The sequence below is a fragment of the Panicum virgatum genome, chromosome 8K (genome assembly GCF_016808335.1).
Source record: "Panicum virgatum strain AP13 chromosome 8K, P.virgatum_v5, whole genome shotgun sequence".
NCBI lineage: Eukaryota > Viridiplantae > Streptophyta > Magnoliopsida > Poales > Poaceae > Panicum > Panicum virgatum.
In genome coordinates, this window is record NC_053143.1 from 51,694,467 (window position 1) to 51,764,368 (window position 69,902).

The following is a 69,902-nucleotide window of genomic DNA, read 5'->3' on the forward strand; positions in this document are numbered from 1 at the left end:
GAACCTTAAATACCTTCCCAAAGTCAATCGACAATTCATGTTTGATGATTCTATCAAAAATATCCATTATTTCATGCAATTATATCTCAATTTCAATGAATACCAAATGGATATTTTTTAAATGAAAAAAATTAAAAACTATCAAACTGGCATGAAGCAATCTAGGTTGGTGGTTGCATATACAAAAAGTTTTGATGTCAAACTCGAATTCAACGGTCACTTTGCTTCGAAATTATAACTCCTCTTTCTCAAACTCTGTGGATCTTCTCTGGAGATGCTTCGATTTGTAAGGGGCGTACGTGACAACTTGTTCGAAACCTTCTATACTTTTTACCACAGCATCCACATATGAAATCATGATACCAGGACAAAATTTATAATTTTCAGTCTTGGTTTGGTTTTTACAAAATTTTAAAACAGTCTGGCCACACGTTCGGGGTCATGGTTCGTGACCAAGATGTTTCAAATTAGCTTCCATTGCGTGTATATGGTCTAACATTGGACTCAATAACAAGAATATCATTTTTCGATTCAGTAAATTCCATTTTTTTCAAGCACCTGCAGTTCAAATTTGCCTTTATTAAAAAAACCATTTTAAAATATAAAATTAATAACTATAGCAAATGGACCCATAATCATACAAAAAAGTAACATGGAATACCACGTATTATACAAGTTTAGAAGAAAAAATTGGAAGCATGGAATCAAATGTTTTTCATCCGTTTTGTCGTGTGCCTAGACATGACACACGACAAAGTGGTATGTTTGCCGTGTGCCTGGACGAGATACACGGCAAATTTTTAGATTTGCCATGTGCCTGACGTTAGGCACATGGCAAATTGGTAGGTTTGCCATGTGTGTCTCTTTGTCGTGTGCTCGTACGTCAGACGCACGGTTTTTTTAATGTTTGTCATGGGCCTCGTTCTTTGCCGTGTGCTCGATCCCGAAGCACACGACAAAGGATCCGTTTGCCGTGTGTCTTTTTTTTGCCGCGAGTTTCTCTCGTGGCACACGGCAAAGGATGTGTTTGCCGTGTGCCCGATATTTTGCACACAGCAAATGTTGAGGCACACGGCAAACGTGAGTTTTCCGGTAGTGCTATTAGAAAACAGACCTTGTGGGTTTTGGGCAAAAAATATTTGAGCTTTGAAAATTTAAAATTTTATTTTGCAAATTTTGAAAGGGCACGAAAATAGGGTGTTACAAAACCTACCCCCTAAAAAGAATCTCGTCCTCGAGATTCTAGCTAATTCTCGAATAGGTAGGGGATTTTTTTTTCTTCAAATCGTCTTCGCGTTCCCATGTTGCTTCGGCTTCCATGTGGTTGCTCCACTGGACTCGGCAAAACCTTACGGCAGTCCGTCTTGTTTGCCGAGTGGCTACGTCCAAAATTTTGATGGGTCTTTCCTGATATTGCAAATCAGGTTGTAGGTCCATGACTTCTGTCGGAACTTGTTCCTCGGGCACTCTCAGGAACTTTTTCAGTTGAGACGCATGAAAGACGTGTATATCTGACATTTCCTCCGGTAGTTCCAGACGATATGCCACAACTTCTACTCTCTTTATTATCTCGAAGGGCCCGATATACCTAGGGGCTAGCTTTCCGCGGACTTGAAATCTGCGGGTCCCTCTGATTGGTGACACTTCCAAATACACATAGTCTATTTCTTCAAATTCCAAATCGCGTCTGCGATTGTCGGCATAACTCTTCTATCTGCGTTGCACAGCTTTCAAATTCTCCCGAATCTTAGCTACTTGCTCTTCGGCTTCTCGAATGCATTCAGGTCCAAAGTACGACCGTTCGCCAACTTCAGACCACATGAGTGGCGTTCTGCATTTCCTTCCGTAAAGGGCTTTGAAAGGTGACATTTTCAAGCTAGCTTGGTAACTATTGTTGTAGGAGAATTCCACAAAAGAGACTATTTTCCCTGTTGCTTCCATAGGTGAGCACACAAGCTCTCAGCATATCTTCTAATATCTGATTCACCCTTTCGGTTTGACGGTTAGTTTGTGGGTGATAAGCCGAACTAAAATCCAACTTAGTTCCCAAAGTTTCATGCAATTTCTTCCAGAATCTCGAACTAAACTTGCGTCCCGATCGGACACGATCCTACTTGGCACTCTAAGGTGCAGAGCTCATGGGTGTATAAATATTTATAATGATATAAAGAATTTCGCTAATAAAAAATAGATCAAAGTATTTAACATAATATGTTAAAGTAGTTAATTGTTCTAAAATTAACTAAACTCAAACTTTAATTGTTATTAGTAAAATGAAGAATATTTTCATTGGCAATTATTGATATTAAAATCGATATCATTATAATAGTTCAATCTTGGTGTTTATAAATATTATCAAATACGAATTTAGAATAAGATATAGAGAGAGAAACAATGAAAAACAAATCTAGATACATCAACTTTAGTATAATATTAAAATTGAATACTAATGTGGATATCCATATTCACATTTCACCCATAGTCGTATGGCATATAGCTCATACTCAGCAATTGAATTCCAAACAAATACAATATTATAGATTAAAATTATAAGTATAAGCGGACAACCTGACAATCTCTGGTTGGCATTTTTTTTGACTTATTTGAAAGCCAATGCATGGAATTGTTTATCAATGTTAAGATATACATTAGTCAATTTTTTAGTAAGACTTGGAGTTCCTTTGGTTAGAGTTCACTTCACATCAAATTGTCATCATGACCACATAACAGAAAATCTGCAGGTGGTGAAGGGAGGGTTGACTCCGCTGATGGCCACTACTACATAAAGGCTAATTTGTCCCGGTTCGGAAACCTTCTTGTCCCGGTTTCCCAACCGGGAATGCCAGGCCGGGACAAAAGGGGGACCTTTTGTCCCGGGTCTGGTAACTGGGACAAAAGGCTACCTTTTGTCCCGGTTGGTAACACCAACCGGGACAAAACTGGCGCAACCTTTTGTCCGGGTTGGTGTTACCAACCAGGACAAAAGGTCCCTTTTTTTCCTATTTTCCTTTTCTCAATTCTATTTCTATTTCAATTATACTTTTGCATTTCAATTAAACTTATGTATTGAAATTCGGTGTGTATGATCTCCACTAATATATATATATAGTTACTTATATAGTATTTGTCCTAGATAGTTTTCATATATAAATTAATTCACTTATATATATGTGTGTACACATATCTATACATGTGAATTCCTTTACATATGAAAATGACTAGGACCAATATTATATATATATATATTATTGGAGTGCTTATATATATAATACATACATACTCATAAATAGAAATTTAATACATACACACACATATATATTTACATAGGTATATTCATTCTTAATTACATATATACGCGTATATTATCATATTTTCTGCGATTGTCAATATTAGATAGTCCATCATAGTAGAATTTGCCTTTTGGATCGAGCACTTGCTCAACAATAAATCCGGACAATTGTTCTTGAATCGCCATAATCCTTTCCTCCGGTATGAGTTTATCGCGCATCTCCTCGAACAATGAAAAAAGGGGATAATTAATTTCGACTAATTAAAATACGAGTTCAAATATTAACAAGTTTTTTACTTACTTCCTCCTCCCAATCTGTCCAGGCCCTTGGAGGACCTACCAGACCATGGATGTTCTCGCATACATAGTATGCGCATAAATTAGTGCCTTGTTTCTGCCTCATACACTTTAAGAGAGAAGAAATTATCAGGTATTTACATGAATATATAATAAAACTAATGAATCATGCAACGAATCATCCAAGTGCGTACCGTAAAATCTGTCTTGATCTTCAATTCCTTGTCAAATTTGCCTGGATGATTTTTAGCAAATTGTTTCCAAATCCTGTGCATGATTAGAACAATTATAGTCAAGTAACAAAGTGATTCAAATTATCGGTCATCGACGGAGTAGTGGTAGAATTACTTTTTCATCATGTTAAGAAGATTTTAGTATTGTTCTGGATTTCTCCTCAATGAGTCCATAACCACGAGTAGGCTCTTCTCGGGAATTATGACAATTAGGACCCAGTGTTCACTGCAAGATTATACGGAGGTAGTTCTTGGTAGTTAAGGTTTAAACAATTCGATTACAGAATAGAAAGAATTAGACGGAAGGAATCACTCATGCAAAGTTGTAAGGAAACAATATCATTTGTTTGTCATGATGAACGCTTATGTACTTGAACAAGTTTTGTTATAGCTCATCGGCAGTGTCACGTAGAATCCTCCAATTACAAGTAATTGGGTCGATGAAGCCGTGGTGAGAGTATCCCTTTCTCCAGCAAGTTTGTATCTCCATTCTACATGATACCGAATAAATCAAGGGATCAGTATGTTGAGATCATGCAAAACAATACGTAAGGAGAGTAAAATACTTACAGAACCCACAAGCCGACCATAGAGATGTCGAGGTCCTCCTGATGGAATAGTTGGTAAATTTCTTCCCAATTTATCCAAATAATGGCCTCCCCCCGTAAGAAATCGTCATCTTTAATTTTTGCGCCCTGCATGAAGATGCAATCAGCCATCGCACGCATGTAGTGCCGGTGCAGCTTATACGTTTGCGTTGGAAGCACGGACACTACTTCGGGGGGTACAAGAGCTTTGCCCAGCTCATACGTCCATTTGACAACCACATCGGCCTTTGGAATATCTTCTCCCCCTGCAATCTGAGCCGCCGTCAGGTTTGATTCTTTCAAAAATGTAACAAAGTCTTGTTCTTGTGTCGTCTGTCCCACTACGAGAGGCTCTATTGATTGTTTCTTTTGGGCTCCGAGCTGTCGAACGTCGGACGACGACGACTTTGATTGTCTCTTCTTTTTCTCAGTAGTTTTGATAATTGTGCTTTCGTAGTCTGAAGGGGGATCTCTCGGAATGAATTTTCTCTTATTTGCTTCGCACATTCCCTTAAAAAATTTCAAATCTGTCAGATTTATCACTTTCTCGGGCTCCGGCTTCGGCTTCGGCTTGAAGTGCTCTTTAACTCTTTCTTGAGTTATCCGATCGCATTCTTCAAGGCTCATGTCCTAGGGTTTAATAGGAGCCTCCTTGGTTTCCTTCTTCTTTTGAGGCTCCTTAGCTAGTGCAGCTACCTTCTTTGCCAGCGGCTGTTTCTGCTTCTTTGCCGGCGGCGGAGGGGGTGACCATGGAGGCGACGGTGACGCTTGAGTGTTCATCGGCGCATGAGATGATGGTGATGGAGAATGTGCCGGTGAACCTTGCCGAGACAGTGCTGCCCTTGGGGAGTTTTGCAGAGATGCCAGCCTTGGAGAGGCATGCTGAGATGCCGGTCTTGGTGTTTGATCATCTGAATGGCTTCTCCCATAGGATGTAGCCATGAATGGCTTCTGCTAGTGTCCTTTCCCCATCGCCTCCAGGAATATCAAGCTCAAGCGTCTCCAAACCCTGGCACACCTGCTCCATGCCAACTCTTGTATATCCTGGTGGAATTTGCTGCCCGTGGTACACGTCGCCTGGTTGGGTTGGCATGGCGGTACCGTACGCAATAGTGAACATTAAGTTCTTAATGGCAGTCTGCAGGTCACAAGGTGTCCGCTGGGTGATCTCATCCACTGGAAATTGCTGCGGGGCAGTTGCTTTAACTACGGCCTGGATCCCCGTTGGCTCGGCGACGGCGACGTCTATGGAAAAGCAGCTGCTTTTCCGCTAAGACAGATGATCGGCTGCGACATTAGGCTCTGGAGGCACCGTTTGCGCTTGCTGTTGCTGGCTCATTGCTATGGCCACTTGGCGTTGATCCTCTTCCTCCAGTCTTTGATCATGTGACATGAGTCGTTCCTCTAGCCTTCGCAAGTGCTCCCGCTCATCATTCTTTCTTCTTTGCCGGCTTCTATATGATTCAATGTAATCCCTGAACCCATACTTCCACAGAACCACGCCTTTGCCTCTTGTGCAGCACGGATGCTCTGGATTCCCAAGGGCGTAAGTCAGCACGTCCCTCTCCCTATCTGGCTGGAATGTTCCCTCGGCCGCTGCTTGTATGACCTCCTGTAGTCTCTGGGCTGCTCGCTGGATGTTTGGCCCATAGATGCAGTCACCAGTCAATGGGTCCAGCTTCCCCCGTGACCATAAAACCAGGTCCTTGACCTTTCAGGCCAGTTCATGGTCGCATTGGATGCCTGTGTCAAGCAGATCCTGCTCCATCTTCTCCCATTTGGGTATTGCAAGCTTGTAGCCTCCTTAGCCTAGAGTTTATGGTACACTTTCTTTGAGGCATTGTCTTGGCCTTCTGCACCTTCTGAAGCCCAGCTCTGAAGACTTCTGAAGCCAATGACCCCTGAGCTTTTCGAGCTCGCCGGTAATACGGGTGTGGTCCCGGTCTTGATATATTTCTTCGTCAAAATTTTCTTGAATGATTGCAGCTATTCGGCCCATCTTACTCAGGGTCCAGCGCTTGCATATCTCTTCGGATTCAGCTGGAACCGTGAAGTTTTTCTTAAGCTCCCGCCAGCACCATTCTTTTTCTCTTTCGGGTACCGCATCCGGTTCCTCGTTTGGATTGGTTGCTTTCCAGAGCCTAAAGCTGATCGGATGGTATCTGACAATACATCCAGATTGTCTTATGAACTTTTTGGCGGCAGCTTCTGGAGCGATCGGTTCCCATCAGACCCTTCCTATGGCTGGATGTTCCCTCGGCCGCTGCTTGTATGACCTCCTGTAGTCTCTGGGCTGCTCGCTGGATGTTTGGCCCATAGATGCAGTCACCAGTCAATGGGTCCAAGCTTCCCCCGTGACCATAAAACCAGGTCCTTGACCTTTCAGGCCAGTTCATGGTCGCAGGTTGGATGCCTGTGTCAAGCAGATCCTGCTCCATCTTCTCCCATTTGGGTATTGCAAGCTTGTAGCCTCCTTAGCCTAGAGTGTTATGGTACACTTTATTTGAGGCATTGTCTTTGGCCTTCTGCACCTTCTGAAGCCCAAGCTCTGAAGACTTCTGAAGCCCAATGACCCCTGAGCTTTTCGAGCTCGCCGGTAAATACGGGTGTGGTCCCGGTCTTGATATATTTCTTCGTCAAAATTTTCTTGAATGATTGCAGCTATTCGGCCATCTTACTCAGGGTCCAGCGCTTGCATATCTCTTCGGATTCAGCTGGAACCGTGAAGTTTTTCTTAAGCTCCCGCCAGCACCATTCTTTTTCTCTTTCGGGTACCGCATCCGGTTCCTCGTTTGGATTGGTTGCTTTCCAGAGCCTAAAGCTGATCGGGATGTGGTATCTGACAATACATCCAGATTGTCTTATGAACTTTTTGGCGGCAGCTTCTGGAGCGATCGGTTCGCCATCTGGACCAACTTCCGTTATAATGAACCGCCCTTCCAGTTTTTTTGTTGGGCCTCGCTTCGTCTTTTTCTGCTGTGACAATGATCCAGACGGCTATAAATAAACATTCATAGTATTCATATAGATTCAGATGAAAATATGATTGTCACTACAAATAAGTATAGTTGTGATATGTACATTAGCACTTTGTTCAGCAGCAGCGTCATCCTGAATAGATGGTGGCTCAATTCCATCACCGGACATATTCAAATATATGTCGGTATTGCTGCCATCATCAGCTTGTTCAGCGACATCTCCTTGACCTTCGCCAATCATATTCAACAGGAACTGTTCGTCTTCCACGTCTGTGTGTCGCAGGTCCATCGTAACTAAAATATGAATACAAATAAAACCCTTAAAAAAATTCTCTAAATAATTCACATCAATATTGAGTAAGTAATTCTCCAAGTATGTCACTAAATAATTCAATGAAATATTCACTTATTAATTCACACAGTATTTCACTAAGTAATTCACTAAGTCATTCTCCAAGTAATTTATTAAGTCATTCTCCATGTAATTCACTAAGTCATTCTCTAAGTATTTCACAAAGTCAAAATGTAATTTTCTACAATATTTTGTAGTCGCTAAGTAATATACATGAAATATTCAAGAAATATTATAAATTTTTGACATATTTGCGAGGAGGATTGGATCGGACTTCGTTTAGATGGACATACGAGGTCGAGAAGGGGACTACGTTTGGATCGGACTATGTTTACATGGACGTATAGATGGACGAGGATTTGATCGAACTACGTTTACATGGATTGGCGTAAGTTTGTAAAATGTACACATACATATACATACACACATGCATACACACACATATACATACACACATGCATATACATTAAATTAAAACCCTAATTTACAAATTTACACACATGGATACACATTCACTCTAAATAATATGATCTTTCTACTGGCCTAGCCCATATAATGACTTTACAGAATAGACCTACTCACAAGGATTCCAAAAAGTCCTTATTTGCATTTTTATGATTTTTCTACGATTTTTAAATGAATTTACAAGTTCACTGCAAAAATTTAAAAACAAATCTAGATATTGCGTAAGGGTCCTTGGTATTTGCAGCAAAGCCCCTAGAAACAATATTGATATTGCATTTCGGCCCTTGGCCGGAAACAGGGGTACGTAGAGCCAAACCCTAGCTAGGTCGACGGCGCTCGTGCTCCGGCGAGGGGGAGCGGCGATGGCCAGGTCGAGGGTGCCTTCGGTTGGGGCGGGGATGGCCGGAAAGGGGGTCCTCGCCGTGGCTCGGGTGGCGGCGGCAATGGCGTCCTGCGGCGACGGCGCTCCGGTGAGTTGCGGAGGCGGGCTCCGGCTGATAACCTGCGGTGGAAGGAGGAGAGTGAGATGGGAGCGACGGCGCGACGCGAGCGGAGCGGCGATGGGAGCTCACCGTGAGGGCTCGGGCGGCGGCAATGGGAGCGACGGCACGGCGCGAACGCGAGGGTGAGCGACAGCACGGCGCGAGTGAGGGCAAGCAACGGCGCGAGGGCGTGCGACGACCGTTCCGATGATCTAGGCAGTCGGCGATGGCGGACGCGGCGGCGGAGGAGCAGCGGAGATGGCGGACGCGGCGGCAGAGAAGCAGCGGAGATCAAGAAACCAAGTGTTGGGAGAAGAGGAACAAGGCGCACACATTTATCGCCGATATTTTATCGGGTTCATCGATATTTGGCGAGACTGCACAGGTATCATACTGTTCTTACGCGCCGTCCGATCGCCTGCTCCAAGTATAACGCGCCGCCGCACGTCGCCGGTCGTCGGATAGAGCAGGCCTAGACCCACTACGAGCGGTAGGCGCCACCGCTGACCGCCGGCAACGTCGTCGGCGGACGGCGGGCGTGTAATGGCTGGCGGCCACCATGCATGTCCCGCGCCCCCGATCGACGACCTCTCTCCTCCGGCGCGCGCGTCCTCCACCTCGCGCCCGCCAAGTAGCGAGGCCGCGTCCACCTGTGCGTGCTCTCTCGCCGGCGGCAACATCGACTCCCGCTCTGCCGGAATTGTTCAAGATGTCAAACTCCACACAACAATTTCTAACAACCACGGCAAGTAGGTTTCCATTTCCAATTCTCTCCACGCACGGATAATGGCCTCGGTAGCAAAATTGTCCTTCACAACGAAAACGAAAACCTGAGATTGTTCGGGAAGAAAGAACGAAAACCAGAGAAGATTTATTCAAGATCACACTAGTGTGGAATCGTTGGTCAGTGTAGGCATCATCCTTATCATTCGGCGAACCGAGCGAAGCTCAATTAGTTAGATTTCTTAGAGTGGAACATGCCACCAGAGCTTTTGAGCCCTCCACTTGATATTAGTACTCGTATCTTTCTATATTTATTCGAGAACTTTCATAAATACTATTTAATAACGGTTTTTAGTAATCTGTGATGAAATTTAATTGTCATGGATCAACAGATTTTTTGTAGTGCAATTTAGCCGTCAACAAGTGGTGATTTCGTTAATCTCAAAATTTATAGACCGAGTCTCTTGGAGCTGCTGATAAGAATAGAATTGCATACTACTACAGAACCTCATTGCAAAGGCCATCACCACCGGTTTAAACCAAATCGGCGGTGATAGATTGTTTTTCAACCGACGGAGATTCGGTGATAGACCTATGTGAAGTAGTGAATAGTTGTACTTGTAGAGATGAGTGTGCTTGTAGAAAACAAATCATTCTAGAAAAAAATTTATGATACATTAGTACGAAGGTAACATAACATTATTTACCCCTATTTATTATTACCTTTATTTGGTATCGAATGGTTGTTGCACGTGCACATGCACGTACCAAGTAGGATAAAATGATTTATTTTCTGGAATAAAATTTGAATCATGCAGTTATTTGGTTTTGAGACCGAGGGAGGTATGAAAGAAAAAAATTATTGTTATCATTCGAGCGGCCAATACAATAAAACTAGAGTAAAAAACTCAACATTACATGTGGAGGCTCCTATCTAACTTTCAGAAGATGGATAAACTATGTATCTATAAAGTTCATTAGGCCTATAGATTAGAGTTCTATTTAGAATCAATATTTAAAAAAATAGTTTAACATTTAAAAATAATGGATTCAACATTTTCTAGAAACATAGTGCAACAATTTTTGAAAAAAAATAATACATTCAAACACTTTTTACCAGCTATCTCAACTTCTTGACATATAGATTCAACATTTTTTTAAAAATGGAGGGAGCTTCTTCTCCAACGGCAGCGGAGGGGGTCGAGCTCCGGTGGCCCACGCAGGGAGCACGCCGGCCGCCGCCGGCACGAGAGGTGTTTGGCCAGCCAACAGCAGTGATCCCACGCAAGCTAGGGCGGCACAATGGGCGGCGGCGCGGGGTAGCACGACCTGCGGTGGGCACGCCGGCGGTGGTGCAGGCCGGCGGTGGTGCGGCGTGCGGAGATGGCCGGCCTCGGTGATGCACTGGGAGGGAGGCGATGGTGCGGCGCACAGGAAAGGAGGCGGCGACGACGGCGCACGAGAGGAAGGAGAAAACAGCAGAAGCTAGGGTTGAGGAGGTGATAGATAAAAATCCAACGGACAAGATTGTTTACACGAATCTCAAACACTGGAAAGTGGAGAAGAAAAAATCTTTTAAAAAATATATAGAATTCCTGCGTACATATATATAGCCAAATAAATTGATCCAATGAAACTGAACACGGCAAAATGAAATTAAAATGCAACAATCAATCTGGAGAAGAAAAAAAAACCTCCATACAGTTTTGTCCAAAAGAAATAATGCAGAAAAAATCATATACATGGAAACATAAATTATCTTCTGGTTAAAAAAGCCTGAAACCAGAGTTCGCATGGAAATATATAGATTATAGGGCGTGTTTGGAGAACTAACTCTTGGCTATTTGGGATAGAGCTATTTAGCTCAAGCAAATAGCTTTCCAACAAAATAGCCCTTCATATATTTGGATTCAAAGACTATTTTGCTCATAATGTACTTTTCCAATCATTTGGATGCCACTTTTTCATGAGAGAGTGAGAGAATTAGTCGAGCCCATCCGAAAATAGCCCAAATAATCACCTCTTGGGTGGGATATTTTTTTGAGATGAGCTATTTGCAAATAGTCAAAAACTAGACCTCATGTTTAGAAAGTTTGGACTATATTCACTACCGGATTCACTGGCTTTGCCGAGTGCCGGTTACACTCGGCAAAGGCCAGTTTGCACTCGGCAAACTCTTTGCCGAGTGTAACACTCGGCAAAGCCTCCCACGGCACAGTGGTCTTTACCGAGTGTCGGATTTCGGGCACTCGGCATAGGAGCCACATGGCGCGACCCTGGGCGGCATCTTTGACGAGTGCCTAACGGCAGGCACTCGGCAAAACGGCCGCCCAGGGTCCCGCCACGTGGTCGCTTTGCCGAGTGCTGGGTCTGGCACTCGGCAAACTTTCAAATCTTTGCCGAGTGCCTAACGGCAGGCACTCGGCAAAATGGCCACCCAGGGTCCCGCCACGTGGTCGCTTTGCCGAGTGCTGGGTCCTGGCACTCGGCAAACTTTCAAATCTTTGCCGAGTGCCAGGACTTTAGCACTCGGCAAAGTGGATGTTCTGCTGACGTGTGAAGGCCACTTTGCCGAGTGTTTTTGCATAAGCACTCGGCAAAGTTGACACATTTTTTTTCTTTTTTCTCTGTTTTTCAATATAAATACAACAACAATATATATAAATGCAGGGACATTATAGGCAGTTATAACAATAAATATATAATTGACAAATACGAGAATAGCATCGATACAAATAACGAGTCCATCACATATATCACAAGTCCGATAGACAATACATCACGTAGAACGAGTCCATCACATATATAAAGTCCAATACATAAAATATGTCCACAAGCTAAGAGTCCATCGACACGCCAAGTCCACTAGAGTACAAGCTACGAGCAGGTGTCACTCACGGTCAGGTGGGGTGGGGGGGGGCAAGATTGCCACGGAGCCGCCGGCGAGTTCCGGTCCGGAGGAGGGTCGTTCGATGCGTTCCACGACTGATTCTGCAAATAGAAACACATAATTTGAGTAAGAATAACAAAGATATAATAATTAATATCTACAAACAAAGTATACTCACGGGAGTGTCAGAAAGTCCTGCAGGAAAGTAAGGCTGAGCTGGTAAGGCGAAGGGAGAAGGCGGCGTCCCATAGTTCATCGACGCGCCAAGTCCTTGCATCCAGGTGACCATGCTGTGCAACATAACCAACTGCTCCTCCCTCAGCTTCCGCTCCTGCTCCAGCTTGGCCTCGATCTCCATTCGGCACCTCCTCTCCTCCTCAAACTTAGCCTCCATCTCGGCCTACAAGATTTAAACCTCCATGTTACAATACGAAGCAAAGTTTCATTTTAATCATAGAATGGCAACTAAATCTAAACTAACCTATCTCTGGTGCACGCTGGCCACTGAAGTCTCAGGCCGTGGGCGTATGGGCTGGGTTGAGTCGGTGGTACTTGCCCTAAGCTGCGAGAGACTGGGCGTACTCGCCGTGTCGACCAAGCTGTTGGCGATCAAGTACCGCCCGTGCTTATTCCCTTGTCCCGCCCTCATGATGGCTTCCCCGGAGAGTGGCGCGGTGGTCGGATCCCAAGTCTCCCCATGGAGCGCCCGTCCCACCTCCGTGTATGCATTGATGCGCGCGCAGATGCTTGGGTTTGTGTAGGCCTCTGGTGGAGCCGTCGGGTTGTAGGCCACGTCCGACGTCGCCCTGCCCATGTGAGACATGGCGTACGCCATGAAGTTGTTGCAAGACTGGCCTAGATGAGACTCCGACTGCCAAGAAGTCAACAAGATGATTAGTAAGAATTAAAAATATAGCTTTAGAAAGAATGAAGAAATTATTGAACTTACCCAAGTATTCTTGTACTCGCCGAGGCTAAGTCTCCCTTGATGATGTGCCGGACCCGGCATCATCAAGCGGCGCTCCCGGCATAAGGCGTGCTGGCGGGCCCAATCCTCACTGATCCACTTGTCCACCATCATAGACCAGCACTCGGCCTTGTTTGCGCACCAGTTCGGAGGTATCTAAACGTAATGAAGTGCATGACATATTGTAATATCAAATACAAGATAAATGAGTAGAGATGGCATTTATTTACCCTTAAGTACTGGTCTCGCGTGAGAAAGATGTCCCTTGCGGCTGGTTTCTTGACACTGCTCTTCTCGAACTCGGCGCAGTACACAACGACGGCCTGGACACGCGCCTCGTAGTGCATGTCCTTCACCAGCTTGTAGCAAGCCTGGTGAGCCCGCTCGTTCGCCCGGGCCTCATAGCCTTCCTCGCACCTGTACAAATCCTGCATATATACCCACAAGATAATTGCAATCATTATTCCAAAAATTGAAACAGAATGTGATATTTCAACCATTTTAGTGCGAGGATGACTTACCCACAACTCCCCGACCACCCGCCTCGCTTTGGTGGTAAAGTTCCTTCCTTCGCGATCAGTAGCGTCCGGGCTGGCCATGTAGTGGTCCCATGTGTATGCCGGCTCCAGCACCCCGGCATGCATCACGAGCCCGGGGAAGTGCAGCCGGCACAAAAGACCCAAGATACCATTGGGCTTCCGTTTGTGCTCACCAGGCTGCACAAAAAACCACCCCCTGCAAGAGTGTTTAAGGTAAAATTTTAGTTAGTATTGCAATTTTAAATATATGTAATGCATAATAAATAAGTACTAACATACTTACTCAGGCTCTAATGGCCGAATCATCGGGTGTCTCGCTAGAGGTATCGGACGTCGCGGGAGTTGCGACGGTCCACACAACCACACCACCCGCTCATCTCCTGCCGCCCCCTCCTCGGCCTCCTCCTCGTCCCCCTCCACGTGCTCCTCCTCCTCCTCGCTCCCCTGGTCCTCCACCCTCTCCTCCTCCTCCTCCTCCTCCTCCTCGTCCTCTACAGGAGAAGGGGTCCTCTCCCTCCTCCCCCTCCTCACCTTACCTCCTCCACCACTCCCACTACCTCCAACTCCACCCCTCCCTCTCCGTCTCACTTTCCCTCCCCCTCCTCCACCACCTTTGCGAACACTACGGCTCCCGGACCCCTCGGGTGTGTCGGACCCACTACCGCCTCCTCCACCACTACCTCTATACAAGGAGCTCAGCCAAGTCATCTTGTGACCGCCTGGCATCTTTGTTCAGTTACCTGAAATCAAAAGGAGTGAACGAATTAGTCAGGATAAACAATACTTGCAAATAAATGAAAATAAAGAAAATATAACTACAAATTAGCATAATACATATTAAATATTGCGAGTCCTACATGTTTTAGAAGTAGTCATCATAATCGGGATTAGCTGGATCGTAATCCTCATCATCACTATCAGCTATGTCAACATAACCAGCAGAATCTGAAGGAGGAATGTCGACTTCACTGTCTCTGCCTAAACGTAGTCGCTCTAGTAATTGTAAGTCCTGAATATTTTGAACCTCATCTCCACCTTCCTCATCAACTTCCCTTTCATTGTCGACTTCCATTCCAATCTCATCGGATAAGTCTATCTCAAAACTCCCTTGTAGCCCCTCTTCTTGAAAAAACTCTCTATCATTGTTGTAATCTTCATTGTTTGGGAGAGGTAGTTTGCAGTGTGGCGATACTTTATACACAACATCCCAACCCCGAAGACGGTGGTCGGTTTGGCACGGGTATGAGAGATAATAAACTTGTATGGCTTGTTGAGCCACAATGTACACATCTTCACCTTGTAACGTTGAATCCTGTCGAATTTCGACTAGACCAACACTAGGGGTATGTCTTGTTAATGTTGGATCAAACCAATGGCATTTGAAAATGACTGGGGTGAGTGGTACAGAACCATGAAACTTGAGTTCGTATATTTTTTCAACTCTTCCGTAATACTCGACTCCGTCTTGACCTGGCGTAAAAACGCTGGTATTAGTGGTTCTTCGATTGGGTCGACTCTGCTCATATGTCATTGTGTGGAAGCGATATACATTCACGTCATAAATGTTAAATGACTTGAGCCTGTAGCTAAAACCATCGACAACCTGTCTCAACTCGGCACTCATGGACGAATCAGTTTGGCCCTGCAAGCGTATGCAGGATAGTTTGTCATATAGTTCGAGGACAACGAAATGAAATAGAACTATGAATTCAAGACTACCTTCTGTTGAAACCAATAAATGAAATCGGGCTGTGAATTTCCCACGCCATTTTTAAGAAGACTCTCCATTTCCATCGGAGTTGGAACCCTTGAGCGATGTCAAAATAGTTGTTGAAATTCCCTGTATCAAAAATGACAAAGGGGGTTGGATGCTAAGTAGTGAAAACTTGTGAAACGGAAACTCGTGAATTGGGCACAATGTTGAGTACTTACACAATATACGGCTCCACCTCGGAAAGGTTGGTCAACACGTATAGCATGATACGGCGCCACTCTTCATGGTTCAAGGTCTTATACCTCGCATCACTTGCACTTCCAAGTTGTCATCGGAAGATGCTGAGACTCGATTCATTATCGCCAGCATTGTAACGAGGGGGTGGATTATGCACGCTGGGAAGATTGTCACCATAGTATTTGGTTGTGAAGTTTGACACCTCCTCCAAAATATATGACTCTGCAATAGAAGCTTCAATTTTACATTTATTTTTGCATTTCGTTCGAAGGACCTTCTGACATCTCTCAATTGGATAGCACCAACGGTACTGCACAGCCCCCCCCCATCCGTGCCTCGTACGGAAGATGTAGAAGCGAATGCTACATTGGATTGAAGAAGGCGGGTGGAAAGATCTTCTCCAGCTTACATAGCAACACAGGGCCACTTTTTCCATGTCCAAAATGACGACCCGAGATAACTCCTTAGCACACAGCTGGCGGAAGAAATTGCTCAACTCTGCCAACACTCGCCATATATTATCAGGGAGATAGCCTTGAACCATCACAGGAAGAAGCCGCTCAATCCATATGTGGTAGTCATGACTCTTCAGCCCGTTGATTCGCATCGTAGTCAAATTAACTCCCCTCCTCATATTCGCTGCATACCCATCTGGAAAGTGTAACTTTTGGATCCACTCTAGTGCTTCCTTTTTTTGGGGCCTCGTTAGGATGAAATCTGCCGGAGTCTTCCTCCATTGTCTCCCTGGTCTCAGAGTCTTCATTTCGTATCTTGGTCTATCGCACAACGTTGCCAGATCCACTCGAGCCTTGACTTTGTCCTTCGTCTTATTAGGAATGTCCATGACAGTTCCAAAAAGAGCCTCGCCCCAATTCTTTTCAGTGTGCATGGCATAAATATTGTGTGGAAGGAGGAGATCATTAATATAGGGAAGCCTCCACAAGCCAGAGACCTGAGTCCAGGAATGTTCTTCGCCATATCCCACAAAACCACCTGCATCATTGACTTGGAGAGCATATATCTGAGCATGAAGCACGGCACCCGTCAGCATCTGCGGTGCAGATTGTGTAACTACGAGACCTTTCGTGAAGTTCTTAATGTCTCTTCTAAATGGATGGTCAGCAGGAAGGAATTGTCGATGTTTGTCAAACGACGAATACTTGCCCCCCTTTCTCAACCAAATGAACTGCAGAGTTGCCTTGCATATTGGGCATGTGAACTTTCCATGAGTACACCACCCACAGAAAATTTGAGATATTCAAATGTACTTTTCGTTGGTAAAAAAATTAATTCAAATTAAAAAGTGTTCAACTACAAAGTTGTATAACTTCTAAAGTTCTACAACTTTTATTTTGGTCATTTGTTCATCCGAAATAGTGGTAGTAACATTGTTTACAAGTCTTGTATATCTCTCTTGTAATTTCAGAAAATTATAAAAGAGATATAGATTTTGTGAACAACATTACTAATGCTTTTTAGAATGAAAAAATGACTAAAATAAAAGTTGTATATCTTGAGAAGTTTTACAATTTTGTAAATGACAACTTTTTTATTTGAATTAATTTACTATTTCAATGTGTGCTTTGAATTTCGTAATTGCCGTGTGGCAAAAAAAAAAAAAGCACACGCCAAAGCATCACTCGGAGTCGACGTCCGGTGTCCCTGACGATCAGCCGGACTCTATCACAAGCCAGCATGCCCCTTGGATCACAAGCCAGGACGATCCTATCAGTTGGAGCCTGGATCCGAGGCACGTGAGAAGGTCGATGCGAGCACATGAGGCGGTCGATCCAATGGAGATGCTGGTCAACAGAAGCGTGAGAGTGGCCTGATCTTGCGGGCCAGAGCACCATCGGCATCCAAATCGATCAAAATGAACGTACGTTGACCAGCTTCATAAACAAACAGCTTAAATAAAAAATTAGCAAAGGTAACAAAAATGTGCTCCATCCATCCATGAGAGAGTGGAGCTCATCATCAAGTGATGCTCATCGACACCATTATCGCAACTGATCAGTGGCCTGCCAAAAATAGCAGGAGCCAGTAAGTAGGAGGCGAACCCGGCCGTCTACCTATTACCTGCTGCTAGCTCCTCTCGCCGTCAGCCCGCCTCATCCGGCGACATGTCGTCGGCTCCCCTGCTCGGCGACTGCGGCAATGGCGATGGCATGGGCGCCGCCAGCAAAGGTGGCGGCCAGGAGCAGCTGCCGTGGTGGTCACGGTGGCTGGGGCGCATGGTGGACACGGAGGAGGCGGAGGCGGAGGCGCAGCTGCGGTTCGCGGTGCCGATGGTGGTGACCAGCATGGCCTACTACGGCATCCCGCTGGTGTCGGTGATGTTCTCGGGCCACCTCGGCGATGTCCACCTCGCCGGCGCCACGCTCGGCAACTCCTGGGCCACCGTCACCGGCTACGCCTTCGTGGTACGTAGTACAGAGCCGCTACGGAAATTCTTGCTCACCATTCTGTCTCGATCTGTTAGTTCATCCTCTGGTGTCCAAGCAGACAGGGTGATATTTCGTTTCAGAATCTACCATGGGTGAACAGCAACGACATAGCTAGAGTCAACATTTTCCTTGCATGCTTTCTGTAATAGCAACGACGTAGTGTCATGGACAATAAGCATCTTCGAGAGACTCTATATCTTTAGAAATAGAGATTTTGGTTAAAATTGCCATCCAATAGTCTGTTCAATTAGATTTCTAAATATTAAATTTCTCTATTCTGGATTTTTCTCTATCCAAAGATGGAGAGCAAGAATGGCTCTCAAGACTACACACAAATATAAAAAAGCTGTTAGGGAGTACAAAGATATAGAAAATAATGATTTTTACTCAAATCTTAGAGAGTATATTTTAGAAATGCTCTTGGCATGGAATGATGTGATCACTGCTATTTTTCCAGATGGGCCTGAGCGGCGCCCTAGAGACGCTATGTGGGAAGGCGTATGGCGCCCGGCTGTACCGCATGCTGGGCCTGTACCTGCAGTCATCGTGCATCATGTCGGCCGCCGTGTCGGCGCTCATCTCTGTACTCTGGTACTTCACGGAGCCACTGCTGCTGTTCCTTCAGCAGGACCCCGATGTGTCCCATGCTGCCGCGGTGTTCGTCCAGGCCCAGATCCCAGCCCTCTTTGCGTTCGCCTTCATACAGTGCCTGCTCCGATACCTGCAGACACAGTCCGTGGTGCTCCCGCTCGTCGTCTGCTCCGTGGCGCCCTTCGCCCTCCACATCCTTCTCGCGCACCTGCTGGTGAACGTGCTCGGCCTGGGGCTCGCTGGCGCCTCCGCTGCGGTCTCGGCGACACTATGGCTGTCCTGCCTGATGCTGCTCGCCTACGTGCTTCTCTCCGAGAAGTTCAGTGAGACATGGAGGGGGTTCTCCGCTGACGCCTTCAAGTACGTGCTACCCACCGTGAAGCTCGCCACGCCGTCAGCCATCATGGTCTGGTCAGTGTTCTTATTGCCAGTCACGTACAGTATCGTGTTCCTGGTTCAGTGTGGCTGTGTGCATGACTGGGAGACGACCTTTCGGCTGCAGCTTAGAGCTATGGGCGTTCGAGCTCCTGGTGCTCATCGCCGGTTTGCTACCGAATCCCACCGTTGACACGCCGCTGATCGCCATGTGGTAAATGAAGATAATGTCGTTAGATGTACCGTACCATCAGTTTGATTCATCTTGAAATTAATCAAACTAATCATCACTTAATTACATCCTGTAAAAAATGTGTACTGCAGCTCTAGCACGGAGGCGATTATCTGCATGATCTCAGTTGGGTTCAGTGCCGCGGTGAGGTGCGTAACATGGCAGCTAAGCTAGATCAGTTTAATTTGTCAGACACATTCTTCATCTGTATTTAATTTGCAGCTTCAGTTTCTCTCTGCATACATTGTGCACATTGCTTTTATACATGCAATGTCGGTGTTTGAATATAATCTTGGCATTGGTTGCAGCACACGGGTGGCGAACGAGATCGGCGCGGGGAACGTGGACCGGGCGAGGAACGCGGTGTCGGTGACGATGAAGCTCTCGGTGTTCCTCGCCATCTCCTTCGTGCTGCTCCTGGGGTTGGGCCACGACCTATGGGCGAGCCTCTTCAGCCGGAGCTCCACGATCGTGTCCCAGTTCGCGGCCATCACGCCGCTCATGATGATCTCCATTGTGCTTGACTCGGCGCAGGGCGTCCTGGCAGGTGTGTCGCGGGGCTGCGGGTGGCAGCACCTGGCTGCAATGACCAACCTGGTGGCCTTCTACTTGGTCGGCATGCCGCTCGCCATCCTCTTCGCCTTCAAACTCAAGTTCTATGCCAAGGTACGCACTAGTGTCTCGATCGATCTCTTGCCAACAATGTCCCAGCATCTTTTTCTCTGGATGCAGGGTTTGTGGGCGGGGCTGATTTGTGGGGTGACATGCCAAGCCTGCTCATTGCTGGTGATCACCGTCCGCACCAAGTGGTCGAAGCTCGTGGAGGTCATGCAGGAGGAGAAAGCCAACTACGTCGCGTAGCACAAATAATGCTATCTCTTGAGTTCTTGACCCGAAAAGGGGAATGGATCGGAGTTCTACGCCGTGATTAGGCCTGGAACAAGTGTTGGGGAATTTTGTTAACTAGGAAAGCTGTATCCAAACTACCAGAAAGCACCCTCATATTAGACTTTGTGGAATAATTAGTTCCTATGAAATGGTCGAACATATGGACATGAGTTGGATAACCGATTAAGATTAAACCTCATGGCAAGAACCATCTGTGATATGGGTGGTTCCCAACACATACAAAACTAGAAAACATCGCTCCGATACTTAAGAACTTTGTACGCTAAACCGTAGAGTCCGAAAAATTTCATTATCTAAAAAAAATACTTAAGAACCTTGAGTTTGTCGCGCTATCACCTGCAGTGCAGGATGTGCACCTCGACTGCGATTTCCACTCAATTTTACGCGTCTTGCAGCGAAACACCAACATTGGACTGCCCTGCGTGATCGCCCTCCATGGATACAAAATGTCTGAATTATTTGGAGCATGATCTACAATATTGCGACAGTACATATATCTTGACCACATTTCTGCAGGTTTAATTTATGTCAAGTCAATTGAAGGGAAATACCTACAAAGCTGATCAAACCTTAGCTTCCCCTGCAGTCTGAAAAATGAAACAAATTAAACCTTCGACATCTAACAGGGTCATCATGTCAATACTGCTAGAGAGTTGGGGAGGAAACTTTCAGCTTTGACATTGGAAAAACGGACACTTCAGCATCGGTCACTGCCCACTGCTCCACAGACTTTTTTCTGCCAGCTGCAAAGGAACCGATGCTGGGAAATAATGGAACCATAAGATTTGCTGAGCAGCAGGGCTACCATGCACAAAGGAGAGGATGGCTGCAGTTATGGACCATGAGATTTGGCCTATCTTTTTTGGCAAACTAGATAAAAAGTATGTAGATGCTATTGCAAGGTCAACCAATGATATTATTATCTTATTAAATGCATCGCTGCTAAGTTCTAATATAATACACAAGCATCAAGAATCGATGGATGACATAAGCCAATGGGCATGGTCCTGCCACCTAGTAGATCACTTCTACTATTTAACTTTTACTTTGTCCACAAAAGAATGCAATTATGGGATCCGTGCCAGTCAATCTAGTTCATGTTTGACCAAATTTATAGTAAATAATATTAGTGTTTATGTCTCCAAATAATTTTATTATGAAAATATATTCTATGACTAATCTAATGGTACTTATTTTATGTCATGAATGTTATTACTTTAGTCAAAGTTCAAATTGTTTTACTTCTCAAAAAGTGAAAATTGCATCCTTTTGTGGACGGAGGGAGTAAATAATAAAGAGTGTGGCCAAATATAAATAATCAAGTGGTATTGGTGACCGGATCGGATCAGGTAGGAAGAGTATTATTTCACAAAAAAAAAGTTTATATAACATTGGACGGCTATAATTTTTTTGAACAATGCACTACTAACAACTTCTAGTTATTTGGGCATTGATTTTATTCAAATTAAGAGCTTCATGGTCATGGATTAGTGTGCAGAGATCGTGCTGCTAGCAGCTTGCCCTGGCCGTATGCTGACTTAAAAAAAAAGAATTGTATATAGCAACTTGCAAGTACTCACATGAGAGATATATTGCGTATAGATGCCATGTGAACAGGGTTAGACTAGGTGAAACGCCGTGCATTGCTACTGATGACGTGGGGGTTTGTAGAAAGCCATCTATTTCATTTGGAAGAAGAAAATTCAAAAGGAATGGTGCAGTACAAATTGTTACTTTAAATTCTATAGCAATTTTGTAGTACTAGCCTATCAAACCCATGCTCGGCTAATTACAATTAATATAAAATAAGATTTATAGCTAATAATTATAATTATCTACCTTGCGCTCTCTATCATCTATTAAATATTCTAACACATACTCTAAAATATATATTTGTCATTATCTAGTTGCAATAGGATTTATTTTGCACATATATTTAATTGAACTATTTATTTGTGAATTGGTATTCTTATCAATTCCATCGTACATCATACATGGTGATACATATCGTTTGTAGTATATTTATATAAACAATAATATAAATACTATATTAATAATGATAGAAATAGCAATTTAGAATTTTATATTCATGCATTTTAATATTTTGTTTTAATTATATAATTTAGATTCAGATTTAGGTTTTACCTTAACTTTTAATAATGATATAATTGGATAATTTATATGTAAATTTAGAGGGTTATTTGCATTATTTTTACAATGGTATAGGCGGGCAATTTATACGAAGATTAGGGGGTTACTTTAGATTTTTTATAATGGTAGAGGTGGGTAATTAGATATATATTTACGGGTTACTTTAGTCTATTTGCATAATGGTAGAGGTGAATAATTTATTAGAAAAAAAATATCCAATGAATATTATGATTAGAGTCATCGATTGATGACCGGATATTTCTGATTTTTGTAACAATTTCTAGGATTTCTCTTTATTTTTTTAGTGTCCACCTATGATTCTATATGGCTTCACGTAGAATTGAAAAGGACCGGAGCCTCCAATTAATAACAGTAAGATTGTTTGGTTACTGATATGATGCTCTCAAGTATTCAAATTGCACAAACAGTGGATGATGGAAGCAAAAGCGGGCAAGCGACCTCAAATGGGCTATTTTTGACCATTTGTGTTTTATATGTAGAGAATAAGTTATTCCATTGGGCTAGGCCAATAGGACCCAAATAAACCATGGCATGGCCCGAGGGATTTCACTATGTTTAGCCCGTCCCAACATCTTGATTCGGCATCGTCAATGGTTAAAATGGATCCTATATATCTTTCCAAAGATTTTTTTATTGTCTATCTTTCAATATTGGAGATTTGTGCAACTCTTGCCCACCATTGGATTCTAGTTCTGATTCTGCAGAATGCATTCGGATGCGGCGCATGCACATGTGCAAATGACACGTTTCTGGTTGGCTCTAGTGGGTGGAGGTTGCTTTTGGATTTCAAACTTTAAATATGTTTTTCTCTCAAACCGTAAATCTATTTTTAATCCATTTAAATTGTTGTGTTGTACTTGATTTATTTAGAATTTTGAACTTGATTTATAGAAATGTTGATTATATTCTATATTTAAAATGTTGATCATAATAGTATTTGATAAAATAAAGAATGAATACACAGCTGACAATAATAAAAAGTAACTAATAACAGTCTACCATCTAAAGCCTAGAGTAGCAAATTATGTTGGTTGCTGTGCATCGCGCTGCTGCTATCTGTGATCTGTCTGCCTTGAGGGCTGCTGTCTGTCCGTTGTGCTTTCGGAGCGTACTTGGCTGTACAATGGTAGGTGTTCCCATCGAACCGAAGATATATAAGAACGCCCAATGGTTAAGCGCATGCCATAACCCAGTTATGTTTTCTCAGTGCCCTCGGGAATAAAATATTTTTTTTGCATCGACTGTATCTCTGCCGAAACTTTTTCCCCATAAATGAATTTAAGATGATAATTCTTCCTAATAATAAAATAATCAGAAACCCTCTCTTCATGTATGCGCAAAAAACTCCTTAATTACAATATTTTTCTTAGCTATGCCAAAATCATTTGAATAATTGAATACACTATATATATTAGTATGCGGACTGATTGTCATTAGCGAATTGGTTCTTCATTTTTTTTCTAACTTTATTGTAGCTATATGTGTATCCTTGTAATGCAGAAATCGGAAATGTCATAGTTCGAGGAACTTGTATATACTCGATGTAAAAACCTTAAATTTTAAAAAAAATTCTCTTACAAAAAATTATTTTATACAGTACTGTTTTAACTTTGCGAGACACCATCTTTTCCTTCGTAGGGTTCTAATTCATTGAAAACGCCATCATCGTCATGGTTACACTTTGGAAGATCATCAGGTGGTGGTGGAAGAATTGAAGCCACCGTAGGTCCATCCTCTACGATGAACACAGCAGCCATGCCCCTGGTGTCATGAAAATCAAAGTGACAATGCACGTACCACACTCCTGTAACGTAGCATAAAAGAGAATACATAAGATCTCTCAAACTTTTAACAACAACATGAGAACATAAACAAATAAAGCTGCAGATTATTGCACTAGAACCCGCTCCCCCACCCCGAGCGCCCCCTCCTTCCTCCCCTCCGCCTCGCCGCAGCCGGAGCTCACCGGTGGAAGTCCACTCGGCCGTGATGAGGGCGGCGGCGGGCACTTCGCCCCCCCCCCCCCCTTCCGTTGAAGTTCTCCCTCTTCCACAACCTTCCCCTTCTCCCTTCTCTCTTCTTGCTGGTGGTGGCATGCCGGTTGGTGGCCGGCGCCGTCCTCCGCAGATCCGGCGCCGATGGCCGCAGATCCGGTGCCTCCCGGGTCGTTGGAGCATGCCCCTCGCAGATCGGCTTGGGGGGCGTCCGCGCCTGGGCTGCCGGAGGGGCACGACTGCCGCGTCTCCCCGCAGTTGCGCATGGCTGGGGCGCTGCGGCGGCGGCGTCCGCGGCCTGGTGGCCGGTGGGGCGCGGCTGTGGCGGCTCCCACGGCTGCGCGCTGCTGGGGCGCAGCAAGGGGACGGCCACAACCTAGCAAACATCGTGACATCTGTGAGCGGCGGACCTCCCCTCCGTGCTGTCCTCTATGGCCTGATCCGGCCTCCCGGGGGCCTGTTCTACCATCAACGGGGAGGTCCGCCGTCGGCCACCGCCCTGGTCGGTCGCATGGTGCAGCAGCTGCGGGTGGCGACGGCGCTAGCTCGGGGTGCCAGATCCGGTGCTCTGGAGGGTGGATCCAGCGCCCCTAAGGTCTTCTGCGTGGTGGTTCGGCCGCCGGCGTGCTGGCTGTGCCCTGGTCCTGTGCGGGGGCCGCGTGGTGGTCCGGCTTCCGGCGCGCTGGCCGTGGTCCTGGTCCTGTGCGGGTGCCGGTGCGGAGCTCTTGCGGCTCTGATTTGCTTGGTCACCCCGGTCCGGCGGGTCCCCGGCGACCGGATCCCCCCGAGCTGTCGCCATGCCTCCTCTTCCCTATGCCTCCACAATCACCTCTCCACTCGATTGGCGCGGTGGTCACGTATATCGACCTGCTCCTCTTCAAGACAAGCTGAGGTATAAGCATGGTGGCCGTTCCTATGTGCCTCGTCTCGTGCTTCTATTGGACTCTACCGTGGCTCCGCATGTGTCCGCTGTTGGCGCCTCTACTTCGTCGGGGATCTCCTTGTTGATGGAGACTCCAAACCAATTGCCGGGTGGTGAAGTTCGTCCTTTGCCGGCCCTCCCTCCTTTGGGGCTTCCTCCCCTCAAAGGGCGTTGGATGGTGGTGGGCGGCGCCCGGATGTGCCTTACTTGGTGTCGCTGTCAGCTCGAAGGGAGGTCGTCGTTTCCGATGACATTCTGGTCAAGTTGTCTCCCCCAGCCTTAGCCCCCATTCTGTTGGGCGAGCCCTCCCAATTTGTAGGAGGGTGGCTCACAAGGCGGCGTAGCTGCGAGGGGTGGGTGGATGCAATTTGGCTCTTGTGAACCTGGCAAGCAAGTTGTTCGGTTGCGGCTCCCATTGAGTTGGTTTCTACCGTGGTTCCGCAAGTGTCCGCTGCTGGCGCCTCTACTTTGTCGGCACTCTCCTTGTTGATGGAGACTCCAAACCAATTGCCGGGTGGTGAAGTTCGCCCTTTGCCGGCCCTCCCTCCTTTGGGGTTTCCTCCCCTCAAAGGGCGTTGGATGGCGGTGGGCGGCGCCCGGATGTGCCTTTCTTGGTGTTGTTGTCAGCTCGAAGGGAGGTCGTCGTTTCCGGCGACATTCTGGTCAAGTTGTCTCCCCCAGTCTTAGGCCCCATTCTGTTGGGCGAGCCCTCCCAAATCGTAGGAGGGTGGCTCACAGGGCGGCGTAGCTGCGAGGGGTGGGTGGATGCAATTTGGCTCTTGTGAACCTGGCAAGCATGTTGTTTGGTTGCGGCTCCCATGGACGATTGGTAGAAAACTTTTGGTGTACCCTTGAGCTGTATTAGAATTTGTGATGTGTCCATGTAACCTCTCTTGTATTTTCTCCCTTTTCGGCCTAGCCGACCTCACATTGTTCTCCCTCGACTTGTCGAGATAATCTTTGTAAGTGTCATTGTAACGGCTCCGTCTCGGAGCTCTTTCGATCAATGAAATAGTAGGTGGGGATCCCCCCCCAAATTTGTTCGAAAAAAAATAAATTCAAATTGTTTTCAATTTGTCCTGTTAAATCATCATGAAAAACTAAAAAGGATAACACTTAAGTTGCTCAAAACGCAAGTGGAAATTTCGTGTTTCAATTCAATTTCTATGTTTTTTTTCGAAAGATCCTGAACCTTGCGGTTCGGCGTATATTAATAAGAAGAAGAGAATTGACCCTGTTTATAGGTAAACCGGGCCCAAAAACCGCACAAAAATTTCTATGTTTTCAACAGACGTTATGGGCTACACGGTCAGTTGGTTAGCTAGATCATGGTAAGTGGTGTGGATTTGACAGCCCTTGGTTCTATTAAGTCCCAGTTAGCAGATGCACGCGTGTCTCAGGTGCATAGTGATCTACACCTTCTATTTCATGAATATATGATGTTTACATTTTGCATGCCGTTGTGTCATCTAACCTTTCCTTGAGAAAATGCTTGACCATAGTTTGTGTGTGTGTACCTGGGTTGTCTGCGATGAACCGAAGGGCGACCCACCCAAGCCTTGGGACAACCACGGTGTTCTTGACCGGTGGATCCACAAGGTTGTACTTGGCCACATCCTTCACCTCATCGTAGATGCCGTAGTCCTGGGCGAGCACGAACATATCGTGCCCGTGTAGGTGCATGGGGTGGGAGCCGGTCTGCATCAACGCCGTGTTCTGAAACACCACCTCCACCGCCGTGCCATGCCGGAACCGCCGTCCTACCATCCTCTTCTCCGTCGCCTCCAGCTGCGCCTCCTTGGGTCCATCCGGGACCAGGGAGTGGTCGGTGAAGTTGAACACCCTCGGCGGCGAGTTTGGCAGCATGAACAGATCCACTCCCCCAATGGAAGCCGTGTCGTTGTTGCGGTGGTAGTAGTGTGACTCCAGCAATGGCGCTGCCACTGATCTAGGGATCTGGAAAGAGACGTTGTTCATGGCCACCGCGAGGATGGATTCATTGCTACCACTCCTCTTGCAGGACTGGCGACCATGCCGGCAGATAGAGCCGTCACTGAGTGTGATGAAGAAGTACTCATCAGGGTGCACCGGCACCTGTGGCTGCCGTAGGCTGGTCAAGTTGCCGTGGAAGTAATAGGTGGTCATGGTGTCGTGCTGGTCAGGCAGGTCAGGCACCACCGGGGCTACATTGTGGTGGCCTGAGGTGCCATTCTTGTGGCTGTACTGCACCGTGCCGCTCGTCATGAAGAACGGGAGCTGCTGGTCAGGCTTCGGCGACTGTAGCGCTACGGCAACCATGCAGTACTTGCCAGGAGGCGCGTCGGCAACCACTAGGACGTCCAGCGTCTCGCCGGGTGCAATCGCAATGGTGTCTGTGGTGTAGGGGTTGACGTAGTTGGCGTCGGCGGCAACCACCGTTAACTTGTGTCCGGCGATCTTGAGGTAGAACTCGGTGAAGAGTGCAGCGTTGATTACTCGTAGTAGGTAGGTCATTCCAGTCTCCACCTCCAGCACGAAGCCATCTTTTACAATCCCTTCATAGTTGAAGCACTCCAATGATATGTGTTGACACAAAATCGTGCCAACACACTCGAATGCGCTAGAACACGCGAACGATCGTCAAAACGATCAACGCCTGCGAAACCCTGGGCGGACCGGTTTCGCCGACCGGTCTAACCGGTGCAGGCAGGGGCTCGCTGGAAACCTAGAACAGCGAGCTCGGGAGGGACCCCGTCGGAGCTCGTGATCGTAGGGTTGCTCTGAGGTCGGCAGGCCACTCAGAACGTCTTCAAACGCCGCCGGGACGAAGGAAGAAAGCAATCTAGGGTTGGAAAAGGCTAGGGTTTGAGAGATAAAAGTAATGCGATTTTTTGTATTGATTCGATTGGAAATAACCTCAATCGGCCTTAGCCTTTATATTTATAGGCCGGGGAAGACGTACCCCTTCACGAGTAGGATTACATGAGGACTCTTTACAAAAAATCTAATTATACTCGGACTGTACAGACCTGACCGGTCTGACCGGTCGGCCCGACCGGTCAGACCGGTCGACCTCATCAGATGCCAAATTTGGCTGTCAACATATGCCCCCCTGCTTTTTGGTGAGTTTCACAAGCCAAAAAGCAAGAACTATCTTGATGTACATGTTTCACACAGGGCATACAACTCTAAAAAAATAAGACTAAGGGCGATATTCAATACCGGCCGTCTTCGTCTTCACGCACTTTGCCAAACGCTAGGATAGAATTTCTTCAAATATCTCCCATTGATAGCCCTAGGTAGACGTTCACCTTGCACAGTCCCCATCATATACGAATTTCCGGAGATAACTTTGACAATCTTGTATGGACCCTCCCAACTTGGCGACCATTTGCCAAACTTGTTGCTTTTCATCCCAAGAGGCAAAATTGTCTTCCAAACCAGATCCCCAACCTGAAAAGATTTAAGTTTCACCTTTTTGTTGTAAGCTCTGGCCACCCGAAGCTTATCTTTCTCAATCTCCTTCAAAGCCTTCAAACGCTTGTCGGTCACCTCATCGATATTATTCATCATCAAATCATGGTAATCAACCGCGGAGAGGTCATTTTGCTTTGCCAACCTATATGCGTCCAGATTTACCTCAACGGGTAAAACGGCCTCTTGACCATACACAAGCTCAAAAGGAGTAACCTTAGTAGAACCATGTCTAGATATACGATGAGCCCATAACGCTTCGGATAACACTTCATGCCACCTCCTAGGATTTTCTCCTATCTTCTTTTTGACAAGTTTGATCAAAATCTTATTACTAGACTCGGCCTGTCCATTGGCCTGAGCATAGTATGGAGATGAATTGAGCAATTTAATCTTCTAAGATTCGGCAAAAGCACGCACCTCTTTTGATATAAATGAAGTACCTTGATCCGTTGTTAAAGTTTGTGGAATGCCGAATCTATGAATAATATGCTCAGTAATAAACTCAATTACCTCTTTATGCGTCATATTCTTCAAAGGAACCGCTTCGGTCTATTTAGTGAAATAATCCGTAGCAACCAACACGAAGCGATGCCCCTTTGAAGATGGAGGATTAATTTGTCCAATGAAATCCAACCCCCAACCTCGGAACGGCCATGGTTTAATAATAGGATGCATCAACGCAGCAGGCACCAATTGCAAATCATCAAACCGCTGACATTCTTCACATTCTTTATAGTACTTGAAACAATCGGATAACATAGTGGGACAATAAAAACCGGCTCTTCTAAGTAACCACTTCATCTTAGGAGCCGATTGATGAGTACCACAAATACCTTCAAGAACCTCACCCATAGCAATCCGGGCCTGATCCGAGTCTAAACATTTGAGGAGCAAATCTTCGGCAGTTCGACGATAAAGTTTGTCGTCAATTAAAATATACTTGAAAGCCAAACGCCGAATATTTCTCTCTGCACCACGACCAGGATCTCTCAAATATGATATAAGAGGGACCCTCCAATCCTGAGCTTCGGCCGAAACAATTGAATCAACTTTTTTGGCCAAATCAGAATTAGCAGCTGCATCACCGGTCAGACCGGTCTCTGGACCTGTCAGACCGGTCTGGGCGGTCAGACCGGTATCACCGACCAGTCGGACCGGTGTGTCCAGAACCAGAAACTCGGCTTTCGTGTGCATCGGCTTGCGAATGTTGAAATATTTTTTCGTAACATTATAACCAGATGCCTGCTGAGCCAGAGTATTTGCCTTTTCATTTTCTTCCCTCGGTATATGTTTAATAATAAATTCATCGAAGGAGGAAATAATATCAAGGCATTTATGAAGATATGAATTTAGAGAACCGTTATAGCATTGGCATACCTTAGATACTTGCTGCACCACCAGAAGAGAATCTCCAAAGGCTTCAACATGCTTCACGCCCATGGATTGCAAGAATTCCAAGCCAAATAAAAGAGCCTCATATTCAACTTGGTTATTTGTGCACTCTTCTTCCAATCGGTTTGAAAATTCAAAAACAGCACCATTCGGAGAAATAAGAACAGCACCAATCCCTTGACCATCATCACAAACCGATCCATCAAAGTACAACTTCCATGGTGTGCAAGTAATATAACTGGCTTTTAAATCATGCTTGTCACTAATCCGATGCTCAACAATAAAATCCGCTACAATTTGGCCTCTCATAGATTTTAAAGGTTCACAAGCCAAATCATACTCAACCAAAGCATAAGCCCACTTACCGATTCTCCCACTCAAAATCGGTTTCTGTAACATATGTTTGATCACATCGGTTTGACATACTACTATGCAAGTACTAGATAATAGATAATGTCTCAATTTGGTACAAGCATAATAAAGAGACAAACATAACTTCTCAATGAATGTATACCTCGTCTCTGCATCAATAAGTCGTCGGCTCAAATATGTAATAATGTACTCCTTCCCTTCGGTCACTTGAGTCAAAACAGCTCCAATAACCTTGTCTTCAGCAGCCACATAAAGTCTGAAAGGTACTCCTCTCCTAGGTGCTTTGAGTATGGGTGGTGAAGACAAATAAATCTTGATCTTCTCAAATGCTTCTTGCTGTTTTGCCCCCCAAGTAAATTCGGTTTCATCTTTTAACCGAAGAATAGGAGTAAAAGCATCGATCTTCCCGGACAAGTTAGATATAAATCTCCTCAAGAAATTTACCTTGCCCAAGAATTTCTGTAAATCTTTCTTGCATGTAGGGGCTTCAACCTTCTTCATGGCTTCAATTCTCTTAGGATCAATCTCTATTCCCTTCTCATGAATAATGAAGCCAAGAAACTTTCCAGCCGATACACCAAAAGCACATTTGAGTGGATTCATCTTTAAACCATACAGGCGCATCCTTTCAAGAGCAATCCTTAAATCGGCTAAATGATGATCTAAACCGGCCGATTTCATGACAATATCATCAATATACACTTCCAAAATAACACCAATTAAATCATGGAAGATTAAATTCGTAGCTCTTTGATAAGTAGCACCCGCATTTTTCAAACCAAAAGTCATAACCACCCACTCAAATAAGCCGACAAATCCCGGACATCTAAAGTCCGTTTTAGATATATCTTCTTCGGCCATAAATATTTGATTATAACCGGCGTTACCATCTGAAAACTAATAACACGATGTCCGAAAGCCTCATTAATCAACATATCGGCTATAGGCATAGGATGTTCATCTTTGGGAGTAGCTTTATTAAGATCTCTAAAATCAATGCACACTCTAATCTTCCCCGAATCCTTTTTCTCAACAGGCACAATATTAGAGATCCAATCAGCATAACGACAAGACCGAATAAATCCAGCATCAAGTAAACGATTAATTTCAGTTTTAATTCGGTCATAAATAATGGGATTGAAACGCCTAACCGGTTGTTTATAAGGTCTAAAACCGGCTTTAATTGGCAAACGATGCTCAACAAGATCACGACTCAAACCAGGCATTTCATGATACTCCCAAGCAAAACAATCAACATATTCCTTTAATAAATTAACCAAATCGGCTTTATATTCAGCCGATAAATTTTTGTTTACAAAGGTCGGCCTAGGAATAGTTCCATCACCAATGTCTACCTTTTCTAAAGGATCGGCCGATGTAAACCCTTGTCCCAGCTTATCTAGATCACCAGAATCTTCAATGGCTTCACACATATCGTTCGTACGCGCCCGATATTGATCTAGCCTCGGCTGTAGCCATTCTGCGTTGGACCGGTCTGACCAGTCGGGGTGTCCGGTCTGACCGGTAGGCCCTGTGCGCCGAACGAGACAGGACCGGTCTGACCGGTCGGCACTGGCGGTCTGACCGGTCGCCTCTGGAATTTCTGTTGTACTCATCTGATTTACATTAAATGATTTAGCCGATTATTCATCGGCTTTAGCACAGCAGAAACAAAACCATCCTTAGTGCAACTGATCAAATCATAATCGGACAGATCCACGCCCGATAAACACTTGACGTTGTCGTGTGCACTAATGGAAACCGAATCGGCTAAAGCAACAAAGGATGAAGTGTCCCCATGGACAATCTCAACCTCATCGCCGATCCACTGAACGAGTAACTGATGCAAGGTAGAAGGAACACACTGATTTGCATGAATCCAATCCCTCCCAAGAATCAAATTGTAATTACCTTGCACTTCTGCGATGAAGAAAGCTATAGCAAGCGTCTTACTTCCAATAGTGAGCTCCATGGAAGCAACTCCTTTGGCGCTAAGGGGCTCGCTCCCTCCAACACCACTGACGGTCATGTTCGTCTTGATCAGGTCTTCGTCTTGGCCACCGAGCTTCTTGTACAGCGAGTAGGGCATAAGATTTACAATGGCCCCACCATCTATTAGCATGCGAGTCACCGGCTTCCCGTTGATGTGTCCCCTCATATAAAGAGCCTTCAAATGATTGTCCTCTTCGCTTGGCTTCTGGAACACAGCTTCACGGGGCCCGAACTGAAGATGAGCCAAATCCTCCTCCGGAACCACGAAGTAATCCGAAGATAAGTGCACCACATTGATCTCCATATTGGTGTGCTCTGGAGACACTTCGTAGTGTACCAATTCCTCGTCTTCAGCTGTCGGAGGAACTTTTGGGGCTTCATCAACAGAAGGAACCGAAACGGGCGGCACCGATTCGGCCGTTACCTCTGCACTGGGCTCGACCGGTCTGACCGGTTGGTCAGAGCGGTCTGACCGGTCCTCATGACCGGTCTGACCAGCAGGCTATGGCGATCCGACCGATCTGTCTGGCTGGTCAGCTGCCTTAGCTTTCCACACCCTGTTTTGAGGGAACATAGGTCTGTATCTGTTGAATTCCTCATCCCTCATCTTCTCCTTCTCCTGTTCCTTCTTTTCTTTGCTGCGGAGGCGCTGCAATTTCCTTTTTTGAGTATGAGTTAATCCCGAAGGACACCATCTAGGCTGATGGTACTTATCCGCTGTGCTTTTGCTGCTACCAGCCTCATGATCATTGGCCACGACCGGCTTTTGCGAAGGAACGTCAACCGATGCATCTATATCCATCGGTTTCTTGCCTGTATCTCTTATGGGCACTTCGATTTCACCGATTTGAATAACATCGGCTTTGGGCTTTTCTGAATCAACCACGGTCTTCTGCTCCCCCCTCTTTTCCTTGACGCGATATTCAAACCTTGGAACAGGAGCTTGACCCGGCTTCTGATGAGACCGGTCTGACCGGTCAGTGTGTACCGGTCTGACCGGTGTAACCTGCTGCCCTGGACCGGATTGGCGTGGTCCCAATCGGTCATGCACTGGCATCCTGGAGCTTTCCCCTTGATAATGTGGAGGATAAGGCATCGGGAAACACTGCATCCATATCCCCCCATGTTCCCATGCCGGATTTGTTGCATTTGAAGCCGGTGGCATCCATGGCATGGTAGCATACATCTTAAGGAGGATATAACGTGACAACATCACCTCTGTGCCTGCTGGATTCCCTTCTTGGGGACGCTGGACGATCTTGACGCGGCGGTGAATGCGGTCTCTTTTTTAACGGCCGATCGTTTTGAACGGCCTTTGTATACTTGTTCAACAACTGGTTGAAGGTGGGCTTTTGATTAGCAGTTCTTCCCTGCACCTTCACTTCGTTGGTCTTCCAAGTACCCACTTCCGGACGTTTCGGCTTGAAGGTCCGGGGACGGTCACCAGGGCGGTCTGACCGGTCGGACCGGTCTCAGACACCGGTCTGACCGGTCGTGCCTGATCAGCAGACCGATTTTCTGATGGAGAACTCCCTTGCCCCCCGAGTCTGGGATTTCTGACAATGATCTTCAAAGTACTCTTGCCATCATCAGTTTTCTCTTTGATAACTTCTCGGGCAAGGATCTTGTCACTTGTGTTCATCGGTCTTGGATCACCGATGACAACATGCTTTCCCTTAGCTCCTTCGGCTTGTTCCGGCCGAATGAGCACCTTTGGATTGTTCAATTCCAGCGTATGAACAGGGAAAGGAGCTTTGTCAATCTGCATCTCGGAAAGTACCAATCGTCCTTCATTAATGGCCGATTGTACCTGTCGACGAAAAACATTACAATCGTTAGGAGCATGAGATGTAGAGTTATGCCACTTACAATATGCATGTCGTCTAAGCTCGTTGGGAAATGGAATAGCATGCGATAATCGGATGTTACCATTTTTAAGCAATTCATCAAAAATCCGATCACACATAGAAACATCAAAAGTAAACTTCGGCTCCTCCTGCCGATTCTTTTGAATCGGCTTGAGAGACGGAACCGAACCGGGTTTGGCCTTTGATGGCCAAACAAATTCGGCGGCATATACTTCCTTACTATCATCGTCCGAAACATCCGAATCATGATCAAGAATGTGTGTGTTGGACCGATGAGGCTTGAAAGTATCTTTGGCATTTTTAAGTTTAAATTCTAAACCCATGACTTTGACTTGCAAGAAATTCACGGTATGATATTCAAAGCCCTCAAGTTTCTCTTTCAAATAAGAACGCAAACCATTAAATGCCAAATCCGCCAAATCTTTTTCGGAAATTGTCAAACTAAAACACCGATTTTTAATCTCTTTAAATCTTTTGAAATAATCCGAAGAAGATTCATCACGTCCTTGCCTAATCGATGTTAAATCCAACAATTTCGCTTCGGTTTCCCCACTAAAGAAGTGATCATGAAATTTACGCTCCAATTGAGCCCAATTGCGAATAGAGTTAGGAGCAAGTGAAGAAAACCAAGAGAAAGTTGTTCCAGTCAAAGATAAAGAAAATAAACGCACACGTAAAGCATCATTAAAACCAGCTTCCCCTAACTGCAATACATATTGACTAACATGTTCCCAAGTTGTACGAGAATCATCACCATTAAATTTAGTAAACTCAGGAATATGCCAACCAGCAGGAAAAGGAGTGAAATCAAACTCAACGGGGTAAGGTTTTTGATATAAACATGTAGTACCCATATCAACCCCAAGCTTATTCTTAATCGCATTTGCCAGATCCTCTTTGAACTTAAGAAGATCGGCTTGATAGTGCTGGCTGGTATAGAACTCAGAAAACTGATGTGCATTAGGATTTCCATGTGCCATCGTCTGTAACAAAGTTGGGATCGGTCCTTGATTAGGTCCAGATCCCTGCGATACTCCCGCTACAGCACCAATGCGGGGCAGTGTATAAAGTGACAATTCATTAGTTCGGCTAGGGGCAGCCGAACCTGGAATTGTCTCGAGAGGCGTCGGCGACGGCACTGAGTAACCGGTCTGACCGGTTTGGTAACCGGTCTGACCGGTCTGTGGGACCGGTCCGACCGGTGCTGTGCGCACGGTCGATGGTGGCGGGGTTTGCCCTGAAAACGAGTTCGGCGGCATACCATAAAGTGGTTCAGATGTGAACTCAAGGGTAGCCGAACCCGGATCTGATGAGTTAGGATCTGACATAGGTTGTTTACCTTTAAACGCATCAACATCAGTACTCAATTTAACTAACATGTCACCTGTGGCAGCTTGTGCAGCAATAATCTTCTGATCCATTAAAGATGACATCCTATCAAACATATCAGATGGAGAAAGGCTTACATTGGGGATCTCTTCAATCTTATCCTGGTTAAGCTTGAGAGACGGCAGCACGAACTCCTCCACCCTTTTGACGAGGCCACCACGATCCTTCTTGAAGCCCTTCAAGAATTGTGCCTTGACGTGCTCCTCCACAAGAAGGTAAGCCTTGCGTTCCTCCTCGGTGAGCTCCTCCATGGTAGCCGTGATGATGTTTTCTTTGTTGATTTCTGAAGAGCCCATCTTCTTCAGGGAGTAGATCAGATCGGTTTTAAAACCAGATTAATCTTTCCCCAGCGGAGTCGCCAAAAAGTATGTTGACACAAAATCGCGCCAACACACTCGAATGCGCTAGAACACGCGAACGATCGTCAAAACGATCAACGCCTGCGAAACCCTGGGCGGACCGGTTTCGCCGACCGGTCTAACCGGTGCAGGCAGGGGCTTGCTGGAAACCTATAACAGCGAGCTCGGGAGGGACCCCGTCGGAGCTCGTGATCGTATGGTTGCTCTGAGGTCGGCAGGCCACTCAGAACGTCTTCAAACGCCGCCGGGACGAAGGAAGAAAGCAATCTAGGGTTGGAAAAGGCTAGGGTTTGAGAGATAAAAGTAATGCGATTTTTTGTATTGATTCGATTGGGAATAACCTCAATCGGCCTTAGCCTTTATATTTATAGGCCGGGGAAGACGTACCCCTTCACGAGTAGGATTACATGAGGACTCTTTACAAAAAATCTAATTCTACTCGGACTGTACAGACCTGACCGGTCTGACCGCTCGGCCCGACCGGTCGACCTCATCAGATGCCAAATTTGGCTGTCAACAATATGATCAATTAGTAATTAATAAAGAAGGAATAATGGCGGCTTTGGTTGTCAAATAAAAGGTATGAAATCAATTACCAGAGCAATTGAAGGGAGCTCCAAGCTGGCCGTTTATGGTCATTGCAGTTGGGTTATCAAGAAAGTCACCTCCCACCATGTTCCTGTCCAACTTTACAAGATCCATGTCCCACCACTCCCCTGGTGTCAACGATGAAAGCAATCGGGTGCTCTAGCCTAAGAGGGGGAGGGGATGAATTGGGCATTCTAAAAACTTTAACCTATGGCTCCAACTAGTTTGTACAAAACTTAAACTAAAACAAGTTATCTAGATGTGCAACTACGGTTCACCTTAGAGTGAAACCCTCATCCCAAAAGAGTTTTGCAACCTATAACCAATCCTAGCAAGATACTACACTAAGAAAGTAAAGGCACACAAGTTGCAATATGAAATGCGGAAGCTTAAGGAGAGGGATGAGAGGAAGCGAACTCTCGACACGAGAATTTATCCCGTGGTTCGGATTACCACAAAGGCGCCCCTACGTCCACGTTGTGCACTCACTAAGAGTATCGTTTCCCGGCAATCAAGTCTCTTTCGTGACCACAATCACGGTCACCTTGATCCCGATCTTCACTAAGGGAGATTGCCCATGAAGGAGGGGTCTCCGTCCCCCGCACAATGATGTCGACGCCGCTCTAAACCAAGCCGGAGGGTCGTTGACTTACCGGCGAGCCACCAAAACTCCAAGGAGGCCGGCGCACCGAGATACAACTTTGGTTCACTCTAGAACCACAACACAAGGATCTAAACCTTGCTTGATCACTCACTTAAGAGCTAACCTTGCACTAACACTCACAAAGCTTGTGCTAAGGACTAAGGATTTTATCTTTATGCTCTTGGATGGCTTGTAGGTGTTCTTAGGTGTGTGTGGGATGTCCAGCAACTTTATCAAAATTCAAATGGCCGGGGGAGCACATATATATATGCCACCAACTCAAACTAGCCGTTTGTAGCCGTTAGCAGCTTTTCTGCGTGGGCATCAGAACTTCTGGTGCTTCTGCATTGGTTCTTCCGGTCACTCACAGGCTAAAACTAGCCGTTGGCTTCTCTGACCCTTCTGCAGCTGAGTTGGCACCCATCGGTTCAACCGATGCTATGGTGTCGGTTCAACTGGTGACTCTTGATCATCTTGTAGCCGTTGCCTTTGCTGACATCATTGCACCAACGCCTTGCTCCGACGCACCACCGGTTCAACCGGTGCTGAAAGCTTGGCTGCTGCACGCTTGACAATGTCTCTGGAACATAGTACGTTGAATGCACCGATGCCTCTCTTGACACCGTCGATTCATCCGGTGCTTCGCTTCTTTCTTCACTTGATCTCCAGAGGCGCACAGGCTTGTGCCAAAGCCAGGACGCCGGATCTTCTGACAACCATCGGATGCACCGATGTTGTAGCCATCGTTTCTTCCGGTGCTACTGATTTCAGTAGAACTCGTCCAATTCAGCGTTTCTTTGAGTTCTTTCTTCGTGTTTTGGTTGTAAGGCCTTTTTACATCATCACTGGAATCTAGAAATGTTCACTCAACAAAACCATTAGTCCCATTGATTGTGTTGTCATACGATTACTAAAATCACTCGAAATGGCATAAATGGTGCCATGTTCGTTACAAACGAGCACAATAATCCAATGTTCAGTTCAGAGCATGGTGCATCTGCTGACATGAAAAACCATGCCCTGCTGTTAAGAAATTTCATACAATAATTCACGAACCTAAGATCATGGGGATCTCCAGATGCGGCTTTGGGAATGGATACGAGCTCGCTCCTTGTCTCGGCCGGATGATGAGGGCGCCGTGCAGGGTTGCCCTGAAGCATCCAACGTGAGCGTGCCACAATAGTGTGCCTTCCTGCCCGGCCACGTCGAATCGATAGGTGAAGTTGTGGTCCGGACGGATGGGGCATTGGGTGATCATCGGCACTCCGTCAGCCCAACAGCTAAGCCGCTGCTTCACTCCATGCCTATATATAGTTCAAGGACTGGACATGATCAGCATCTTACGCACATGATCGACCCTGTAGTTCAAGGACTGGACGGAGTACTGACCAGTTCAACAAGTAGTGAAAGTTTGTATGCTGTCTTTAGACAAGGTAGTGAAAATTTACACAACTGTAATTGGTAGTGGGATGCCTTTGTGCATAGAAGAAATAAATGAAGGATTTATAATTAAGGCACTAATTTCGTTACCAATGGATTGTGATGTTGTAGGGTGACTTGTTGACGACATGAACGGACAACGAGTCTCCCTCAGTGACCTCAATCGACGGCCCCGGGAGCTGCCCGTTCACCACGGTCACCAGCGTCTCCTTGCACGAGCGCGTCATATTCACCTGGCTCACCTACACAAACATTTAAAGCTTGCAAACATATTCTTCCCACTACTACAAAACAGGCCTTTGTTCCAGACCATTTGTCCCGGCAGCCTTTGGGCCTGGGACAATAGGTGGCTTTTGTCCCGGGTCCAACGGCTAGCCGGGCCAGCGGGGGGACAGGGGCCTTTTGTCCCGGTTGGAGACACCAACCGGAACAAAGGGGGGCCTTTTGTCCCGGTGGGTGGTTCCAACCGGGACAAAAGGCCTGCGTAGCCTTTTGTCCCGGTTGGAACCACCAACCGGGACAAAAGTCCCCTCTTTTGTCCTGGTTGGTGCCTCCAACCGGGACAAAAGACCTTGGGCCCCTTATCCCCTTCCCTCTCCCCAGCCCGAGCCATTCAGCTCACTTGTTTTCTTGCTGTTCTTGGCTCGGGATAGAGGAGTTCTTGCTCATTTCTTCACAACATTTGTGAAGATCTTTGATTCCCCGTCCATCCATCGGCGCTAAAGGTTTGGGGCTTGTTTTTCTCTTCTTCCTTGGCTTGTATAGCTCCTTTCATGCTTTAGAAATAGAGAAAATGTGTAACTAGCTCATTTCTTGGACATTTAGCTAGATTGCATATGTAGGTGTGATTTTCTTTTAGATTTAGATGAGTATGTGGATAGTAAAAAAATTTAGAATGAGTGTAGACACTTCATGTGATGTACTTGTATATATGACCATATTGTGGATAGTTGATTTTTTTATTCATGAATGAATTAATGAAATGAGTATATTAGAATTTTTTGTATTATGAATGGATTATTTTGACACTCCAGTGATGTATTTAATCAGGCTCACATTGAAACCATCTAGAAGCTAAAAAAATCTTTATTTCGAAACAAGTATACGTCGTTAATCTCCATCCAACGGTGATGGCACTACCTTTCGGGGATACACGATGCGCTATAAGGACGTCGCAAATCGGTTGGTCACATCACCAGCACTTCCGATTGATAAGAAGACAGCATTTGACGCACTACTCCTCCAGAACAATACGAAAATCTTCTTAACATGATGAAAAAGTAATTCTACCACTACTCCATCGATGACCGATAATTTGAATCACTTTGTTACTTGACTATAATTGTTCTAATCATGCACAGGGTTTGGAAAGAATTCGCTAAAAATCATCCAGGCAAATTTGACAAGGAATTGAAGATCAAGACAGATTTTGCGGTACGCACTTGGATGATTCGTTGCACGATTCATTAGTTTTATTATATATTCATGTAAATACCTAATAATTTCTTCTCTCTTAAAGTGTATGAGGCAGAAATAAGGCATTGTATTGTGCGCATACTATGTATGCGAGAACATCCATGGTCTGGTAGGTCCTCCAAAGGGCTGGACAGATTGGGAGGAGGAAGTAAGTAAAAAACTTGTTAATATTTGAACTCGTATTTTAATTAGTCGAAATTAATTATCCATTTTTTCCATAGGTCGGGGAGATGCGCGATAAACTCATACCGGAGGAAAAGATTATGGCGATTCAAGAACAATTCTCCGGATTTATTGTTGAGCAAGTCCTCGATCCAAAAGACGAATTCTACTATGATGGAATATCTAATATTGACAATCACAGCAAATATGACAATATACGCGTATATATATAATTAAGAACGAATATACCTATGTAAATATATATGTGTGTCTATGTATTAAATTTCTATTTATGAGTATGTATGTATTAAATTTCCAAAAGACGAATTCTACTATGTAATTAAGAACGAATATACTTATGCAAATATGATGGAGTATGTTTGTATTATATATATAAGCACTCCAATAATATATATGTGTATATATATATTTATATAATATTGGTCCTATACATTTTCATATGTAAAGGAATTCACATGTATAGATATGTGTATATATATATATATATATATATATATATATATATATATATATATATGTGTGTGAAACCGGGACAACAGGGGTTTCCCAACCGGGACAAATCAACGTTTTTGTAGTAGTGTCCGTTTGCCTTACATAAATTGATCAAAGACATGGAACTTCGTCATGCTTACAATGAAGGTGTGTTCGACAATGGCGGCCATGGCTGCTGGCTGACCTGCTGTGAAGGCGAAGAAGATGATGGCCGCGGCGGCGGCCACCGCAGCCACCACAGGGACACCCATACTCGTCATAGTTCACAACATGGTAATCTGGCTGGTTTCTCCTCAGCGATGATATATCCTACAATGAAGTTGTTGTGATCTATAAGCCATCGTGGATGCGTTACTTTTAGTTAGGCAAGTGGCCATCTTGGACGAGTTTTAGATGTATAGAAGATAGTGCATGAGCGTTGACGGAGATCACACAGAATTAAGTGTGTGTGTCACCCTACCAACCCGCATCATCGTCTTAATTTTTTGCGTACCTCACTAGCCACATGGTCTTCGACTCGTTTTGATCACTACCACATGATGCTTGTCCACAAACTTGGTTTAAACAAACAGCTCCATCAGCATGGTTATTAAAAAAAGATCTCTTCTAATCGAGAATTTGCCGGCTCAGTCTTCAAAAATGCTCATAGAATAGGATTTGCGTACGTGATTTTTATAAAGGTGTGTGTGCGTGCGTTGTGAATATCTAAGTTGTACTGTGTAATATAAAAAAGGGCCTCTTTTACAGCACACGATACTACCACTTGGTAATATGTATATGTAATCTAGAAAAAATCCAACAGCCATTCATTAGAAGCAGCAGGATTGTCATTATTAGCTTAATATAAATTGAGGAGAATTTTTATTTATTTTTGCAATCTAGCCTTCATCGATCCATCTGCTGATCCCGTCCAGTTATATCAGTATTAAAAGTTAAAATAATCCTAAATTTGAATCTAAATTATATAATTATAATAAAATATTAAAATGCCCCAATATAAAAATATAAATTATTATTTCTACCATTATTAATGTATTATTTATGTTATTATTTATAAAAAGTATAGTTCACGATATATGTCACCATGTATTCATGCATTGTGGAAGATATAAGAATACCAATTCACAAACAAATTCATAGTTCAATTAAATATATATCAAACACACATGGAGGTGTAATGCAAAATGAAATCTATTGCATGTAGATAATTAATGATAAATATATTTTTAGAGTATGTGTTAGAATATTTAATAGAATGAAAGAGAGAGTCAGATAAATAATTACTATTACTAATTGGAGCTTCCTTTCGAAGCCTCCTCATGAATCCATCTAGAATCCTAGATGGATGCTATAAAAAAATCCTAGAAATTAAAAAATTAGAAACATCCTGCCATCAATATGAGAACACTGTAATATAAGTCATTAGATCTGTTATCTTTCCTAATAAATTACCACATCTGTTATTATGAAAATAGACTAAACTAACCCACCTTTACCATTATAAACAATATAACCCATTTGTACCATTATAAAAAAATCTAAAGTAACCTCTAATCTTCATTTAAATTATCCGCCTATGCTATTATAAAAATAGAACAAATGAACCCATAAATTTGTATATAAATTATCTAGTAGACTATTTCTGCGGTGCATTGACTTTTGGTCCGCCACATTTCGTTGACAGGTGGACTTGGAAGAACAGAAAGTCTGAAACCATGTAGAATTGGTGCTATTTCTTTGTCCATCAACTGGAATTATAATTGGAACACGAACGAATCATCAGAATTCTAATGGGCCACCGGATCAACAGAAGGGGGTGCACAGGGAGAGTGGGAGGGGGATTTGCAAAAATATGATTAGAGCGGGGCGATTAATTATAAAATTATCCAATCCCCCAAGCCCCTTGGATGTTATAATATGGTGGCCTAGATTGAAGTTTGCACGGTTTGCACAAAGGGATTGGTTTGCACCCGATATGTTTCTACTTTAAAGTATGTGTTAGAATATTTAATAGATAAAAGAGGACATGTGCTAAATAATAATAATTATTATTATCTATAAGCCTTAATTATTTTTAAATTAATTTTAATTAGCCCATGCGGGATCATGGGTTGAAAGGCTAGATTCACATAAGGCTGGTGAATCGAATATAAATTTTACCAAGTCCACAAGGATAGGCAGTCTTATAAATTCTCTAGAGGACCCTCGCTCACAAACTGAAATCTCACCTCATATTTTCTCGAATCCTTTTTTTTTTTGCAAACATCACTCGACGAGATCTTGCTGTTCACTCGCCGTGGAATCTCTCGCGATAGGACAAACGCAAGAGGCAAGTTCTATGCATCTTCTTTTCATGAACAAGCTGACGGTTAAAATTTTGTGTGTATGTTCGCTACATGGGTGTGGTAAAAGCTACCTCTCCCAATTTGCTGCTGATCAGGCAAGTGTACCTGCACGTGGTTTGTCCGTGATGTGGTCAATATTTCAACGTTATCAAAAATTCAAAAAAGATATCTGAACTTGGAGTTCCTTCGCATCATGCCAGCAAGTTTATTCTCCAAAAAGTTTATATATGATATTATTATTTGCTACAAAGTTTCTTTTGGTCCAATCAATAATCTTCACCCGTATAGACGAAATTCTTGTATCGCACGCCTGCACGAACCGGAGGATTAGAGAGTTCATTACGCTGACCTCCAAAAGTGATTACGCAGCTTTTATTGGAATTATCCACAAATCTGACTAATTTAGGTCTCTTGTATCTCACGCTAAATTAATATATGTGGTTGAAAGTTGAAACAAATGGGAATCACAAGGACTAAAAAACACATCTACCTTTTTAGCATGTGATTAGTTTATAGTTTGCGCAAACCTCAACCAGTAGCACCTGGTCTTTGCATCCGTTGTACGTCCGCGCAACGCTATGCATCTCTCATTGTGGGTTGACATTCAGAGAAAGTGCCGTCCAGAAGACGGGATTCAGTACAGTGCATATATACCAGCTTTCAGTACAAAGTAAACATACTCCATCCCTAGGATTCAACTGCTTTTCTGTAATGATCTGTATATCGAATTTATTCATCAGCCACCCATGCTTTGTATTTGATTTGTCCACAGTATAGTTTACTACTGAGCAAATACCATATACTCAGTTTAAATCCACGGGCGGTAAAAACTCTTACTGTATTGTGCATGGCTCGTAAGTCGTAATGGAAAACTGGACAGCAGGGTTTGATGGCTCTGTGCTGTCCAGTTTTGTAGTTGAAAGTTGACAATCGGACTACTGAGCTAGTTCGAGGGTGGAAAATAGACTTCTCCTATAAAAAAAATTTGCATCCTATGTTGAACTGTTTTCTCTAATATGGTGTTAGAATGCGGCTCCAGGGCTGGTGAAAAAAGAAATCCAGGACCGAGCTTTGGTGCTACATGCATGCATGATCGGTTCTGTAAATGGTTCATTTCTGGCACCATTAATTGACCAATGGATCCTGGAAATGACCTATCTATCAAACTTTATTTATTTAACCACAAATGATTTTTTTTCAAGGAAGCTTAATTTCATCACGTATTAAAAATTTTGAAAGCATTTGTAGTGCTGATGACTGAATCAGTATACAATTAATTAAGTTTGCGTGGTCTCTCATGTAGGTCCAAATGGGGCACAAACCCGATGTGCAGCACACAATGTACAAAATAGCACACTATAGCGCTCGGTGCTATAGCATTTTTCAACAACTGCAGCTATAACACCGTTGTACTAACTACCGCGCTATAGCGGCTGAGAAGAGGTCTCCGCTAATTATCATAGCCTGCTGTTTTATACACTGGCAGCACATAGCATTGTACTTGACTAGGTTACATGTCAAAATTAACATGATCGTCAATTGATTCTACCTTTATAATAACCTAATCCAACATTTCATATGTATCAATCTGAAATCACACCTAGTGAGGGTATGCCAATCCAAACAGGCAACTCCTTGTGTTGTACGGCGTCTGCCAACCTAGCATTAGCTTGTTTGCATGCTAAAATAAGAAGAAGAAAAAATCCCCGTTTGGTAGGGTTACAAGATCTTCGTCAATGCTGCAAACAATTACAAAGTCACGACAGCTATTTATTATCATTTCAGTGGTTTGTCAAACACAGCCGCTATTTGACCACTCATACCAACCGATGAAGTACTATATATAGAAAAAAAACTCTACCCGGGGGGAGGAAACGGCCCCACCATTTTTTCATTAAGAGGAAGCCACACCGGCTTAGCCAGGTAGAGAAAACCCCGAACCCTGCCCATGCCCGAGAGGGCCAAGCCTCGCAGCGAGCACAGCGAGGGAGTTTTTTTACCCCAACAGCCGGAAATTCGCTTCTGATGAGAATCGAACTCAGGACCTGTTGGGGCGCGACGCTATCGGACCGGGCTAGCCAACTGGCCGCCCGACCTTTCGCAAGTACTATATATAGAAGACATGTAGTCTGCAAATAAGGACACTACTGCAGAACAAACCAGATAAACTTGCAAACAATGAAGTGCTGGAACTTGCCTGACGCGTCCACTGCAATCACCATTGCTGCTGTCTTCTTCCTCTATGCCATTGTTCCACCAGCGGCCATGGCAGCCGTCGTCGAACACACCTTTGTTGTAAGCATGATGAGCATTCATTTTTTCAACTCCACGTAACATTTCAGCGTAACATTATTCATCAGAATCCGTACTAAATTCGAGCAAGGCACAATGAAGATTACATGTGCACGCTTGATTTCTTGGAACATGCATGTATGTAGGTGAGCCAGGTGAAAATGACGCGCTTGTGCAACGAGACGCTGGTCACTTTGGCGAACGGGCAGTTCCCAGGGCCGGCAATAGAGGTCACGGATGGAGAATCGGTGACCGTGCATGTGGTCAACAAGTCACCCTACAACTTAACAATCCATTGGTAACTGCCAATCCTTTTTTTTTTTGTTTCGAAGCAACAGGAGGGGATTGCTCCCCTACTGATTATAAATATATTAAACACAAAGAAAAGAGATGTACACCAAAAGTCTTATGAAACAAAAAAAAGAAATGAAGAAAATCTGGGCTATTAATCAAAGTGTGCTAGCCATTCTTCTAACAGAAGCTTTTGTGCTTATTTTTGACTCTGTGCAAAAGCAACATGAGTTCTTTCTTGGAGACCATACGATAAATAAAAACAGCCTAACCATTATTACACTTCTAGCAACACACTTTTCGCCATGCAGAAAACAACACATAACTTTCACCACGTTTGGATGATCTGGACGGTGTGTCAGTGCTTGAAATATACTTCAGCGTTGATCTACACACTAGTACAGAAACCCAAATCCATCCCTCTCATTTGTCTTGGTAGAGTTTGGACCCGAGACTAATGAGATCATTAGTCGGGTCTAAATTTTTTATGGATGTCAAAGGACTTTTAGCAAGGCACTACTACATAAACACAGTTTCTGATTCTTTTCTTCTATATTTTGTGATGCAGGCATGGCGTGAAGCAACGCCTCAACTGTTGGGCAGACGGGGTGCCAATGATCACCCAGTGCCCAATTCTACCGAACCACAACTTCACGTACAGGTTTGACGTTGCTGGGCAGGAAGGAACGCTGTGGTGGCATGCTCATGTTGCCTTCCTCCAGGCAACCGTGCACGGCGCCTTAGTCATCAGGCCAAGACACGGCGCCAGCTCGTATCCATTTCCAAAGCCTTATAAGGAGATCCCCATCATTATAGGTTCTATATGAAAGCTGAACTGTTTTTCAAATTGGCACTGTTGTAAGAGCACCTATAGCAGGCGTGCTATGCTTCTGTCTAAACTCTTGTTATTGTGTTCTTGGTACATGGCAGGTGAGTGGTGGCAGATGGACCTTGAACAGGCAGATTCGGGCATAGCACACGGTGTCGATCTTTACTTTGGTGCATCGACAATAAATGGAAAGCTTGGAGATCTCTACAACTGCTCCGGTAATAAATTACTTTGGATATATCTCCATATATCAGTATGTAACCATGTCGAAAGACACTCTATGTTCATTGAGCTTGAATTGAAATCTTCAGGTTCCATTGAAGATGGATACATGCTAGATGTTGAACCTGGCAAAACCTACCTGCTACGAGTAATCAACGCAGCGCTCTTCGTTCGCCAAGTACTACCTAAAGATTGCTGGCCACAAGTTCACGGTGATTGCCTCAGACGCCAACTATGTTAGCCCCTACACCACAGATGTCATCGCCATCGCACCCGGCGAGACGATGGATGCCCTTGTCGTCGCCGATGCAGCACCCGGCAGATACTATATGGTAGCCCTGCCCAACCAGTCACCGGAGCCAGACCCGCAGAGCCCGATATTGGTCACAAGAGGAGTAGTGCAGTATCACAGAGCACAAGCACCCGCCATTGATACTCCAGTGTCACCTGAGATGCCTGACCAGGATGACCTGATGCCATCGTTCCACTTCCATGCCAACCTGACCGGCTTACTACACCATCCTCAGCGTACACCGGTACCGACACAAGTTGATGAGCGGTTGTTCATCACACTCGGTCTAGGTACCATCTGCCGGCAAGGACAGTCCTGCAAGAGGAGCCAGAGCAACGAGACCGTCACTGTGGCGACCATGAACAACATCTCCTTCCGGCAACCGGCGGTAAACGCGCCACTGCTGGAGCTACACTACCACAACGCCAACGGCATGGACATGCTGCAAGAACTCCCGGACAAGGCCCCGAGGGTGTTCAACTACACCGACCCAGCCCTCATCCCACCAGGACCCAAGGAGGCGAAGCTGGAGCCGACATCGAAGGCGGCACTTGCGCGGTGTTTCCGCCAAGGCGCGGTGGTGGAGGTTGTTGACAGCCAAATTTGGCATCTGCTGAGGTCGACCGGTCTGACCGGTCGGGCCGACCGGTCAGACCGGTCAGGTCTGTACAGTCCGAGTAGAATTAGATTTTTTGTAAAGAGTCCTCATGTAATCCTACTCGTGAAGGGGTACGTCTTCCCCGGCCTATAAATATAAAGGCTAAGGCCGATTGAGGTTATTCCCAATCGAATCAATACAAAAAATCGCATTACTTTTATCTCTCAAACCCTAGCCTTTTCCAACCCTAGATTGCTTTCTTCCTTCGTCCCGGCGGCGTTTGAAGATGTTCTGAGTGGCCTGCCGATCTCAGAGCAACCCTACGATCACGAGCTCCGACGGGGTCCCTCCCGAGCTCGCTGTTCTAGGTTTCCAGCGAGTTCCTGCTTGCACCGGTCAGACCGGTCGACAATACCGGTCAGACCGGTCCGCCCAAGGTTTCGCGGGTGTTGATCGTTGTGACGATCGTTCGTGCGTTCTAGCACATTCGAGTGTGTTGGCGCGATTTTGTGTCAACATACTTTTTGGCGACTCCGCTGGGGACTAGATTAATCTGGTTTTAAAACCGATCTAATCTACTCCCTGAAGAAGATGGGCTCTTCAGAAATCAACAAGGAAAACATCATCACTGCTACCATGGAGGAGCTCACCGAGGAGGAACGCAAGGCCTACCTTCTTGTGGAGGAGCACGTCAAGGCACAATTCTTGAAGGGCTTCAAGAAGGATCGTGGTGGCCTCGTCAAAAGGGTGGAGGAGTTCGTGCTGCCGTCCCTCAAGCTTAACCAGGATAAGATTGAAGAGATCCCCAATGTAAGCCTTTCTCCATCTGATATGTTTGATAGGATGTCATCTTTAATGGATCAGAAGATTATTGCTGCACAAGCTGCCACAGGTGACATGTTAGTTAAATTGAGTTCTGATGTTGATGCGCTTAAAGGTAAACAACCTATGTCAGATCCTAACTCATCAGATCCGAGTTCGGCTACCCCTGAGTTCACATCTGAACCACTTTATGGTATGCCGCCGAACTCGTTCTCAGGGCAAACCCCGCCACCATCGACCGTGCACACAGCACCGGTCGGACCGGTCCCACAGACCGGTACGACCGGTCAGACCGGTTACCAGACCGGTTAGACTGGTTACTCAGTGCCGTCGCCGACGCCTCTCGAGACAATTCCAGGTTCGGCAGCCCCTAGCCGAACTAATGAATTGTCACTTTATACACCGCCCCGTATTGCTGCTGTAGCAGGAGTATTGCAGGGATCTGGACCTAATCAAGGACCGATCCCAACTTCGTTACAGACGATGGCACATGGAAATCCTAATGCACATCGGTTTTCTGAGTTCTATACCAGCCAGCACTATCAAGCCGATCTTCTCAAGTTCAAAGAGGATCTGGCAAACGCGATTAAGAATAAGCTTGGGGTGGATATGGGTACTACACATTTATATCAAAAACCTTACCCCGTTGAGTTTGATTTCACTCCTTTTCCTGCTGGTTGGCGTATTCCTGAGTTTACTAAATTTAATGGTGATGATTCTCGTACAACTTGGGAACACGTTAGTCAATATGTATTGCAGTTAGGGGAAGCTGGTTTTAATGATGCTTTACATGCGCGTTTATTTTCTTTATCTTTGACTGGAACAGCTTTCTCTTGGTTTTCTTCACTTGCTTCTAACTCTATTCGCAATTGGGCTCAATTGGAGCGTAAATTCCATGATCACTTCTTTAGTGGGGAAACCGAAGCGAAATTGTTGGATTTAACATCGATTAGGCAAGGACGTGATGAATCTTCTTCGGATTATTTCAAAAGATTTAAAGAGATTAAAAATCGGTGTTTTAGTTTGACAATTTCCGAAAAAGATTTGGTGGATTTGGCATTTAATGGTTTACGTTCTTATTTGAAAGAGAAACTTGAGGGCTTTGAATATCATACCGTGAATTTCTTGCAAGTCAAAGTCATGGGTTTAGAATTTAAACTTAAAAATGCCAAAGATACATTCAAGCCTCATCGGTCCAACACACACCTTCTTGATCATGATTCGGATGGTTCGGACGATGATAGTAAGGAAGTATATGCCGCCGAATTTGTTTGGCCATCAAAGGCCAAACCCGGTTCGGTTCCGTCTCTCAAGCCAATTCAAAAGAATCGGCAGGATGAGCCGAAGTTTACTTTTGATGTTTCTAAGTGTGATCGGATTTTTGATGAATTGCTTAAGAATGGTAACATCCGATTATCGCATGCTATTCCATCTCCCGACGAGCTTAAACGACATGCATATTGTTAGTGGCATAACTCTACATCTCATGCTACTAACGATTGTAATGTTTTTCGTCGACAGGTACAATCGGCCATTAATGAAGGACGATTGGTGCTTTCTGAGATGCAGATTGACAAAGCTCCTTTCCATGTTCATACGCTGGAATTGAACAATCCAAAGGTGCTCATTCGGCCGGAACAAGCCGAAGGAGCTAAGGGAAAGCATGTTGTCATCGGTGATCCAAGACCGATGAACACAAGTGACAAAATCCTTGCCCGAGAAGTTATCAAAGAGAAAACTGATGATGGCAAGAGTACTCTGAAGATCATTGTCAGAAATCCCAGACTCGGTGGGCAAGGGAGTTCTCCATCAGAAAATCGGTCTGCTGATCAGGCACGACCGGTCAGACCGGTGTCTGAGACCGGTCAGACCGGTCCGACCGGTCAGACCGGTTCTTCCAACCGGTCAGACCGCCCTGGTGACCGTCCCCGGACCTTCAAGCCGAAACGTCCGGAAGTGGGTACTTGGAAGACCAACGAAGTGAAGGTGCAGGGAAGAACTGTTAATCAAAAACCCACCTTCAACCAGTTGTTGAACAAGTATACAAAGGCCGTTCAAAACGATCGGCCGTTAAAAAAGAGACCGCGTTCACCGCCGCGTCAAGATCGTCCGGCGTCCCCAAGAAGGGAATCTAGCAGGCGCAGAGGTGATGTTGTCACGTTATATCCTCCTCAGAAGATGTATGCTACCATGCCGTGGATGCCACCGGCTTCAAATACAACAAATCCGGCATGGGAACATGGGGGAATATGGATGCAGTGTTTCCCGATGCCTTATCCTCCACATTATCAAGGGGAAAGCTCCAGGATGCCAGTGCATGACCGATTGGGACCACGCCAATCCTGTCCAGGGCAGCAGGTTACACCGGTCAGACCGGTACACACTGACCGGTCAGACCGGTCTCATCAGAAGCCGGGTCAAGCTCCTGTTCCAAGGTTTGAATATCGCGTCAAGGAAAAGAAGGGGGAGCAGAAGACCGTGGTTGATTCAGAAAAGTCCAAGGCGGATGTTATTCAAATCGGAGAAGTCGAAGTGCCCATAAGAGATACGGGCAAGAAACCGATGGATGTAGATGCATCGGTTGACGTTCCTTCGCAAAAGCCGGTCATGGCTAATGATCATGAGGCTGGTAGCAGCAAAAGCATAGCGGATAAGTACCATCAGCCTAGATGGTGCCCTTCGGGATTAACTCATACTCAAAAAAGGAAATTGCAGCGCCTCCGCAACAAAGAAAAGAAGGAACAGGAGAAGGAGAAGATGAGGGATGAGGAATTTAACAGATACAGGCCTATGTTCCCTCAAAGCAAGGTGTGGAAAGCTAAGGCAGCTGACCAGCCAGCCAGACCGGTCGGACCGCCACAGCCGACCGGTCAGACCGGTCATGATGACCGGTCAGACCGCTCTGACCAACCGGTCAGACCGGTTGAGCCCAGTGCAGAGGCAACAGCCGAATTGGTGCAGCCCGTTTCGGTTCCTTCTGTTGATGAAGCCCCAACAGTTCCTCCGACAGCTGAAGACGAGGAATTGGTAAACTACGAAGTGTCTCCAGAGCGCACCAATATGGAGATCAATGTGGTGCACTTATCTTCGGATTACTTCGTGGTTCCGGAGGAGGATTTGGCTCATCTTCAATTCGGACCCCGTGAAGCTGTGTTCCAGAAGCCAAGCGAAGAGGACAATCATTTGAAGGCTCTTTATATGAGGGGACACATCAACGGGAAACCGGTGACTCGCATGCTAATAGATGGTGGGGCCATTGTAAATCTTATGCCCTACTCGCTGTATAAGAAGCTCGGTGGCCAAGACGAAGACCTGATCAAGATGAACACGACCGTCAGTGGTGTTGGAGGGAGCGAGCCCCTTAGCGCCAAAGGAGTTGCTTCCATGGAGCTCACCATTGGAAGTAAGACCGCTTGCTACAGCTTTCTTCGTCGCAGAAGTGCAAGGTAATTACAATTTGATTCTTGGGAGGGATTGGATTCATGCAAATCAGTGTGTTCCTTCTACCTTGCCATCAGTTTCTTGTTCAGTGATCGGCGATGAGGTTGAGATGTCCATGGGACACTTCATTCTTGTTGCTTGTAGCCGATTCGGATTCCATTAGTGCACACGACAACGTCAAGTGTTTATCGGGCGTGGATCTGTCCGATATGATTTTTGGATCAGTTGCACTAGAGGATGGTTGTTTTGCTGTGCTAAAGCCGGAATTGTAAATCTTATGCCCTACTCGCTGTATAAGAAGCTCGGTGGCCAAGACGAAGACCTGATCAAGATGAACACGACCGTCAGTGGTGTTGGAGGGAGCGAGCCCCTTAGCGCCAAAGGAGTTGCTTCCATGGAGCTCACCATTGGAAGTAAGACGCTTGCTACAGCTTCTTTCGTCGACAGAAGTGCAAGGTAATTACAATTTGATTCTTGGGAGGATTGGATTCATGCAAATCAGTGTGTTCCTTCTACCTTGCATCAGTTTCTTGTTCAGTGGATCGGCGATGAGGTTGAGATTGTCATGGGGACACTTCATCTTTGTTGCTGTAGCCGATTCGGATTCCATTAGTGCACACGACAACGTCAAGTGTTTATCGGGCGTGGATCTGTCCGATTATGATTTGATCAGTTGCATAAGGATGGTTTTGTTTCTGCTGTGCTAAAGCCGATAATAATCAGCTAAATCATTTAATGTAATCAGATGAGTACAACAGAAATTTCAGAGGAGACCGGTCAGACCGCCAGTGCCGACCGGTCAGACCGGTCCCGTCTCGTTCAGCACACAGGGCCTACCGGTCAGACCGGACACCCCGACCGGTCAGACCGGTCCAACGCAGAATGGCTGCAGCAGAGGCTAGATCAATATCGGGCGCGTACGAACGATATATGTGAAGCCATTGAAGATTCTGGAGATCTAGATAAGCTGGGACAAGGGTTTACATCAGCCGATCCTTTAGAAAAGGTAGACATTGGTGATGGAATTATTCCTAGGCCGACCTTTGTAAACAAAAATTTATCGGCTGAATATAAAGCCGATTTGGTTAATTTATTAAAGGAATATGTTGATTGTTTTGCTTGGGAGTATCATGAAATGCCTGGTTTGAGTCGTGATCTTGTTGAGCATCGTTTGCCAATTAAAGCCGGTTTTAGACCTTATAAGCAACCGGTTAGGCGTTTCAATCCCATTATTTATGACCAAATTAAAACTGAAATTAATCGTTTACTTGATGCTGGATTTATTCGGTCTTGTCGTTATGCTGATTGGATCTCTAATATTGTGCCTGTTGAGAAAAAGGATTCGGGGAAAATTAGAATGTGCATTGATTTTAGAGATCTTAATAAAGCTACTCCCAAAGATGAATATCCTATGCCTATAGCCGATATGTTGATTAATGAGGCTTCCGGACATCGTGTCATTAGTTTTCTTGATGATAATGCCGGTTATAATCAAATATTTATGGCCGAAGAAGATATATCTAAAACGGCCTTTAGATGTCCAGGATTTGTCGGTTTGTTTGAGTGGGTGGTTATGACTTTCGGTTTGAAAAATGCGGGTGCTACTTATCAAAGAGCTATGAATTTAATCTTTCATGATTTGATTGGTGTCATCTTGGAAGTGTACATTGATGATATTGTCATTAAATCGGCTGGTTTAGATCATCATTTAGCCGATTTGAGACTTGCTCTTGAGAGGATGCGCCGGTATGGTTTGAAAATGAATCCACTCAAATGTGCTTTTGATGTATCGGCTGGAAAGTTTCTTGGCTTCATTATTCATGAGAAGGGAATAGAGATTGATCCTAAGAGAGTTGAAGCCATGAAGAAGGTTGAAGCCCCTACATGCAAGAAAGATTTACAGAAGTTCTTGGGCAAGGTGAATTTCTTCAGAAGATTTATATCTAACTTGTCCGGGAAGATTGATGCTTTTACTCCTATTCTTCGGTTAAAAGAGTACATTATTACATATTTGAGCCGACGACTTATTGATGCAGAGACGAGGTATACATTCATTGAGAAGTTATGTTTGTCTCTTTATTATGCTTGTACCAAATTGAGACATTATCTATTATCTAGTACTTGCATAGTAATATGTCAAACCGATGTGATCAAACATATGCTACAGAAACCGATTTTGAGTGGGAGAATCGGTAAGTGGGCTTATGCTTTGGTTGAGTATGATTTGGCTTGTGAACCTTTAAAATCTATGAGAGGCCAAATTGTAGCGGATTTTATTGTTGAGCATCGGATTAATGACAAGCATGATTTAAAAGTCGGCTATATTACTTGCCCACCATGGAAGTTGTACTTTGATGGATCGGTTTGTGATGATGGTCAAGGGATTGGTGCTGTTCTTATTTCTCCGAATGGTGCTGTTTTTGAATTTTCAAACCGATTGGAAGAAGAATGCACAAATAACCAAGTTGAATATGAGGCTCTTCTATTTGGTTTGGAATTCTTGCAATCCATGGGCGTGAAGCATGTTGAAGCCTTTGGAGATTCTCTTCTGGTGGTGCAGCAAGTATCTAAGGTATGCCAATGCTATAACGGTTCTCTAAATGTATATCTTCATAAATGCCTTGATATTATTTCCTCCTTCGATGAATTTATTATTCAACATATACCGAGGGAAGAAAATGAAAAGGCAAATACTTTGGCTCAGCAGGCATCTGGTTATAATGTTACGAAAAAATATTTCAACATTCGCAAGCCGATGCAAATGAAAGCCGAGTTTCTGGTTCTGGACACACCGGTCCGACCGGTCGGCGATACCGGTCTGACCGCCCAGACCGGTCTGACCGGTCTGACCGGTGATACAGCTGTTAATTCTGATTCGGCTAAAAAAGTTGATTCAATTGTTTCGACCGAAGCTCAGGATTGGAGGGTCCCTTTTATATCATATTTGAGAGATCCTGGTCGTGGTGCAGAAAGAAATATTCGGCGTTTGGCTTTCAAGTATATTTTAATTGACGACAAACTTTATCGTCGAACTGCCGAAGATTTGCTCCTCAAATGTTTAGACTCGGATCAGGCCCGGATTGCTATGGGTGAGGTTCATGAAGGTATTTGTGGTACTCATCAATCGGCTCCTAAGATGAAGTGGTTACTTAGAAGAGCCGGTTTTTATTGGCCCACTATGCTATCCGATTGTTTCAAGTACTATAAAGGATGTGAGGAATGTCAGCGGTTTGGTAATTTGCAATTGGTGCCTGCTGCGTTGATGCATCCTATTATTAAACCATGGCCGTTCCGAGGTTGGGGGTTGGATTTCATTGGACAAATTAATCCTCCATCTTCGAAGGGGCATCGCTTCGTACTGGTTGCTACGGATTATTTCACTAAATGGACCGAAGCGGTTCCTTTGAAGAATATGACGCATAAAGAAGTAATTGAGTTTATTACTGAGCATATTATTCATAGATTCGGCATTCCACAAACTTTAACAACGGATCAAGGTACTTCATTTATGTCAAAAGAGGTGCGTGCCTTTGCCGAATCTTACAAGATTAAATTGCTCAATTCATCTCCATATTATGCTCAGGCCAATGGGCAGGCCGAGTCTAGTAATAAGATTTTGATCAAACTTGTCAAGAAGAAGATAGAAGAAAATCCTAGGAGATGGCATGAAGTGTTATCCGAAGCGTTATGGGCTCATCGTATATCTAGACATGGTGCTACTAAGGTTACTCCTTTTGAGCTTGTGTATGGTCAAGAGGCCGTTTTACCTGTTGAGGTAAATCTGGACGCATATAGATTAGCAAAACAGAATGACCTCTCCGCTGTTGATTATCATGATATGATGATGGATAATATTGATGAGATAACCGACAAGCGTTTGAAGGCTTTGAAGGAAATTGAGAAGGACAAGCCTCGGGTGGCTAGAGCCTACAATAAGAAGGTAAAACTTAAGTCTTTTCAGGTTGGAGATTTAGTTTGGAAGATAATTTTGCCTCTTGGGATGAAAAGCAACAAGTTTGGCAAATGGTCGCCAAGTTGGGAGGGTCCCTACAAGATTATCAAGGTTATCTCTGGTAATTCATATATGATGGAGACGTTGCAAGGTGAGCGTCTACCTAGAGCTATCAACGGGAGATACTTGAAGAAATTTTATCCTAGCATATGGCAAAGTGCATGAAGACAAAGACGGCCGGTATTGTATATCGCCCTTAGTTTTGTTTTTTTAGAGTTGTATGTCCTGTGTAAAACATGTACATCAAGATAGTTCTTGCTTTTTGGCTTGTGAAACTCACCAAAAAGCAGGGGGGGCATATGTTGACAGCCAAATTTGGCATCTGCTGAGGTCGACCGGTCTGACCGGTCGGGCCGACCGGTCAGACCGGTCAGGTCTGTACAGTCCGAGTAGAATTAGATTTTTTGTAAAGAGTCCTCATGTAATCCTACTCGTGAAGGGGTACATCTTCCCCGGCCTATAAATATAAAGGCTAAGGCCGATTGAGGTTATTCCCAATCGAATCAATACAAAAAATCGCATTACTTTTATCTCTCAAACCCTAGCCTTTTCCAACCTTAGATTGCTTTCTTCCTTCGTCCCGGCGGCGTTTGAAGACGTTCTGAGTGGCCTGCCGATCTCAAAGCAACCCTACGATCACGAGCTCCGACAGGGTCCCTCCCGAGCTCGCTGTTCTAGGTTTCCAGTGAGTTTCTGCTTGCACCGGTCAGACAGGTCGGCGATACCGTTCAGACCGGTCCGCCCAGGGTTTCGCGGGTGTTGATCGTTGTGACGATCGTTCGTGCGTTCTAGCACATTCGAGTGTGTTGGCGTGATTTTGTGTCAACAGAGGTGGTGTTCCAGGGTACCGCGCTGTTGCAGAGTGAGTCGAACCCGATGCACGTACATGGGCATTATGTGTTCGTGCTCGCTCAGGGGGAAGGAAACTATGATGCAGCGAGGGATGTGGCAGGGTACAACCTTGTGAATCCAGCCATCAAGAGCACCGTGCATGTCCCAAGGCTTGGGTGGGTCGTTATCCGCTTCGTCGCGGATAACCCAGGTGCGTATGCAGGACTTAATACCTGCTTGTTGACTTGAAAACTCGTTGCTTTTAGCTGGTATATCTAGGAAAAATTTATCCTATAATAAGCTGGGTGGCAAAGGCAAACAACATGGCTAGACTCATGAACACTTGTTTTAGCATCTTAGCTGCCGGTTTTGAAGAAGAAAATCTTATCGAAAAAAGTATTGGTAATTATTGGTCTCTAGCTGTAATAAATATAACTGCCATAACTCCAATAGTGTTTCCAAGAGAAATAATTTTCTCTTGATGAAGTCTAAAAATTTTCAGGGTTGACCTTTGACGACTTTTACAACTCTTTTGAAGAAACTTATTTAATCTTTACTTTCTATTACATTTCCTTTAATCTACATATTTGTTTAGATGTGCATCATACTTTCTGTTGTTAGCTTTGAAGCAGCATATCTAATAATACTTTATTTGTCTGTGATGGTATACAGGGATATGGTACATGCATTGCCATTTTGGGTTTCATCTTACGATGGGCATGGTAGCATTGTTCATCGTAGAGGATGGGTCAACTACGGACACATCCCTCCCGGCGCCACCTGCGGATTTTCCATCATGTGGCCATATCTAAGGATGACATGAAATCTACCGTATCCTAGGAAATTGTAGTATTTTTCATTGATGCAGTCTAAAGGGTGGTTCCAAACACTAGCTTTCAAAAGAAGCCAGAAAATAAATAATGACAGTATATTTTGAAGTATCAAAAATATAGCTGATCTAAAGAATGTTAATCAGGAGGTTGTCTGCTAATACATATACATTTAGTTTGTATGTTTGTACGGTATTCACTCGTCAACATCTGTATTTCAAGATCCTATGTATCAGACACGTGTTAGTTGTGATATGGCCACGCTTTAACTTTTTTTTAAAAAAAGGAAATGTCTCCCTTAACAGTAAAAGTGTGATCTTAGGATCACAGCAACACTGGCTCCATGATGTTTGGAAATTATATTGATTTTTATACTACCCCAGTCTTTTTGCAGCAAAGGAGCCAAGCATCCTTATGAAAACCTTGCAGCGACTAGGCTGATTGATAGCACCCAAGCAATTACCCTTGATGGCAAAAAGCGACAATTAAGAAAATATCTATGATTACTTACTCCCATTGCAATATACGTCTAGCTAAGTTAACTTTGATCAGGATTATTACAATGCTTTTTTGCAAAAATAAAAAGGTTTTTGGCCTTTATAAGAGTTTTTAATTTCTATATAAGATCGCTGCTAGAGAATAGACTATACCAGTATCGGGCTATAAGGCGCGTCAGTGCTGGTTGAATAACCCGGTACTAAAAGTACCTTTAGTACGTTAAATATAAAAAATTGCCTTTGTTTTTTATTATTTTTGTGATTCCGTGCTTTAGTTTTTATGAGTTATTGTGATTTTCCTTGGTATTTACATATTTACCCCTATTTTGACTATTGACTACGGCCAAAGTCACATTGACTTGTTAATAGTAAATGGCAAAATTATAAAATTAAATGCGGGTAAAATTATAATTATGCTTTAAAGTAGGGATAAAAACATAAATGCTCCTCCGATATTTTGACTAGTTATACTCGTTTAGTGCTACATTAATTCACTCTATTCACAAAAATCAGCCAACAGTATTTTTCTCTCACACCAAATCAGCATCAGCCACAACACAGCAAATAGAGTTTGCAAATCGATTAATATCTTAGTGTACTACACATTAGAAAGGTGGTGGCACAGAGGCAAGATCGTGCACGGTGGAACTAGGCACGACAGAGGAAGACATAAATCCGTGGAAGGCATGCCAATATTATGGAACCTAGCAATGTGTAATCTCTACGTTTCTAATGGTTTCCGACCAGTGGAATACTGTTTTCCTTCTCAGAACATTTTTCACTTACCCCTTTGGTCGAACAATTTTTCTCTTCTATTGAAACATTTTTCCTCTTATTCTTTCGGTGAAACAGATTGTTGCAATAGTAGAAATACAAATTAAATGTTCTACAAACAATGTAAAGTATTCTATCAGTGGAAGAAAATGTTCCGAGCGAGGAGTCATTTTTTTTAGATTAAGGAGAATCCCGGCGAGCGAGGAGTCATGCTACGCGATTATTTCAAGTTGCATATATGAATTACTTGTAATAAATGCCGGGGGAGGCGGTTACCACCATGGTAAAAGAGTTGGGATCTCAATCAAATTGGCTTGGTGGGATAAGAAATGAACAAATCAGAGGAAAACCGCACGTTCCACCAGTCTCTGTTGCCGACGGCTATCATCTAGCGATTCTCCCATGGGGTCTCCGAAGAGGCTTTCCGTTAAAAGAACAATGTGTTGCGTAGCATCCAAATTGTATGCCTCTTCTTTTCATCAACAAATGACAAGCAATGCGAGATTTTTGTGTGTATGCTCGTTGCATGGATATGGTAGAAAACCTAGTTACTTTTCCCAATTTGCTGCTCGACCAAGTCTACCTGCATGAGTTTCGTTCCTACCCCTGTCAAATGTCAACATTTCGACATGGTCAAAAGTTCAGAAAAAGGCATCTGATGAACTTGCATTGGAGCTTCTTCTCACCTAACATTTGCACTTTGCCCAAAAGTATGTAATGTTTACTTCAAAGTTCCTTCTGATCCAAACAATCTTTATTTACCTGCAGGTGAATTTCTGATCTCACACGCCTGCTGGAAACGAAAGATTACGGAGTTCATTGATTATTTGTGGCTGATCTAGAAAAAGTAATCACGCAGATAACGGTGACTTTGGCCGAGTCTAATATTGGATTTAAACGCAGTTCTGGCTAATATAATCTTGCTCTCTGCTGCCTCTGTATTTTTTTAGATAAAGAAATATTTCAATATTTCGGCCTCTACAACAAAGTGTGAAATATCCAGCCATTATTACAATAGAGAACCAAGTATATGGAGAGAAAAAAGCTAAATTTAGCAAACAACTTATTATAAACGGAGCATATTACTAAACCGCCACCCATTTCTTGCGAAGATCTCCAAAGCCATGGACTCCAAAACTCGACAATTCTCTGATATAATAATCTTGTCCTTCTCTTTCTGAAGCAAAGCTCAAAATCTTATCCAGTTTGTCGCCCTAAAAAGGATCTGCAAACAAGGTTGTGGGTTCACTTTATCAAAAACAATATTGTTTCTGCTTAGCCACATGGCCCAACAAACAGCACCTACACCTGTTAGTATTAAACTCTTTTCCTTCCACCTAATCCCTTGTAGCCAAGTCCCAAACATATGAATGACATTGTTAGGTTTTTTAAGGCCAAAGGTGGTATGAATTATTCTCCAAATTAATCTAGCCTCTGTATTGAGATCTCTTCATGCTTTTACTACTCGTAACCTAAAGTTCTCACAAAAAGAAAAACTAGTTTACTGAGAAAATACATACATAACTTGCTGAATTTTAATTTACATCCACAGCTGGTAGCAGCTAGCCGAGGTTATATTGTGCGTGGCTGCTTGTTGTAGAAAAAAACGAGTTGAAGTTTGAGTTCTAGCTAGAGTCAAAACTCAAATGACAGATGTTGAAACATGAAACAAGCTGCAGAGAAGTCAACTACAGTTTGTGAACGCTAATCTGGTAGCACCTGGTCTTTGCATCCGTCGTAAGATAATATTAATAATAATTAACTTGTCTGTTTTAGGATGTGATCAATTTCTAGTGTGCGTGCTCTTGTAGCAGCAGCTGTTTTTTTTTTTTGTATCTGTCTGCGCAACGTCACGCATCTCTTCTGCTGAATTCGAATTGTGAGGAACTCAAATTGATTTATAAATAACCACACACGATTTTCCTTGAAAGGAAGATTTAATTTCGTGACATATTCAAAATTTGAAAGTATGAGTGCTGAATTAGTGTACATTTAAGCTTGCAGCAAATAAATAGCAATATAATATACTTGGTCAGTTTTACTAATGTCAAGTTAACAGGACCATCGATTCATGGTACCTTACAATAATCTGAACACAGACAAAGGTAACTACCTGGCTGCTAGCTTTAGCTATGAAGTGCATCTAGGCCGATAGATGTAAATGATAAATTTCGGTGATTAATGACAACCATATGTGACTAACGTATGTTTTGAAGGAAAAATTATTGTTTAATTTAGTCTCATATGAAATGTGAAAAGAGACCCCTCAATTCGGAACAATCATGCGTGCCAAGGACTCAATTTCAAAGATTAAGGACCTTTCTAGTCTCAAGTGTCACAAGGAGATGAAGGACACTTGATTTAGATAGGGTTTATAGTTTTTAGTTTTTGACCGTACTATTAAGAGGGGTTCATGAGTTAGTAGCTTGATCAAAATTGAGTTGGCCTTAGAAATCTTGCACACTCGCTCAAAAACAGTTCAAGATGGTCAATAGAAGTTAACACAACACTTGGAAGAAGAAACAATCGAAGTTACATTGAAATCCAAGTCAATTCAGCTGAAAACCAAAAAAAACAGCAGCACCGGTTGAACCGGTGCCCTAGTGTCGGAGCATCCGATGCTTGGCGGAAGGACCGATGCCCTATCGGTCTATCTTCTCTGGATGAAGGCAGAAATCAAGTCTAGCACCGGTTGAACCGATGGTAAAAAAAGTAAGCACCGGTGCAATGGAAGTTCTTTGTTCCAGAGAGCATGTTTTGGTGGACTTCAACTTCTCTTCAGCACCGGTTGAACCGACGCTTCGGAATCAAAGCACCGGTGCATTAAACGTCCTTTGTTCCAGAGAGCTTGTTTGAATTGATCAGTAAACCTCTTCAGCACCGGTTGAACCGATGCCCCTACGGAGCATGCACCGGTGCATTGAAGCAAGCCTGGACACTGTGTCAGAACCCCAACGGCTACAATTTGGACACAGAGAGACCGGTTGAACCGACGCCTCAAAACTGACACCCATCGGTTCTTCCGGTGCTCACGGTTTTTCTGCAGTGGACCTCCAACGGCTATGTAACTCCTTCCACTCTATATAAGGGCACCCCATGGCTCATTTCAGTTGCCTTTGACACCCTGAATACTAGAGGCCACCCTTGAGAAGAAGAGAAAGTGCTTTGAGCAAACAAGAGAAGATCTAGCAATTTGTTTGTGCTTCAACCTTGAAGAATCCATCCTTTGCAAGTGTAGCAAGTGTGTTTGAGCTAGGGCCAACTGAGTGAAGGTCAAGTGAAGGCTTAGGAGCTTGTTACTCTTGGTGTTTCCCGGCACCTAGCCGGTCTTGGTGATCGGGAGGTTCTTGGTGAGCTCTTGGTGTTTGTGGGAGCCCCAAGACAAGAAGATTGTATACGGTGTGAAGCTCGCCGTTCCGGAGATGGAGAAAGAGCATTCTTAGTGATCACTTGCTTCTTGGTGGAGCAAGGGAGCTATACCCTTGTGTGGGTGCTCCAACGTGGATTAGGGGGGAGCGTCAACTCCTCGATACCACGGGAAAAAATCTGGTTGTCTCTTGTCTTCCACTTTTACTTCAAGCATTTAATTCCGTTTGTTGCTTTTCTTGCTTGTAGTTTGACTAGGTCAACTTGCTTGTTAGCGTGAGCTCTTTCTTAGGATTTGATCTTGCTAGTGTGCATCCGTCTAGGCAAAATGATCATAATAGTGTGTTTACCTACCTAAGGACCCTTTGCTAGCGTGCTCTAGTGACTAGGTTTCGAATTTATAGATTGGGCAATACTAGTCTAGGTTAAGGACTAGTTAGAAATTCGAAAAAGTCCCAATTCAACCCCCCCTTCTTGGGCCAGGATCCTTTCAATTGGTATCAGAGCGAGGGCTCTCTTTGTAGGCTTAAAATCCTAGAGAATGGCCGGGGGAAGTGGTGGTCCACCCAAGCTCGATGGGAGAAACTATGCTTATTGGAAAGCTCGCATGGCGGGTTACCTTGAGGCTATAAATCCCATCGCTTGGGCGGTCACGGAAAAACCTATTGTTGGTCCGTGGAATGAGGATCAAGTCAAATATGGTGCTAGAGCGAAGAATGCTTTATTTGATGCTCTTAGTGAGGAGATCTTTGCTCGTGTTCATAGCAAGAAGACTTCTCATGAAATTTGGGAAGCACTTGAAGCTATTTATGTTGGTTCTAAAAAGCTTCGTGAAGAAAAATATCAAGTGCTTAAAGAAAAACTTAATGAATTCAAAATGCTTCCAAACGAGTTGGTTGAACAAATGTTTGCTCGTTTGAATGTGCTTATTGAGGACATTAACACTCTTGAAATTTCTCCTTTGTCTAATAGTGACATCATCCGGAAGATCCTACATTGTCTACACAAGCCCAAGTACAACATCGTCACCTCATTACTCTATGAGAAGGATCTTGAAACGCTTGAAGTGAGTGATGTTGTTGGGAAAATTCGGTCTCATGAGATGTTCCTCTTGGGAGAAGTTGATCCACCGCAAGACAAGAGAGATCTTGGCCTCAAAGCTAAGAGTGATCATAAGTCCAAGAAAAAGAACAAGTGCAAAGTTCCATCACCAAGCTCAAGTGAAGATGAAGCTAATGAAGATTCAAGTGATGAAGATGGTGATGTTGAGCTAGCACTTCTCATGAGGAAGACCTCTAAGATGATGTCAAGGTTGAACAAGAAAGGGTACAACTATGACCCCAAGAAAAACAAGTTTCGTACCCGGAAGAGCAAGAGCAAGGACAATGTCAAAAAAGTTTGTTACAATTGTGGCAAATATGGTCACCTCTCATATGATTGTCCGGAGCCTTCAAAGCTCAACAAGAAACAAGAAGATGGTGACAATCAATACAAGACTTCAAAGAAAAATTATGAGAAGAAGGACCACAAGAAGAAAGAATCTTTCACAAGAAAAGAGAAGGTCAAGGCTTTCCTTGGAGAATGGATCACGGATGGTGAATCCTCAAATGATGACTCAAGTGATGAAGAATCCAAGAAAAAGATTGTGGGGATTGCCATGCATGATGATGAAGATGATGGTGATGAGGCACCTCTACCTCCACCACCAATGTGCTTTATGGCAAGAGGTAACTCCAAGGTGAGTGATAATGATGACTCCTCTAGTGATGAAAGTGAACATTGCTTATCTCCTATTGAAGTGCAAAACATCCTAGATGAGTACCAACAAGTGATCAAGAAATACAAATCAAAATGTAAAGTTCTTGAAATTGAATATGCCAAGCTTAAGGCCTCAAATAATGAGTTGATTGTTAGGCATAATGAGGTAGTAGAAACTCATGATTCAAGCATTGTTCCTAGCAACCAACTTAAAGAGGAGCATGACAAGCTACTTATTAAGCATGATGAATTAAATGTTAAATATGAGGAAGTAGTTGTGCTTAACAAGTCACTTACTTCATGCAACAAGAAGCTCAAGCTTGACTATGCTAACTTAAATATGAAATATCAAGAACTTGACATTGCCTTTGATGCTTTGGATGAAGAACTAAAAGAAACTCAAAAGAAAGTCATCAAAGTCAATATAGCTACTTCTTGTGATGATCTTGTGGAGTTGCCTCACCATATTACTTGTCATCATGCTTCTCCTTCTTGTTCAAAGACTAACCATGATAGGGAGAAACAACTTGAGGAGGAACTTGAAAGCATGAGCAAATGCATGTTCAATGTGACAAGAGGAGAATACTTGCATAAGGAGATTCTCTTCCACAATGCAAGGCACTATGGGACAAATGGACTTGGATCATTTCCCAACCCTCCGGAAAATTGTCCCAAGTCGCCGGAGCTCATGGCATGCTTCAACAAGGAAGTTGGCTCATATTGTCAACATTGTCAAGTCACCGGGCATCACACAAGGGAGTGTCCAATTCCTACTCGTCCACCTCCTACCTTGCCTCCTAATTACAAGTCTCAATTCAATGAAAATCATTTCTTGTTAAGCAAGCTTAAAAGTGGCAAGGTTAAGGCAAAGTTTATTGGCACTCAAATTAAGGGAAAGCTACCACTGCCAACTTTGGGTTCCTAAAGCTTTAGTAACTCATGTCAAAGGACCCAAACTTGCATGGGTTCCCAAACCTCAAAAGTGATTCATGTGTGTGTAGGTGAACTACAAAGCCGGTGGCAAGCATTGGGTGCTTGATAGCGGATGTACACAACACATGACCGGCTATGTAAAGATGTTCACCTCACTAGATGAAGATGTGGGCGATTATGAACATGTCACCTTTGGTGACAACTCAAAAGGAAAAGTGGTAGGTTTGGGTAAGGTAGCCATAACCAAGGACCTTTCTATCTCTAATGTGTTGCTTGTTGAGTCGGTTAGTTTCAATTTGTTATCTATTGCTCAACTTTGTGATTTAGGACTAATATGCACCTTTAGTGATAGTGAGGTTATAGTGACAAGCAAGGAGGACAAGAGCTTAATATTCAAAGGATTTCGACATGGTAACATTTACCTTGTTGATTTCTCATCTAATGATGCAAGCTTGGCGACATGTCTCTTCTCCAAGAACTCCATGGGTTGGCTTTGGCATCGCCGAATTGCTCATATTGGCATGAGCCAACTCAAGAAGGCCTTCAAACGGGGTATGGTGGTTGGTGTTAAAGATGTTACATTTGACAAAAACAAATTGTGTAGTGCTTGTCAAGCCGGGAAGCAATTTGCATCATCACATCCCATGAAAGCTTATTTATCAACATCAAGAAGCTTGGAGCTACTACACATGGATCTCTTTGGGCCAACCACCTACAAAAGTCTTGGCGGTAATCTCTATTGTCTTGTAATTGTTGATGATTATTCTAGATATACTTGGACTTTCTTTTTAGAGGACAAGAGCAAGACTATGGGGATCTTCAAGATTTTTGTCAAGCAAGCTCAAAATGAATTTGAGTCAAGTGTTGTGAAGGTCCGGAGTGACAATGGCACGGAGTTTAGGAACACTCAAGTAGAAGAGCTTTGCAACGACTTGGGGATCAAGCATGAATTTTCATCAACATACACACCCCAACAAAATGGAGTGGTGGAGAGGAAGAACAAGACATTGATCACCCTTGCAAGAGCAATGTTGGATGACTATGGCATCTCACAAAGATTTTGGGCGGAAGCCATCAACACCGCATGCCATGCATCCAACCGAGTTTATCTTCACCGCTTCTTGGGAAAGACACCCTATGAGCTTCTCATTGGGAGGAAGCCCAACATCTCCTACTTCCGGGTGTTTGGTTGCAAATGCTACATCTTCAAGAAAAGGAAGCACCTAGGCAAGTTTGAAAGTAGATGTGATGTTGGTTTTCTTATTGGTTATTCATCAAACTCCAAAGCATATCGAGTATTCAATAGTGCTACAAGCAAGATTGAAGAAACTTGTGATGTGGAGTTTGATGAGACTAATGGCTCCCAAGGGGAAGTTTTCTCTTGTGATGATGTAGGTGATGAACCACTTCGAGAAGTCATGAAGAACATCACTATTGGGCAAGTCAAGCCAAAGGAGGAGGTAGAAGAGCTACAAGCCTCATCCACTCAAGTTGAAGTCACTTCCAAGGATGACTCAAAGGATGAAGACAAGTCTACATCATCACATCACCATGATGAGTCATCCGATGAAGAAGATGATGCCTCACCTCCTTTCCATGATGTCCAAGATGAACAAGTGGTTGAAGAACAACTTCCATTTGATGATACACACATCACAAGTGAACAAGCCCAAGCTCAAGATCAAGATGACGAATCACTAGAAGAAACAATGTCTCAAGCACAAGAGAGGCTTACAAGAACTTTAAGAAATCATCCCATTGACTTGGTCATGGGTAACCCCTCTAGTGGAGTAAGAACTCGAAGACGTCAATATGCCTCTTTTTGTGAACATTACTCGTTTGTTTCTTCCTTGGAACCCACAAATATAGATGAAGCTCTTGAGGACCCGGATTGGGTGATAGCCATGCAAGAAGAGCTCAACAACTTCACCCGCAATGAAGTTTGGGTTCTTGAAGAACGTCCTCAAGACAAGAATATCATTGGTACCAAGTGGGTCTTCCGCAACAAACAAGATGAGCATGGTGTAGTGATTCGCAACAAGGCAAGACTTGTGGCAAAGGGCTTCGCACAAGTTGAAGGGTTGGATTTTGGTGAAACATTTGCCCCCGTTGCAAGACTTGAAGCCATCCGTATCCTTTTAGCGTACGCTTCACATCATAATATGAAACTCTTTCAAATGGATGTGAAAAGTGCGTTCTTAAATGGCTTGATTAATGAGTTGGTGTTTGTTGAACAACCTCCCGGGTTTGAGGACCCTAGATATCCTAATCATGTTTATAGGTTGCACAAGGCGCTCTACGGGCTCAAGCAAGCGCCAAGGGCTTGGTATGAACGCCTTCGTGACTTCCTTATCAACAAGGGCTTCAAGATCGGGAGGGTGGATACAACTCTATTCACAAAAATCATCAATGAAGAGCTATTTGTATGTCAAATTTATGTTGATGATATCATTTTAGGTTCAACTAACCCCACTCTTTGCAAAGAATTTGGAGAAATAATGGCTAGGGAATTTGAGATGTCCATGATCGGTGAACTCAATTTCTTCCTTGGGTTTCAAATCAAGCAATTGAAGGAAGGGACCTTCATCCATCAAGAAAAGTATACAAAGGATATTCTCAAGAAATTCAAGATGGATGATTGCAAGCCGATCAAGACTCCAATGCCAACTAATGGACATCTTGACTTGGATGAGGGAGGTAAATCGGTTGACCAAACTCTCTATCGTTCTATGATTGGGTCACTTCTTTACCTAACCGCATCTAGGCCCGATATCATGTTTAGCGTATGCATGTGTGCCCGCTTTCAAGCTAATCCTAAGGAATCACACATTAGTGCCGTTAAGAGGATCCTTAGATATCTCAAGCATACGCCTAGCATAGGCTTGTGGTACCCCAAAGGCGCTAGTTTTACACTCTTGGGATACTCGGATTCGGACTTTGCCGGATGCCGTGTGGATCGCAAGAGTACATCGGGTGGGTGCCACTTGCTAGGGCGTTCCTTAGTCTCTTGGTCGTCAAAGAAACAAAATTCCGTGGCCTTGTCAACCGCGGAGGCGGAATACATTGCCGCCGGGGCTTGTTGTGCTCAAATCCTCTACATGAAGCAAAGCCTCTTGGACTATGGTGTAGTATTAGATAGGATTCCGCTCCTTTGTGATAACGAGAGTGCCGTTAAAATTGCTAACAACCCGGTTCAACACTCTCGTACCAAGCACATAGATATTCGCCATCACTTTCTAAGAGATCATGTGGCAAGGAATGATATACTACTTTGTGGTGTTCGTTCCGAAGATCAATTGGCGGATATCTTCACCAAACCTCTAGATGAGAGCACCTTTTGTAGGTTGCGAAGTGAGCTTAACGTTTTAGATGCTTCTAACGTCATATAATTGCCTTGTCATATAGATGCATTTCATATGTACATATGCTAGGGACTTGTCTAACCTTGTCAAGATAGTGATGAACATGGGTCTTGCATGAGCCGGTGGTTTTGGTTTTGCTCATGGCATGAAGAATGGTTCATCATGAAGAAGCTTGCCAAGGGTTAAAACTTGACAAGATAGATTTAAATTTTTGCAATGCATGTGCTTGTCATATAGAATGCATCCATGTTTAATTTCTAGCTTTGCATTGGCATTGCATCACGTTAGTAGCATCACAAGGGAGCAAATCACACTTCGAGAAAGATATTCATACTAAATATGATATATCATCTCCACAAGAGTGATAAGATCAATATTGCGCTTTCATGCCTATTGAGTCACGTCCTATCGAACTTAAAGTTTCAATCTCTAAGTTCAGAGGCAAAGTGGCTCATACATTTGGTTTTTGTGTTTAATCCTCGCTTGGATCTTAATTTGCCTATGTTAATATAAAAGCTTGCGAGCACTTAGTATGAGTGTTTGAGGGGTGAGGTTGTCTCTCGAAAATGGTCCAAATTGAGTGCTTAAGGCTTTGGTTTTGAAAATTTGGATCAGAAGTAGAGTTTGTAGTTCAGCAGAACTTTTCCTTAACCACCGGTTAAACCGACGCCTGTTTTTTTCTCTACATCGGTTCAACCGGTGCTTAAAGTCTTCGTGGCTCGGTTTCTGCATCGCCTCTGGAACAACCTCCTACCTTTACACCGATGACCACCGGTGCTTCCGATGCATGGCGGATGAACCGACGCCGTGCACCTCCATTCTCCTCTGGATCTCCTAGAGCACAGGGAACCAAGCGCACAGTGCCCCTTCCACCTTGTGCTAATCTGCACTTAAGGTGTTCGACAGATTGTCTCTAAGACAATTTGTGTCGTTTCTGTCGGTTTTTTCCTCGCTTGCTCTATCAGGGTATGAACTTAACCTCCTCGGCATGTGTTGTATCTTAGATTTCTTATCCTTTACACACATGTTTCCTTAGATTCTTGCCTTGATCACTCACATAAGAATCTTGTCACTTATCTTAGCACATGCTCACATAGTAGATTTCACGTCATAGGCTCAAATCAAATCTTTGTTTTGACTCTCTATGACAGATGGCCGGTGACAAGAAGGGCAAGGGTAAGATGGTAGCGCAGAAGAAGAAGAAGCGCACCCGTGAGGACCGCGAGCGAGAGCAGGCAGAGGCAGTTGCCGATGCTGCAGACAGGCAGGGATCGCTCAGGATCAGGGATCCTCAGGTTCAGGGGGAGCCACAGCAGCAGTTACGTCGCTCAGGACGTACTCAGACAGCTCAGACCACACCTG

At 44.2% G+C, this 69,902-nt stretch overlaps 2 protein-coding genes and 1 pseudogene across 2 annotated transcripts; 2 read left to right on the forward strand and 1 right to left on the reverse strand.

Annotated features, from left to right (window-relative positions):
- Positions 1 to 17,748: 17,748 nt before the first annotated feature.
- LOC120645139 (protein DETOXIFICATION 19-like) lies at positions 17,749 to 20,500 on the forward strand. Its single transcript, XM_039921899.1, has 6 exons — positions 17,749 to 18,176; positions 18,658 to 19,202; positions 19,294 to 19,380; positions 19,491 to 19,547; positions 19,707 to 20,064; positions 20,131 to 20,500. Exons 1-6 carry the CDS (start codon positions 17,877 to 17,879, stop codon positions 20,257 to 20,259), a joined length of 1,476 nt encoding a protein of 491 aa, XP_039777833.1. The 5' UTR covers positions 17,749 to 17,876; the 3' UTR covers positions 20,260 to 20,500.
- A 3,583-nt stretch (positions 20,501 to 24,083) lies between these two features.
- LOC120645943 (laccase-15-like) lies at positions 24,084 to 41,296 on the reverse strand. Its single transcript, XM_039922643.1, has 6 exons — positions 41,186 to 41,296; positions 38,985 to 39,136; positions 38,511 to 38,758; positions 36,820 to 36,939; positions 26,913 to 27,929; positions 24,084 to 24,283 (listed from the first exon to the last, which is right to left on the reverse strand). The coding sequence occupies exons 1-6, from the start codon at positions 41,294 to 41,296 to the stop codon at positions 24,084 to 24,086; spliced, it is 1,848 nt and encodes a 615-aa protein (XP_039778577.1).
- A 4,272-nt stretch (positions 41,297 to 45,568) lies between these two features.
- LOC120645944 lies at positions 45,569 to 57,832 on the forward strand (annotated as a pseudogene).
- Positions 57,833 to 69,902: the final 12,070 nt, after the last annotated feature.

Coding starts and splice junctions, on each gene's coding strand:
- LOC120645943 (XM_039922643.1), bottom strand. CDS start 41,296: ATGGGTGTCCCTGTGGTGGCTGCGGTGGCCGCCGCCGCGGCCATCATC. Junction 38,759..38,984: donor TACAACATCACAATCCATTG/GTAACGAAATTA, acceptor AACTATATATAG/GCATGGAGTGAAGCAGCGGC. Junction 36,940..38,510: donor GGAGATCCCCATGATCTTAG/GTTCGTGAATTA, acceptor CGTTGACACCAG/GGGAGTGGTGGGACATGGAT.
- LOC120645139 (XM_039921899.1), top strand. CDS start 17,877: ATGTCGTCGGCTCCCCTGCTCGGCGACTGCGGCAATGGCGATGGCATG. Junction 19,203..19,293: donor CCGTCAGCCATCATGGTCTG/GTCAGTGTTCTT, acceptor TTTCGGCTGCAG/CTTAGAGCTATGGGCGTTCG. Junction 20,065..20,130: donor AACTCAAGTTCTATGCCAAG/GTACGCACTAGT, acceptor CTCTGGATGCAG/GGTTTGTGGGCGGGGCTGAT.